The sequence below is a fragment of the Dermacentor silvarum genome, chromosome 10, assembly GCF_013339745.2.
Source record: "Dermacentor silvarum isolate Dsil-2018 chromosome 10, BIME_Dsil_1.4, whole genome shotgun sequence".
NCBI lineage: Eukaryota > Metazoa > Arthropoda > Arachnida > Ixodida > Ixodidae > Dermacentor > Dermacentor silvarum.
Window position 1 is genome coordinate 9,890,997 of NC_051163.1, and position 60,948 is coordinate 9,951,944.

General features: G+C 45.9%; 1 protein-coding gene across 1 annotated transcript; it reads left to right on the top strand.

Annotated features, from left to right (window-relative positions):
• The first annotated feature begins 32,533 nt into the window (after window positions 1–32,533).
• Window positions 32,534–60,542, top strand: LOC119431331 (ABC transporter G family member 20). The gene is made up of 9 exons (XM_037698818.2): window positions 32,534–32,765; window positions 42,482–42,717; window positions 45,005–45,973; window positions 51,621–51,786; window positions 52,599–52,776; window positions 55,046–55,161; window positions 57,044–57,203; window positions 57,857–58,120; window positions 60,239–60,542. Exons 1-9 carry the CDS (start codon window positions 32,727–32,729, stop codon window positions 60,448–60,450), a joined length of 2,340 nt encoding a protein of 779 aa, XP_037554746.1. The 5' UTR covers window positions 32,534–32,726; the 3' UTR covers window positions 60,451–60,542.
• Window positions 60,543–60,948: the final 406 nt, after the last annotated feature.

The following is a 60,948-nucleotide window of genomic DNA, read 5'->3' on the forward strand; positions in this document are numbered from 1 at the left end:
GGCACTGAAGAACGCTGAGTTGAATGAATTGAATAGATTCTGGGGTTTAACGTGCCAAAACCAAAATTTGATTATGAGGCACGCCGTAGTGGGGGACTCCGGGTTAATTTTACCACCAGGAGATCTTTAACGTGCCCCCAATGCGGGGGACGCGGGCGTTCTTGCACTTCGCCCCCATCGAAATGCGGCCGTCGCGACCTCGTGCTTAGCAGCGTAACACCATAGCCGCTAAGCCACCGCGGCGGGTGACTCATAGTTGCTCACCGTTGTTGTAGTCATAAAATCATTCACCATGATACTGCTCATACAGATGAGACTGGTTCTTTTAAGAAGCTTTTTGACATATTCGGAAACTTGCTACGGCACATAAGGTGGCCAGTGTCTGCTTGTGTCAAATATGTACTGTTGGCTGTAGCCATGGTTCTAGTTCGCTATGGCGTCAACGGCGAACCTAGCCTTTGCGTTGCCTGCACTCGCATATCGCTAGAACTTTCTACGCTTTGCTAGTCAGATTTCTTTTGATGAGACTCGTGCATCTGCGCAACATCGTTACGCGAGTCTACGCTTCAAACATGGCCCCTGATTTTTACGTATGAAGATGTCCTAGCGTCATCTGAAGAGAAAGAAAGTGATCCTTGCAGAACTATCGGTCGCGATCAGTGAAATGAACACACACATGGTTCTGTCTTCTCTAAGGCAAGCAGGGACAGAGCACTCTTCGTTGTTTTCTGACTACACAGTGGCTATCATCAAACAATCCGCCCGTAATGCCTTCCGCATGTTTGTCCATTCTGTTGTGCGTAGGAGCAAGTTTTTCAGACACACTGGCTGTGAACAGTGAGGTTGAGCCGCCCATTTCGACCGTTTACCGCAGTCGTTCTTGTCTTCTTCTTTTTCTTTTTTTTTTTTTTTTTTTACTTTGGCCCGCCACAAACGAAACCAGCTCAGCGGGCCATCGTCGCCTTATATATGCATGAGGCCCCGCAGCTTAACCTACCAAGTCACGCACGTTTCCGATTGCTGCATTGTAAGTGGTCAGGAAGAAGGCCGATCTATTTTGTTACGATACGATCAGTAGAATTTCTCCTCGTCGTTGCCCCCGAAGCGCGAAAGTTTTGGGCTTAACACGAGAAAGTCAATTTCACTGTTCGCCTCGTTACACATTCCTTTCGTGCGTCCAATCTGCCCGTGTACGTATGTCACTGTATACGGTACACTATGCAACACTGCGTGTTTATGCATGAGTGAGTGAGTGAGTGAGTGAGTGAGTGAGTGAGTGAGTGAGTGAGTGAGTGAGTGAGTGAGTGAGTGAGTGAGTGAGTGAGTGAGTGAGTGAGTGAGTGAGTGAGTGAGTGAGTGAGTGAGTGAGTGAGTGAGTGAGTGAGTGAGTGAGTGAGTGAGTGAGTGAGTGAGTGAGTGAGTGAGTGAGTGAGTGAGTGAGTGAGTGAGTGAGTGAGTGAGTGAGTGAGTGAGTGAGTGAGTGAGTGAGTGAGTGAGTGAGTGAGTGAGTGAGTGAGTGAGTGAGTGAGTGAGTGAGTGAGTGAGTGAGTGAGTGAGTGAGTGAGTGAGTGAGTGAGTGAGTGAGTGAGTGAGTGAGTGAGTGAGTGAGTGAGTGAGTGAGTGAGTGAGTGAGTGAGTGAGTGAGTGAGTGAGTGAGTGAGTGAGTGAGTGAGTGAGTGAGTGAGTGAGTGAGTGAGTGAGTGAGTGAGTGAGTGAGTGAGTGAGTGAGTGAGTGAGTGAGTGAGTGAGTGAGTGAGTGAGTGAGTGAGTGAGTGAGTGCTACTGGAGCATATGTGTGCAATGTGCGATAATAGGAGAAACACGATGCCTTCAGGTGGCAAACGCAATCACTGGGCACGCCAGTTACATATGCGATTGAGTTTATATTGGACAATAGGCCATCCAGGCAGATGAGGGGCAAATAAAAAAATCATTGAATTAGATGACGCTCGTAGATACATCAGGTAGGGTGAATCGGAAACAATGTGACATCAACTTCGAAGCTTCGATATTTCAAGGCGTTTTCTTCTCGTATGAAGCACGCTGCGCTTCCTCTGCTTCCGATGTCTTCATATTCGCGTGGCTAATACACCACAAATGTCTAGGTAACCTCACCCACCTTGTACGTAAATTCTCAAATGAGCAAATGGAGAAGCAGCTTTGGTGCGCTCTGCGCTCAATATCAAAGCCAGGTGTATCGGTACCGTGGGCCTTATGCGAGGATTTCTTTGATACGAATCAAACATTGGGTCAGCAGAAATACATTTATTTATTAGGAGGTACAAAACCATATATCTTTCAAGGTAGTTTCCTTGGTAATGCACACACTTCTCCCAGCGCTCCCGCCATTCTTGGAAACACTTCTGGAACACGGCTTTTGGAATGGTGATCAGCCGGGCTGTCGCTTTCCGCATCATGTCTCCTCTTGAGTCAAATCGGGTTCCTTTCAGTGGCATTTTCAGCTTGGGAAATAGCCAAAAGTCACACGGAGCCATTTCGGGGGAGTAGGGAGCCTGAAGAACCACAGGAATGTTGTGTTTGGCGAAGGAAGTTTGAATCAGATGGGCAGAATCCGGTCATTTGCGCCGCACAGCATCACGAAGGGGGTGGTGCGTACTCATGATGCACCACCCCACGGGATTCGAAGAAAACGGTCAACGTGACCTTCACATTACTGCGGACCTGCCGTGCCTTTTTCGGCCTCGGGGATGTCGAATATTTTCACTGTGACGACTGCATCTTGGTTTTTGGGTCGTAGCCATAAACCCACGACTCATCACCTGTGATCACAGTCTTCAAAAAGTTGGGGTTACCATTTACGTTGTACAGCCGGTCCTGTGCGATTTCCAAATGGAGTTGCTTCTGCTTCATTGTTAGCAGTTTCAGTACGAATTTCGCGGACGCTCTCCTCATGCCCAAATCCTCGGTGAAAATTGAATGTACTGATCTTATTACCCCCTATATCGTTCGCAAGTTCTCGGACTGTGATGCGACGCTCCTCCATGACGAAAGCCCGAACTTGCTCAATGACATTCTCATTCCTGCTTGTTGTGGGTCTGCCTGAACACGGTTCACTGTCAACTGATGTGCGGCCATCTTTGAAGCCGTTGTATCACTCCTTTATCCGTGAAGTGCGCATGACATCGTCCCCGAAAGCCTGTTGAATCTTGCGAATGGTTTCCATTTGGCTATCGCCAAGCTTTTGGCAAAATTTGATCCAACATCGCTGCTCATGTTGTTCCATCATTTTACAACTTACTGGAATCCGACAATCACTCACTACACGTCCTCACTCAAAGGCCGACTGCAAGCAACTGACGCTTTCTGCAGGCGGAAAAAAAATCCACACATGCGCATGAATGTCCCCTCCATATCTCCACCGAAGGAAGCCTCCCGCACTTCATTACTCTACGTGGGTAAGAAGAAGGTTCGATACTTTTTTAACACACCTCGTAGGTCGATGCGCGTTTATCCTAGAACATATTTCACGGCACCACTTCCAGATGCAGTTCATTGCCGAAGGACGAAAGGCGTTTCAAATATCCTTGACGCTCTAACCTTGTACGGTTTATGGAGAACATTACGGTACGCAAAGTTCTTCTCTGTACAAAGCGAAAGAAAAAGAAAGAAGCTAAAAGAATTCTGCAGAAAGAAAGCGGAGTAAAAATAAAAGCAAAGAAGCGCGCTGCTCGCATATTGTGCGTGCGGCAGCAGCCCCGGCGTCGCGCTAAAAGGCGCGCGAGCGCGGGGCGGTAAAGCGGGACGCGCCCCGAATGGGGTCACCGCTCGCCTCACTCGCCCGCCATGCATCGCCAGCAGCCGCCGCCGCGGCCGAAGCGTCGAGGCGCGGAGACCACCGTGCCACCGTCACCACCACCACCGCATCGGCGGTGACGCTCCTCACCCCCTCGACCCGCGCCGCTGTCTGCCAGACGACGGGAACGGCCAGAAGCAGCCGCCAGGTCTGGGCTCCCAGTGTCTTCAAGGTCCCCAAGTCAATGACAAGAGTGCCGCGGGAGCAGTCAATTGCACTACTAAAGCATCAGGAACGCAACGCACCGTGAGCCAAAAGCCTCTGGAAAACCTCTACAAGAATCCCAACAGACCCCTGCCAGACCGAACCGTCTAAATCATCTGGTCTCACAATTTCAGCAAGGTCTACCATCGAGGACAGAACGCTGAGGCAGATGTTCATTGACCCAGAGGAACGTTGGCGACGTAACGCAACATAACTAAGGAGACCCTGTCTACGAGAGAACACCTGCCAAGACTGTCCAAGTAAGCCATTTGGACCCGTACTCCCGGCGAGATCAAAGACTGAATAGCTTCTCTTCTGAACGTCTGGATCATCTTGCAGCTGCATTTCAAGGCTGCATTTCAAGGTTTCAAAGCTGCATGGTCCACTGCGGCGCCGCATCAAGTGAAAGCAGAAGATCGCCGAAGTAGGTAACGAATTGAGCTGAAGGCTCGCTGCCCAAAGCGACGTGCTGAATCTCTGCTTTCCGGGTTGAGTATACGTAAACGAGGGATCCTCCATCTGGAACGCAGCAGCAAGCGACGGCTACGTAAGACATCAGCGGTCTCAAAGGTGTGATACGCCGAGTTACCGTGTGCTTGCGGATACAGGGCACTCATTTACGCAGCAAAGAGATGGCGGCAAGAAAATGTCCAAGGTCTGCTTGAGGGCGGTCTTGCCAGAAGCGTGAGTGATTTTCCGTCGAAACAGTTTAAAGACCGACGTCTTAAAAGCGCCACCTGTATGTCGTAGCGTGGCCACGATCTCACCCGCCTTCAGTACTGCCGTATGTACAGCTACCCTGCAGGGACTGAAAGAAATTCAAGAACGAAAAAGTATCATGTAGCTGAGAACAACGTTTAGAAGTTTTCTTCAAAAGCCAAGACAATTCGGCCATGACTGTCCTCCTAACAAGAGCTGAATAAGAGTACACAGTACTTAAGCTATCAGCTACCTGCGCAGAACATGAGTGGCATCGGTAAGCGGTTCCAAACTTGACCCTTTCAGTTTGCTTAATTTCGGTGCAGCATACTAAAGTGCATTGCTTTTAGTGCGTAGAGTGAGCAAGCTCGAAACAGCGAGTGCGAAAATAACACTTCGCGGGAAGTTCGCTGCCATCACGGTTGGAAAGGGGGCCATACCTTCATGCTTCGCTTACGAGACGCCGTATTGCTTCCAGCGGTGACCTCCAAGCTTGATGAGCGCCGTTCACACTCCTGCACCCGCCATACTCAGGACAATAGGTATTCAATAGCAAATGCCGGCAACAGGTGACACATGAAGCAACATACGGACAAAAAATACAATCCCCATATAAGCAGACTTTTCCTCATCTAGCACGTATGAAAAAACAACAAGTGCGAAGCGGGGCAAGGACGTGAAAGCCTGGATCAAGCATCAAGTCATCTTAAGAGTGATTACCAGCCGAACAGTGAAAGAAACTGAACTGACTGACAGCTCATTGAGAAGTCCGTGAGGACAGCATCCGGCCGCAAGAAATCGCTCGTCGCTTCTCAAGGCGACAAACTTCAATGTGCAATGCTTTGGTGACCAGCTCTAGTAACCTGCTCGAGTCAGGTTCACGTGAAGGGTTATAAATCGCTACAGCGACGATGATGCATGCTGCTGGTTGAGCGCGCGCACTCAACTTGACTGTTACACACGACTCATGGCGAGTGGAGTTCAGCTGCTGGTGTACCGGAAGACGGCCGGCTCATTAAGCGATGGACACGTAAGTTCAGCAATGGCCGTCTTCGCCACTCTTTTCTATTAATAGTCGCATGCGAGATATTCTACTAAATGCAGCATGAGCGAGTCTTACTCGTGATGTGTTATGTTGTTCACAAAGAAGTTCTGAATTTCTTTTGGCATGAAAGTGACATTGAATCTTCGTAGAGATATCGCACTGAATATCACAGAGATATCACAGAGAATAGCAAAGAGATATCACACTTCATTATAATAATGATACACAATGCAACTATTCATGATCTTCAAGACGTTCATCTAGGTAGCGGGATCCAGGCGCGAAGCGCCGATGCGTTTATGTCTTTCTGCAGTTTAAGAACATCAGGACTTCACGGTACCCACGCGGCATTTGTATATCGCAAGCTGCGGCGCAGCATGGCAGGATAGAAATTTTCACGAGGCTTGTTCTCACGTATCTGAGATAAAGATTATCCGCAAGACGCCGACAAGTCACGATCAAACCTGCACTCGGAGACAGATCGTTGTTTTTATGCAGTGAGGTTTTATTGTAAACCGTAACGCATAAAACCAACGACGTTGTTGCTGGCTTAAGAGAAAACCTCCTTGGTTTTATGCCAGTGCGGCGTTTCACTTCATATTAGGTCAGACTGAGCGGCTGGTGGGGTCCGTTTTTTTTTTTTAGCTTTGTAACCCCCTACAACAATGCTCCCGGCGATTGTAGGTATCTATAATAAATAAATAAATTGCGTAGCGCTCGAACTTCAATGTTTATTGAAGACAAGTCCACTTGTCGAAATGTTCGCTCCTGCTCTCACCTTGTTCTCGTGTTGCTCATCGTCTTGAATTTCCATCTCCCGCTTTCCCCGTGTTTTCCCTGAACGTTTATTGAGAGCACTTACGCATTTTACAATCGCAATTATTTTGGTTTCTATGCGTAATTCATATCACACAAAAAGATTACGGCACTTTCTGAAAATTGCTGCCGCTAAATCTACATGATGTTTGCTAAGTAACGCTCACCATGATTAGTATAGTAATTTTGGTATACACTGAACATTCGTTCGTAATTGTAAAGTTTTGAACCCAACCAAATTGTTCAAACTAGAGATAAAATGAGGTTAAATGTCGCAGTACAAATTTCTTGCGGTGAAGAAATTAGCTTCAAGAACGATAAGGACAGCAATCCACGAGATCGTTCGAAGCGAAAAGGACAATGCTTAAGTAAATTCTTGCAATATTCATGATTTACATGGCGGCAGAATTAGAAGCCACAATCTTGGCACCACACGGATACTATAACACCAGATTCTATATACAAGCTTCATGGTTGTAAACAGAAAACCTATGATGTCGCTAGCACGCAGGCGTATGGGGAGAATAAACAAGAAGCACTTTCTTGCGATTTCTCGTCGATCCGTGGCTCAGTAACGTGCAGCTTAGCTTTAATTTCTTTTTTACGATAATAGGCTCAAGACCGCGGGTGCCTGCTCAGAACCAGCACATTCGCGGTAGGCAACGGTAGACAGCTATCTGCATTACGTCATGGCCTGGAGCATTTAGTATGAAACTATGCCGTAAAGGTCAATATGTGCTTAGGACCTATGCCACGTCTTAGCCAGGTCTGTGATACCCCTATGCCACGAATCATGACGAGTGACGTCTCCACCTCGCGCTACGTGAACTGCCTGCACGAATAGTGTGGCACGTGCAGTGTTCCGGAATGAGCCCACGCGGGCGTGGTGTTGCGTGGCGCATATTCGCCATGAGCCTCCGATCGGGGTAGGTGTCTTCTTCTTCTTGCTCCAAATACGCCGGTCGAAAAAATTTTCGCCTGGGGTGTGACAGGCCGCGTACACATCTCGCGCCGCATAAACGATATAGGGTACCCGGTTTCCGCTAAAAACCAGAGCGAGCTCGCGGGCGGGCGCTTTCGACCGTGACCGTACAGATGCCTCCTTCTTCCACCCGCTGGGCGCCACGTACACAACCGCAGCAATCTACTCACAGCTCCGTAAATCGCACGCGCGCTGCGCCGCTGCTGTCACTTCAATTGCGCAGCAAAGTGTGTCTGAATGTGAATTATACGCTGCAATATATAGTGCGCAATGCCTGTGGAGTTATAACACAGTGCAGCAGTCCTTCGCGTTCGCGACACAGTATGAAGGTCCACGAGGCGTCCAATATGAGGCATTCTGAAGGGTCAGGTGAAGCGACACTATAAAGGCCGCCATGATCATAGCCTGTCGGCTATCAAGCGTTCAGTTTCTGCCTTGTTGGTGTGACACACAGGCCTGTCAATCTCAAGAAGCGCAGTAGCAATTGCACGACCTTCTGATGCGACGTCAAGTCGCGTCGATGTTGCAGAGTTCTTTCCGCCGACAGAGAAGCTTTCCGTCGTGCTGGTTCAGTACGACGGAGAGCGATTGCCTCTGCACACTGTACTTTGGGCACTGGCAAAGAACATGCCAAATTGTATCCGCGTTGCCGCGATCGCCACATGCTACGCTGTCGACCGTCCCTATGAGGAACGCGTAGGCATTGGTAAACGCGACGGTCAACCATAGCCTAGGGTCGCGTCTCGTAGGGTAAGTGTTGGTGGAAGTCGCAGGCTTAGTGTTGGATTCCGGGTGTATAGATGGGCGCGCATAAAGTGTGATTCATTCCAATCTCTTGTAGTGCATCGGCGCGCAAGTAGGTGGAGCATCCCTGCAGCATATGTCCTACGCAGCGGGATCGATAAGTGGTTGCCTTCTAGATGAGCTGAACGAGCAGATTGATCGGCACGTTCATTGCCAATGATTTCACAGTGACTTGGTAGCCACTGAAAAATTATTGCGTTAATGTTTTCTTTATTTTGTAAGCAATCGCTGCAATTCAGGGCGTCCGTACAAGTCTCGCTCCGATTTCTTCGATTTTAACAGACTGCTCCTTAGACTGTGCAAAGCGCAGTACAGTTGGAAATTTGTAGTCTCTCGATTGGCCCGGAGTACGATTACAATCGTACTCCGGGCCAATCGAGACTAATCTAGGCCAATAACCTATCCACTAGCTATCTAGTGATCCACATATTCCTAGAGCACCACGCTTAGTCCATTACCAAATATTGCTTAATTTCATCACTTCAAAGCGTCTGAAGGCGACCTGATTGGTATGCATTCATGGTGTAAAAAACAGCGCTAAAAACACGGACCGAAGGAACAACACAGGACGAACGCTGAATGTGGGAGCAAAAGACCAAAGTATCAGCGTTCGCCCTGTGTTCTTCTTTCTGTCCGTGTTTTTAGCACTGTTTTTTACACCATGAATTCATCACTTCATCTTATTCTCCCACCCGACTGCCTCCTTTTCATTCCACTGGTATTCGATATTCTTGTCAATTTTTCTAATATTATATACCACTCTCCCACTATTTACATGTGTCCTATCCGAGCACATTTCTTCTGCTCAGTTTTAGATAAACAATCAACTCGTTGACATATTCTCTAATCTATACGGCTCTCGTCCCATCTCATATGATGACACCTACATACACCGCTGTCGTTTTCCACTTCTCCTCTGCGAGAAGAACATTGAACACATATTGTGCCACTGCCCTCAGTTTGAAGCACAAAGGCAATCTATGTCCAACGCATTCAGGAAACTAGATGATCGTCTTTTGAGTGAACAGACAATACTAGAACACAGTCCCCACCGATTATCGGCTCGGAAGGCAGTGAAGGCACTTTTGTGCTTTCTGAGAACGTCTGGCTTGTGCTAGCGCCTTTGACTCTGTAGTGCTGTCTCTGCACGTTTCTCTAGAGGGCTCCTCTCTCTATCTCCCTTCTTTCTATTCCCCTTCTCCCTTCCCCCGGAGTAGGGTAGCGAAAAGTACTCTGGACTGGTAAACATCCCTGCCTTCCTTTTATCTCTCTCTCTCTCTCTCTCTCTCTCTCTCTCAGACCTCTTTGTTCGCCTGCAACTTTCGCCTTGGTGCAACGAAACAGTTGTACGGTAAACCAGCGATGATTGTTCACTTATTCATTGTGCTTAGCGCGCACCGAAGTCTAGGCACACAAGCACTGAGCGTTACGCCCCCATTGGAATGCGGCCGCCGTGGCCAGTAGTCGAACCTAAAGCCCCTTCATCACGTCTACGCTTTTTAGGCAGCGGACGGGAGCAACCTGTGACCTCGAGCACACCAACAAAAAGCCATGCAGAGTCACTCAGCCACCGCCCGTGGTGCGTCCGGCGAAGGTGCACTCGCAGCCAATCCCTCGTGGCTCTCGCTGTATTGCATCCTTTACAAATGGTTATTCGCGTAGATTAGAAGGCGGGTGTTCAGCCTCTGCTCCACGCCACCAACCTGTGATGAAGTTAGGAAATTTGCAGGCACAAGTTGGAATCAGCTAGCGCAAGACAGAGGTAATTGAAGATCGCATGGAGAGGCCTTCGTCCTGCAGTGGACATAAATATAGGCTGATGATGATGATGATGATGATGATGATGATGATGATGATTCGCATGGAAAGGCGCGTCAGATGGAGTGAGCAGTTCATTGAAGTACCGCCGCAGCGAATTGCACGCGCTAAGTTTGCGTTCAAGGAAGCAAAAAAAAAATTAAAAACAAGATTGAAAGGTCGCCACGGTTAGGCGCGGCCGAGGAAGCAGCTCTGTCGTTTCCACGTCACGCACCTGGGCGGCGCTCAACCGAAGAGAACTGCAATGCGATATGAAACGCGCCCCCGCCAGCGTGCGATGTCCATTGTGTCCATATCTCTTTGCTCTGTCAAGCGTGGTGTCACGTAACTCAGGGCAACACAAGTCGGCGCCGTCTGTATATTATTACTTGTAACCCGAAACATCTAAATGCATGAACTTGATCAGTAATTTTAACCCAGCGCGACGTCACCTTTCCTGAGCTCCTTTATCACAAACATTTTAGCAGATACGTTCTCACAAGGTATTGATTAATTAATTAATTGATTGATTGATTGATTTTGTTTACCATTCCAATGCAACAACAGTGCTATGAGGAACTCATGGTAACTTATTCACAGTGCGAGCAAAAGAAGGGGACAAAAAAAAACGATAAAACAGGATGTCCGTGTCTTTTTCTCCCGCTGCCAGTCTGTTATCCTGAGTTACTATTCAGCTTGTGGTGGCACTGCTGCGCCGACCACGAAGAGGACGTTGAATTGAATTGAATTGAATTGAATTTATTTGCCAGAAGGATACAAAAATGACGAAAATACATGAGAAGCATCTGGATCCTTAGCATCAAGCTAGTTTGGATCCATACATGAATAATAACAGAGGTTTATATTTATACAATGTCGATTTCAACAGTTGTGTGTTCATGCAGGTAGCAGACATCTTGTATTGTAATTATAATTCAACGTTAAAACAGGTCTTTGTAATGGCGTTTCAGCATAAGAAAAAAGTATTTACTTTGTTTTACGTGCACAGGAAGACTGTTCCACAAAGTACAACCAATGCTAGGAAGCCGCCTTTTGCCATATACATTTTTTACAAGAGGCTGTAGGAAGTTCCCGGCTTCGTAGCCTCTTGTTGGGAACCGGGAAGACATGAATGATGAGTGGTGAACTGGACAATTGTTAGTTATACAGTTATACACCATAATTGTGGTTTTATAGTTTATTAGCAGTTTAAGGGGCATGATTTGATAGTTGTTAAAAAGCGGCTTTGTTGGGGCTGCATAACTTGAACTTGACAGAAACCGAATTGCTCGCTTCTGCAGCACTACAAGTGGCCTTAGGTAGGATTCATACGTATGGCCCCACGACTCTATACAGTATGATATCTGACTATGAAAAAGAGCAAAATAGATGGTTCTCAAAGTCGGTACATCGAAAAACTGGCGACATTTAAATATCACAAAGCAAACAGTGCTGAGCTTTTTACATAGCGAATCAATATGCATTTTCCAGTTTAAATGATGGTCTATTACAACACCTAAATATGTTATGCTGTTCACACGTTCAATGGGCTCTCCCTCTACCTGAAGCACGCATGAGTCGAAAGTTATAGCTTTGTGTGAAGAATGAATTAACATATATTTTGTCTTCTTTACGTTTAGTAGCAGCTTATTAGCGTGAAACCAATTACTGATAAGCTTCATTTCTTCGTTAGCTATATTACAAGCTTCAGGCGTAGACTCATGTGCGCAAATGAGTGCAGTGTCATCTGCGTACATAACAGGAGTGAAATTACGCAATATCAACGGCAGATCGTTCACGTATAATGAAAATAATATGGGTCCCAACACAGATCCTTGAGGGACTCCCGTTGAGACCTCAGAAAAATCTGATTCGACATCGAGAAATCGTACCTTTTGTTGTCTATTGGTGAGATAGCTTCTGAAAAATTCTAGACAGACACCACGGAAGCCGTAACGTTCTAGTTTCTGAAGTAATATCCCATGATGTACAGTATCGAAAGCTTTTTTAATGTCAATGAACAAACCTAATACGATCATATTATTGTTTAAGTAGGTGTTTACAATATCAGAGAAAGATAATATAGCGGTGGCGGTTGACCTCTTGCTCCTGAAACCATGCTGACTCGGTGTTAGCAATGATTCTTTTTCGACAAAATTCATGACCCGTTTCGCGATGAGTTTTTCAAAAGCTGTATTAATGGCACTCAGGACGGTAATTTTCAGGCAGGTTTCGGTCTCCATTTTTGTGTATAGGAACAACTTTAGCAAGCTTTAAGAGGTCTGGGTACGTAGCTGTGTAAAATGCACGATTAAAAATAATTTCCAATGGAACGCAAAGTATCTCTATACATTGTTTTAATATAAACGAAGAAACCTCATCACATCCAGTGCTATGTTTACATGGCATCGTATTGACTACTGTGACGATCTCAGCTGCTGTGATTTCGACGTAACCAAAGGAGTTGATCCCTCTATCAGGCAGACTATCAAGCGCAACGTCACGGCATGTATTCGTAATTTCCTTGCCGATGCTACAAAAGTAATTATTGAAAGATGCCACGACTAATTCTGCCGATATTCCTGACACCTGAGCGTAGGACATACTGTGTTGGTTAGGAGTTGGTTTTATTACGGAGTTTATAATCTGCCACGTAATTTTCGAGTCTCTTGAATTTCTAGCAATGAGTTGAGAATAGTATTCCTTTTTACGAGCGCGCGTGATTTGTGTCACCTCATTTCGGGCTATCCTGAACTTTTCTTCGTAGTAAGGGTTACCTCTGTTTTGCTTGATTTTTGTATGCCAATAGTCTTTCCTTTTTATGAGTTCCAAAATAGCACAGGTCATCCATGGACAAATAGGCTTTTTGTGGTACCCCTTCTCGCGGATGACAGTAGATTGCACAATGGCCTCTCTCAAGTTGTTACTTAATAAGCTATATTGCTGGTTTGTGTCAGTCAGGTGCAGACTTATATAGCTAATTTCTAAAACGCGTTGTTTTAAAACTTCAATATCAATTTTTTTATGGTAACTCGCAGTTTGTTGGCAGGTGTTGTGCTCACGCGGAAATAAGATTATAATCGGACAGTGATCAGAAATTACTGTGTCACAAACAAGAGAAGTGCTGGTTGATGTATCGAAATTGCAAAGTATGTGGTCAATTGACGTTGATGATGAGGAAGTGACCCTGGTAGGTGTCGTAATAACATTATGAAAGCCATAGGAACTGATAAGGGTAAAATATTCATGGTTTGAATTGTTTATGGAGCAAATGTTGAAATCCCCACATATTGCTATTTTTCTATTGGAGCTGGTCAAGTGAAGGAGTAAAGCTTCCAAGTGATGCAAAAAATTATCAGTATTTTGGTTAGGGGCACGATAGACAACAACAATAGTTACAGTGGTAGTTTTTACAACAAGAAAGTCAAATTCATACGAAAAAGAGTATGAAAACTGTGGGTCAACAGAACACTCAATATCCCGTTTTGTGAACAGACCAACACCACCACCTCGCGTGCGAGATAGCCTTGGCCTTGAAAAGAATGAGTAGCCTGGTATATTTTCTACTTCACCAGGATTTAGCCATGTCTCGGATACAGCCACAAAATCGAATTGAGATGAATTAGTGGCTAGGAAGGAGCGGAGGTTATCAATATTTTTGTGCAAACTCCGTACATTGCACTGTACGAGTGAGTAAGTCTGTTTACTGAGTGGCAACTGATGCAAAGCCATGTTAAGAATTCTTAGCAGATCTTCGAAAGATCTTCCTCAGTTTCAATATGTACGACACTTGAATTCTCTGCTTTCCTAGCAAGAATTTTACCATTTGCCACCCAGGTACACTTCCATTTTTTTTTCCCTTTTACGCGCCGTAGCCTTACCAAGCAGAATTTTGTTTTCTATGCATAGATGCTCGTTGATGTAAACTGCCCCAGTGCCTTCAAAGCCAAAGTCTGTTAGACCAAGTTTTTTTCTTTTTGGCCGCTTGCAGCACCGTATCACGAGCTGTGCGAGATGCGAACTTGATGATTACATTAGGCTTTTCTTTGTTTTTGCTTGGGACACGATGAATCACATCGATGTCTGCGCATGTCAGAGGAATTCCCAGTTTTTTTCCGGCTTCTACCATTGCATCGGCTAGGTTTTCGTTTGGCTTCTTAGGCAGGCCCTTGATCTCGAGATTTTGTTGACGACTGTATTGTTTCAGTTCTGTAAGCTCTTTCTGGGTCTTTTTTAGTTGATCGTGCAGCTGTTTATTTTCCTTCTTTAAAAGTACTTGTTCCTGCTTTACTTTCTCGAGCGCTACTTTGAATTCCTCAAAGTGGGCGTTCATGAATGACAGCGAATTACGCACTTCTTGCATTTCTGCGCACACTTTCGAGCTAAAGGCATCGAATTTACTACCGAAGTCAGCCAGCATTTTAGCGACTTCCTTGATTGTTGTCGGTGTTTTTTCCATTTGCACAGAACACGAACTCTGCAGGGCAGCCCAGACACTATGTTATCAAAGCAGAAGATACGTGATACGCACCTGCAACAGTGAAGACAAAAGCATAAGCGACTGCTCGGAAGGAAGCACACGTGTCTGGGCTGCCCGCAGTTATGTTTTCTCCACAAGCCCAAACCCACACTTTGCTATATGAGGGGCGCCGCAGTGGCGTGCTCCGGATTAATTTTGACCACCCGGAGTTTTTTTTTTTTAACGTACACCGAATTCTAAGTACACGAGCATTTTCGCATTCCAACACCACCGAAAAGGGCGCCAAAATGGGGAATCAAACCCCCGACCTCATGCTCAGCAACAGCAGTTGTCTTCCTTATCCCATCAAAACATCTTCGTCTTTTTCTACATTTAAGAAATCACCATAAAAAAAACATCTTTGGAATAAATAACGTCATTCCATATTCATTCGTCTATGGTACTCTTTTTCTTGCTTTCTTTTTTTCTCTTTCCAGTGATGTTTGTTATCAATCTAAGTGATAACGATGCACAATTGTTGGTTATCTAACTGCACTAGTGCATTTTCACTCTTAGTCGGAGTTTCTATTTCTTAATTAAATTTCTGGCTTTGTAGACAAGACAATTTTGTATACTTGCACTGTTATACTTTGACTGTCTGTGTTTTTATTGAATTATTTATTAGTTTCATTTAGTTTTTAACGTATTTCCACAGGTTTGGTTTTCTATTGTCTTGCTTAAATTTCAATTTTTCTCATCGTTTGTAATTTGCTTCTGTCATTTATGTATAGAGGGTACGGTCACATGGCCTTGGGACCCTCTCCTGCATATTCTAATCCTCTAATCAAGTTCACATAAACTCAAAAATACACTTGAAAATTGATACAGAGCGCCACAGTCAATGAACCATTGCGGCGGGTTGTTACCGTAGTCAGGCAGAAACACAGGCAAAAATGTGATGAATGGAAAAGGGAAAAAAAAAACAATGGTTTTTGAGTCTTACTCTTTCTTCGCTGAGTCATTGTCATTTTTTGCTGAGTCATGGTTATTTTTGAGCCATTATTGTATTCTAATTTCATTATCGCTACTATCATAACCATACTTGCACCCATTACTATCATTAATTCTCGATTCTTTGCTCTTTGGGGGCGTCCTGACCCATTTCTCCGCTTTGTCGTGCTAATTATCATAATTAATTTAATTACTATCACGATCATTTATCAATATTTATATTCCTCATGTAATTACTTATCGATTCATATATAATGGTATGGGGTTCCTAATGATTTTATTGAGCTATCGATTTTCGTACATATCTTTATACCGATTTTCTGTCCGATTTTTGGCTACACTTTTTCATGGTCACCTCAAAACGAGACATATACGGCTTTCGCCTTAAAAGAAAAAAAAGCATGAATGCGAAGCATCTCGGTGCTTATAGGGACACGGCCGCTGATGAGGCAAACCTGCACGCACTCTGAAAGAAAAGGCACACTGAGGTCACAACTAGCGGCTAAGACAACTGGCAATCGTCGAATCAAGTTAGTTGCACTGTGCAAAGCCATCCGATAGAATGCGAGCGTCACCGCATATTCCATAGTAGTCATCAGCGCTCACTACCGCATTCATGACGTGCATACAATCTGCAGGGGTCATGTAGCTATCGTATAGTGACAACGGCGACAGCGCTTCCGAAGGTTCAAGCGGGTTCAAGTACAGAAACCTCGTGTATCGCAATAACGATAACATGACAACAGGGATAACTCAGCGAGAGTGATTGCCCGCCATAAAGGCGTCAATATTAGGAACCGCTGATGATCATAATATTAGGAACCACATCTATATTTTGTAATCGCGCATTAATCATGAAGGCTTCCGGTGTAGCGCAACTAGTACATGTACGCGGAGGAAGAGCAAGAGTAACATGCTACGCTAACTTCCAAGAACGATTTTATTTCCAGAGAAGAACGACACTTATGCCTCCCACACTAGACATCACAGAGACGTGTCTACTCCCAGTGTTAGGAAAATGAACGCAAATAGCTAAACGATGGCTAATAAGCCAAACAGTCACTATTATCGCTAATACGGGCGTAGCAAATCTATTTATTTATTTGTTAGTGACAAGGACGACTTGCTCACGCATGCTTCTCCATAATGCTCAATGCTTGCGATGTATGTTTCGCCGCATGCCTCAATATGAGCGCTTTCAATGATTAGGCAGGGTAATTTTCTCTTTTTTTGTTTTTGTTTTTCAATGATCATCACCATCATCAGCCTATATTTATGTCCACTGCAGGACGAAGGCCTCCACCTGCGATCCCCAATTACCCCTGTCTTGCGCTAGCTGATTCCAACTTGCGCCCACCTAGTTTTCTGTCGTCCTCGACTGCGCTTCCCTTCTCTTGGTATCCATTCTGTAACTCTAATGGTCCACCGGTTATCCATCCTACGCATTACATGGCCTGCTCAGCTCCATTTTTTCCCCTTAATGTCAACTAGAATATCGTCTATCCCCGTTTTTTCTGATCCACACCGCTGTCTACCTGTCTCTTAACGTTAGTCCTAACATTTATCGTTCCATCGCTCTTTGTGCGGCCCTTAACGCGTTCTCGAGCTTCTTTGTTAACCTCCAAGTTTCTGCCCCATATGTTAGCACCGGTAGAATGCAATGATTGTACACTTTCATTTTCAACGACAGTGGTAAGCTCCCAGTCAGGATTTGGCAATGCCTGCCGTATGCACTCCGACTCAATTTTATTCTTCTGTAAATTTCCTTCTCATGATCAGAGTCCCCTGTGAGTAATTGACCTAGATAAACGTACTCCTTTAAAGACTCTAGAGGCTGACTGGCTATCCTGAATTCTTGTTTCCTTGCCAGGCTGTTGAGCACTACCTTAGTCTTCTGCATATAGGCCGAACATGACAGTATCTTGTTCTACTTCTGCGTCGATGTACTAGCTAGACCAAAATGTATTTATGATGACGTCCCAACAATCCCAGATCTTAACTCTGATCCACACATTAAGGTTCTGTTTGCGCCTCTGTTAACTATGAGCACACGTACCTCATCCCGACAATTTTCCTGCGACAGCATTTTATCGCTCGAAACAGGGCATGTTTCGTCCGTCCGTCAGGCCAGTCGTTGGTCCGTCCATTCCGTTACGCTGAAGACGATCGTTTTTGTTGACGACAGGTCGCCTCGTCACCCCTCGCTTCACCACTGACATAGGGCGAATAAGGCTTTGTCCTTAACCAGTACCACTGTGATTCGAACCCGTGTCACTGCCGCAATGTGGATTGTTGGGCGCGCGAACCAATGAGCTACGCAAGCAACAACAGCACTCGGTAACTACTGCAAGGTTTTGTGTTCCAAATATAATCGGAGAGCGGTAGTGTCTGCGTATGTATATCCGGGGCCACGGCAAGCAATGCTACCGCTGACGAGGATGACATTATGTGCATCACTTAAACGCTCTTCCTGACAATATGGCCGTGTGTTCGCGTGCATTTCATCGTCGTCATCCTCGTGAAAGCAGAGTAGATAGCACAAAAAAGGCGTACGTGACTATAATATGCATCAGCCTCAAGTATGACACACGCTCACAATAAAAGATAAGCTCAGAATGAGGCGGTCGGTGGAAAACAATATCGAAAGCATCGATGGCGTCACTGCCAACAATGACGTCGGAGCGATAACGGCACATAGTTTTCTTACATAGTACTCACTGGACTCACAGCTGCCAAGAGCTCGATACAGCAGTATTGCAAATGTACAAGCGGAAAAAAAAATCGTTCAAATATCGTAGGTGGTACAGAGTCACTTGGCTCCTGACACCAGCTGTAGAAGTTTTGGCTTCAACGTTAATCAATCCTTAGCCGGGACCTTCAAAATGATTCATCGAGCCTGAAAAGCAACTGCATAATGACTTGAATATTAATTTATACCAACAGTGAATTTCACAAAAAACTTAATATTTAAAGGAGATCTCAAGTGGCATGCTGCCGACACGTCGGGCAGGTAGGTGTTTGGCCATTGTCCTACTGAATTAATGGCTATTTTACACTTTTCGAAACTTGTCACACTGCATGACCACAAGACAATCTCACCATGATAACACTCAAAGCAACGAAAGCGCTTGAGGCAGCTCGCTCTGGCCTGCTACTCTGCAGTGGGAGAGGGCGCACCGGAAGAAAATGGTTGAGGACGGAAGTGACCATGAATGCGTAAGTTGTGAATAGATAGAACATGGTTGCCCAACACGTCGGAATTAAACCCTGGTTTCTTTCTCTCCTTTGTTCATGTGTGCATAGACATGCAACCAATTCTTTGTGTCCGATACGCATATGGATAAACTGAAGCTTTAGTTTTAATTTGTGGTGGTGGTGAATTCTAGGTTTAATTTGTCAGTATACACACTGCGGTTTAAGGGATTTACCGGAACACCGGAGACGTGAACGGCAGCAGTGGTGCTGGTGAGAATATCCCCCCCCCCCCCTTGTGGTGCTTCATATTTTCAACCACAACGTTCTAGATAGGTTCTTGTGTTACATAACTGTTTTCGTCAAACAGGAAAGTAAAGGGTCGCTATATGCATTAATTTTTATAGTCGCTACCAATGCTTTTAGGCCGCCGGCTAATTAGAGCGTAGTCCTTCACTGCAATGACAGTTTTGCCGCCACTGGTTAAAAATAGCGTCAAAAGATGGCGCCACCAGTGCTCCGGTTCGCATATACGTCGCCGGTATAACGGTATTCCACAAATGCTAATACGCGCACGGAAAGGCCGACAATTTCTATTAATTAATAAAACCACTTCCTTCTGTCTGAGAAAACATCGGCTGACGCTGCGGTGTTAGCGCATGAGTCACTCGACAAGCGGATGCCGGCGTGCATCCCCTGTTTAACCAAACGCCACTCAGTTTGTGTAAGAAGCGGCTTGCGAACGTCTTTGAGCTATACGTAGAGGAAGAGAGTCAGAACGTTTACAGATACTGTGTAATCTCCGGCCTTCTCCGGAGCCATGCGAGGTCTGTAGGGACGAACAGAAGCATCAGGAAGCAGGAAACAGACATCAGCTAATGTCCTCGTTGTTGCGTACGAGCGCTGCAAGAGAACAAGCTGAAAAAAAATGCAGGAGTGTATACATTCCTTAGGCGGGCTGCAGGTCATACAGCGAATATCTGTAGGAGACCGACAGCTGTGAATTAGGAAGCCTACATGCAAGCCCTGTTTGCTTGCACGTAAGCTCCCTACTGTGACTCATTCGTCAATTTTGTTAAGACTTACAGAGTGACGCCAACCAAATAAGTAAATTTATTAGCCCGACGTTTCGGAGCCAATTCGGCTCCTTCTTCAGGGGTTTGTTTCTTCTTTTTTGGTGTCGGAGGTGGTGGTGTGCACCTTTTAAAAGGTCCATCGTAAGAAAGGAGGAAGGAGGAGAGAATGGAAGGTGGGGAGACTCTTGACAGGGCAACTGTTTTTGGCAGACGAAAAAGGCAGAAGAGTGTGTGTGTGTGTGTGCGTGGGGGGGGGGAGATGTTTTGGTGTTGGTGACCTAGAGCGGGGGCTCCTTTTCTTCCCTCATGGCCGTCTCCACGGCCCAGGACATACACAGGAAGGTTAGGATGTCCTTCACGCGGTTTTAATATACCACGCCGTTATTCTGAATGTGCCACGACTCCAGTAGCCAGCCTTTTTCGCCAGTATGTCTCGTTTAAAAGATTTGGGTTTCTGGAAAGGAATCTTGTGGTCGGCGTCTTCGGAATGTTCGGCGCCGGCACTGCCGTATTCGGTTTTTGAATGTGTTCCGACATCATTTTTCCTGCTGTCTGCTTCTTCTTTTTTTTTATTTTTCGTTTCCCCGGCTGTACGACGTACGCCGGACAGGTCGGCACAAATGATTTTATAGACGACGACTTGAGCTTTTGGTGGTCGGTTTTTTGGTTTAGGAATGAGGATATTCAAGGTGTTCATCGGTTTGTGGGCGACTTTGAGGCCTTCTTTTTTTTTAATATTCGGCTGAGAGCTTCACTGGTACCTTCGACGTATGGGATGGACACTCGTTTCTGTGGTATGGGGGAAGTCAGTAGTTGGAGGTCTATATAGTAGCTTGTTTCTTCTTTTTGGTTGTCGGGTAGTTTTTCGAATGAATTCCGTTGTATAGCCATTCCTTTTAAGTTCGTTGAGAACCGTTCTTTTTTCTTTCTTTTGATCTGATTCCAATGAGCAATGAAGTATTGGCTCTTTTCAATAAAGAATTTACAACAGATGTCTTGTGGTTTGCCGGATGGTTGGATGCGAAGTGAAGGTAGCGGCCCGTGTGGGTTGGTTTTCGGTAGACTGAAAAGTTTAGATTGCTGCCGGCTCGTGTGTAACTTGTACATCTAGGAATGGTAGCGATCCGTTTTTTTTTTTTTTTTTTTTTTTTTCGCGCTCATACGTGAACTGTATATCATGTTCTATGGAATTTTATTTTCGTTAATTTTATTTCGCGTTTTTTGTGAGGGAAGCTGCGAGCGTTATCAAAAATCCAAAGATAGCGCTCGCTTGACCGTATCCACGCCCCCATTTACTGCCATTGTCAGCATCAGTTAATCAGAATTTAATGGCAGTCGAGTGGAAGCCAGAGAGTAACAGAAAAAGGAAGCCAAATGACTACACTAGAAGATGTACATCTTGCATATAACACGAGACAATACAAATGCCATAAAATAGAAGGCAACAATGAGAGTGGAAAAAAAGAAGCAAGTGACACAAAAAACGAGCAACGTATGTCATCAAATCTGCGTTTTACATTAAGAGTATATCCTGAGTCAATAAAATAATGGTGTCAGAAATAAACAGAATGGTAGGTCATAAAAGTTCTAGCATGCGTCTTTTTTTTTTCCATAGCCTAGCAGTGTTTGACATAATGGACTCACCATGTCCATTATTGCGTAGCATATGCAACGCGGTGACAGGGATGGCTACGAAAATGGTCTCACGCATTTTTTACAGCTAAGCTTTCCTAGCGAATTCTCCCCTACCTTGCTGACGGCACGTAACTGCTGCTGCGGTATTGCCGAATAGCTTGCGTACAGAAAATAAAAGAAATACGCGCCGGATTGTTGGATTGAACCTTGGTCTCTTAGCACAAGCGCTCGATGCTCTAACCATTAGGCACAATTTTTGCTTTTTTATTGTCGAACATTAGGTCACAATCACGTACATACTTTTCTCGTGTCAATGCCAAGTATAGCTATATATTTCAGGCTATTGACAGTTTGAGCACTTCAAATCGTGTAGCACGTGACCGCACACGTATTTCTATTTGGCCACAAACGCTGTAATGAAACGGACGAATAACAGTCAACCTTACTACATACAGCCTTTCGAATCCCACTTCTCTCCGCGTATACCGTTCCGCACCAATCCTTCTGTCGACAAACACCAAAGATTGCCTTCGTTCTCATGACGTCACTCCGTCAGTCTCACGGTGTGCATTCGAGTTAACTGCCACAGAATGACAACATTTCGGCATATGAACAATGTAGTCTATAACCATAAACATCGCATGGCATAAATGTTGTGACCTGTGCGGTGCATAAACATTAACATTTTACGAGATAGCACGTTGTATATGATGACATTAAAGACAATCGTACGCATGGCGTTTGGTTTTATACAATTAACTAAACTATTCATGAAAGCTTCGTTTCACATAAGTTCTCCCATGTGCGTTGGGCCCGCGTAATATTTATTTATTTTGGTTTAATTTACATTTTTTTTTTAGTGTTTCGTTCCCACGACACACAAACTGCTCGTTGCCGCCACTGCTGAGTGCATCCCGTTCTGATAAACGCGCCTAATTAAATATTTCCCATTTCACAAAGCGACATTGATTACCCGCATCAAATCCTATAGAAGATGCCTACGACCTATTCACCTCAAGGTTGAGCTGTAGGTCGCAGCACCGTCACCGCGTCAGTTTCAATAGGATGTCGGTGGTACGCATTAAAATGTAAACTGCGGCTCTTCGCTGGTGTCGATTTCAGACGATTGTACGCTAATAAAACGTGCTGACTCGGGTGAATTGAGAGTATATTGCCCTCCAGTTTCACATTTCTGCAATAAATGCACTGAACATTCTTATTTTGCGTGGAAGAAGTGCAAGCTGTCATTCAACGGGGGACGGGAACTCAGCCACTCAGTACTGTATTTCGGAGCTTAATTCCACAGAGGTGCTTTTTGTACATGCGTGTTCCGCTTGCGTTCACCTCACAGTGGCATGACCTCTTTGCCAAGAAAGTGGGATTGCTTCAACTATCTTTGATCAGTGATTCTGCGAAGGACACATACACCTAATGACAGGCTTTCTCTCTCTCTCTCTCTCTCTCTCTCTCTCTCTCTCGAAGCAGCCTATTTATGAAAATAGTCAACACGACATGTTCGCGCATGCACTGGAAGGCCAGTACGCACTTCTACTGACACTGTGATGGCAAACGCACATTATAAAAGAGAGTTTAAAAAATGTAACAATTCATTATAAAGCAGCGCATGACCCCCGAGAACAAAGCAGTATCAAACGTGTCACATTCGCTGCTGTAATGTTGCTCTTCTTTTCGGAAATTGAAGTTCTATAGTTAGTGAAAACTTTTCTGTGTCCTATTGGCAATGTGCGTCACTGGTGCGCTGCTGAAATATTTAGTGGTTGAAATAAATTCACCTTGCAACTCCATGGAAACTGCAACGACGTGACCATATGATGAACGGTATACCGACGTGCCCACACTGCATCCCTGCTTTCTCGGGCAAAAGGGAAAAAAAAAGAAAGAAAGCTCCTCAAACATCCATAGCAATAAAGATATACAACCATTAGAGGCTCAATATTTCCGCGTGTTAATTTTTTCTTCTTCTCTCTTTGTACCTTGCGGCAAATCTTTCAGTTAAAAAATTATAATCATAATGCCAGAAAAAAATTTCAAACATTCTGAGTTCGTAAGGGCGGAGCAATGGTGGCAGATACCGGTGATTGGAGGACCTTCATAAGCGAGGAAGGGTCAGAACATGCCGGCGGTTGATGCTCAGGCTTCTAAATTTGTTAACCAACTCTGCTGCGAATAAGGTTCCACCAATCCGGTAACAAGTTCGCGGCTCTGATGCGCGATTAAACATGAGTACACGGGCAATGTCTCCTAGATAGCACAAAGCCGGTGCACTTCGATCCGTGACGTCATGATAACCTGCCTGAATGCCACAGAATGTAACGGGGATGCTCCTGAGTAAGGAGCGGTAATTTTTACGTCACTGCTTTCGTCACGCCGGGCTTGGCAATGCAAATTTCGGTTCAATTAGCGCGACGTCATAAAGAAGAGTGCACAGACCTACGATCTAGGAAGCATTGACACGAATTCTGTATATTGGAACTCTATATGAATTAATCATCATTCGCCTCAAGGTGACGTGAAGCTATAGGAAAGCCACACCAGTTGGCAAAAAAGTTTGACAGTCACACGTCTAGTTGAGCGTTATACGGAATGTGAAGCATTGTTGTTTGGTAGCAGAAGAGCACTCCGAACCGTGGTAATATTCTGAAGAGAAAAGTACACCGCAGGTCGGGAAGATGAAATATTTATATAACATTACATTGTCAGAGATGATGATTATGTACCATTTTACATTGTTAGATATACAGGGTGTTTCAGCGAACACTTTCAAAAATTCTTAAAGCGTGCCTGTGGCAGATAGCCCAATTCTAGTTAATGAGCTGGTCTACTCGAAGAGGCGGACATTACTTGCACAAAAAATTGACATGCATACTCGACTAATTAACAAAAATTCACTAGTTAAGTTTTAACTAATTATCTGATGGCCCATATCGCAATTTACAAATTGTAACCGTGGAGTTCGCAAGGCGGGTACACTTGGAATTAATTCTCAGGATGACACCAGTATCGAGATATTAATTCCCGAACTTTGCGGAGAAATGCATTGGCGTTCCAGTTAAATTCTTTAAAAAATGTCGCTTTATGCATTGAAGCACAAAATTAACTGAAACGCCAATGCATTTCTCCGCGAAGTTCTGGAATTAATATCTCGAAACTGGTGTCATCCTGAGAATTAATTCTAAGTGTATCCGCCTTGCGAACTCCCCAGCTACAATTTGTAAATTGCAATATGGGCCATCAGATAATTAGTTAAAAATTTAATTAGTGAATTTTTGTTAATTAGTCGATTATGCATGTCATTTTTTTGTGCAAGTAATGTCCGCCTCTTCGAGTAGACCAGCTCATTAACTAGAATTGGGCTATCTGCCACAGGCAACCTTAAATAAATTCTGAAAGTGTTCGCTGAAACACCCTGTATGTACAATTATCACATATGTACGTACATTACTTGACATACCGTATAGACTCATGAAAGTGCCGCACCTGTGTAAGCGCCGCACCCCCAGCTTGGCAGTTCAATATTTGGGGAAAAATATTTCCAACGGAGAAGCAATCGCGTTCGGTGCCCCGATGCCTTGCGCGAGCATCGGCGAATTTTCGCGCACTGCGTACTTCAGCATGCCGCTACTAGATGGCGAGAGCCGGGGTCTGCACAAGTCACCGGCTCAGCCGTTACCATTTTTACCAAAAATTTCGGTCCCATGTAAGGGCCGCACCTCGTCAAAATGGTGAAAAAAGTGCGGCCCTTACACGATCCTATACGATAATTACTGAATGTGCATCGGTACACTGATTGTGATTTCGAGCACATCCTAACCGGTGACATCACTGGGGGTTTCACTGGTGGTTCACCGGTTAGTGCAGATCAAGTCCCATGTGCTTAATTGTAGATGTCAATGACCATTTGGGGAAAGACCAGGTGCGCCGCGCCTACAATTCGAGAATGGTTGCGTCAAGCGATGAACGGGACATTTCTTTAATGGGCGCTCTATTTCATCTGAAGGTCACATTTAGAGCTATCTGGGCGTTTGAGAATAGCTGTGCACTCCAAATGCAGCCTTAGGTCGCTGTTTGAGACGCTGGTCAGACTGCACTGAGTTCGAGATTGGCGCACGAAAACAGTCATACACACAGCAGGAAAAACCGGTCTATGATTCGACAAGAATTCGTCGCATTAAAAGAAACCCTTCGCAGTTCAATAAAAATTCGTTCGTGATCGGGGATCTAGCACGACAACATCGCATTCCAAACTTCGTTCTTCCTCGTCACATCAAGAATGCCCAACCAGCATAATTACACCCATACAGAATGTAGAAAATATCACTCACGAGGTGTGTTGCGCTACTAAGCACGAGGTCGCGGTATCAAATCCTGGCCGCGGCGGCCGCATTTCGATGGGGGTGATATGAAAAAACGCTTTTGTCCCGTGCATTGGGGCACGTCGAAGATCCCCTGGTGGTCAAAATTAATCCGGAGTCCCCCACTACGGCGTGCCTCATAATCAAATTGTGGTTCTGGTACGTAAAACCCCGAATTCATTCATTCATTCATTCATTACTCACGAGTGTACCTTGCTCAGCAGTGCAGTGGAGTTATCCGTCTTCAGCGACCATGTACCATTTATGCTGTAGCAAGAGTCCAACAACTTACGCTGACGGCTCGCCGATCTGTGGTTGCACACAGTGACTCATCAACGGGGCTTGAAGGTGTGAGTGTTATCACACAGCTCTCACGGTGCCGTGCCCTGGCGTTCATCACAAGCAACGACCCGCAGGCATCGCTGCTTTGTATGCGCAGCGGCCGCTCACGCTCCGAAGCGCGAAGCCATTCTCAGAGCGCAAACAACTTGCAGCGAGGCACGCGCTTATCGGCGCTACAACGCTGCTTCCTTTTATGCGAAAAGAACATTGAACGCCCTGCGTCCAATGCCTCTGGTTGCGTATTGCTTTGCTTCGAAACCGCGTTTTGGCGCAGGTGATGCCTGTACCGATAAAGAGAACGCCGAAAGCGAAGCGCGTTTTGTGTGCCTATGCGGGACGACACTGTTTTCTCGCGTTCGGACGTGCCCACGATCAGAATGCCTGTTACCACTTTCCGCGTGGCAAGGAGCGGCCGCTTTCTCGCATTTTGGTATATAGGGTCATCGAAACTTCGAAATAGCGCATCGCAGTGTCTGTGCGCTTAGAGCCGTGACGTCAAACAAGTAGGCCGACGGCCGTATGAGCGTATATACGGTTATGTGGGGGCGGTGGCAATCGGGCAGTGGCGCTTATAGAAATCGCAGTGTCATCGCGCCGCCCTTGGCAATATAAACTTTAGTCTGACTGCGTTATGTGGGGGCTTCGAGGATGGGGTCCTGTGCAGTCTATAACAGTCACTGGAAAGAAAAATGCAGGGCAGGCTATTCCTGCCAATGCGTGCCACACGCACGTGCCACCCAATCTTCCCCACTCCCGCAAAGTAGCTCGTTCACCTTCAGGAAATTGTAATTAACACGAGGAAACATACACAAACAAGGAATGGAGACAACAGCACCCTTCACCTCTGTCTGTCTGCCTGTCTGTTCTGTTAGTGCCCGCATGCGCATTGGCAACAGTAGAAGCGCACTGATCTGACTAATGTAAGTTTTCAAGGCGGCAGTGGCATTTATCGCTTGGACGCACGAAAGACATACCGATACTGAATTACTGCCAGTGACGACAGTTGATTCCCAGCAACCCTACTCGTGGAAACAAAAACAACCTTCAATTGATGTCATTGTAGAGCGTTTCTTGACAATTTTCTTTATCATGTAACGGAGTAGGTCATAACCTTTTTGTCTACAAAAATCCGACTTTGCAGAAATCTCGTGGTGGCCATTTCTTCTTTGTGCAATCTTTTTGCGTGAGATAGTGTAGCTTTCTATGTTCGCAGAAGCATCTCGCTAGAAACAGACTATCAGCTTCTCATTTTACTTTACCAGGCAAACATTTGTTTCTTTCGACGTCTAGCTAGCTGATTTGTAAAAAAAAAAGAAAAGAAAAAGAAAACACTGATTATACGGAGTGGCTTGCCATATCAGCATAGTACAGTGCGAGCTATGCTGTAGTTGCCAACGAAGGTCATTCACAGGGTCAAATGGATAGTGACCCTGGGAGAATTGAATCAATTTGAAAATGACGGGGGGAAACGCCGGGAATCTGGACGAACTCTAAAAGCGAGTTTGAGATTTTTCTGTCACTGTTGGCTGATACCAACATGTCGTCGGCTCAAGTGCTGCTCATGTTTTGCCAACCGCAGAACTTATATGGGAGCGAAATTCGCTTAATTTCGTTGCAAGGAATGTGGAAATTCCAGACAGATTTGAATCCACGCGTCAGAAGTGTATACAGACAAGGCCAACAGTTATCATGGCTTATGGGTTGCACTTGATAGAGCACACTCATAAAAACCTCATCCACCTAGATTAAAACTAGTTCGCAGTGGGCCCTTAAATTGTCCGTGTGACGATGGTGATGGTGAATACTTTGGTGATGGTGAATGAGAACAAAACTTTGTCCTCTGGCCATATCGGGAAAAAGTCTTAGCAGTTCGCGTGCTTGTTTTATGCAATTTAACAACAATGTCAGAAGTTATGATCCCAATTAGAACACTGTGTTACGTACAGTCTCGTGCGCTTCCATGAGAGCATGGAATGACGTGTGTTACCACTGTTGCTGCAGCACATGGGGGCTCAGAACCCAGTAAGTTAACCCTTTCGTTTTGTCCTGCCTCGCGGACAATAATGTATTGCTGTATTGCCTCAGAAATAAAGTTTTAGAAAATAATTTGAGAAGAGCTGTTTCATAGCCTGATGACATATATTTTTGTTGTCATACTACCCATAGGGGAAATCACAAGCATTGTGTAACTCAATTCTGCACCCGTGTGCAAGCAAATGTTTCTTTTTCTTTCTTTCTTTCTTTCTTTCTTTCTTTCTTTCTTTCTTTCTTTCTTTCTTTCTTTCTTTCTTTCTTTCTTTCTTTCTTTCTTTCTTTTATATATCATCACCATCATCATTTACTTACCCTTAAATGTCCCTGTTGCGGTATTACACAAGGGCGGAGCATACAATAGAAAAAGGAACGCAGAAACTGTCTTTTAGAATTAAGTAATAAAAAAAACGTTTTTCAGTCTTTCAGTGCAGCTCACGTTCTCCGTGTTATGCTTGTATTTGTTACTGAATAAATAAAAAAAGACAGGAGCGTAAAATTCCAAGGCAGTGAATGCGCGTTCTCATAAGCGCTCAAGAAACTTCCTTGCCCTTATCACGCATGAAAGGCGTGATTTTTTTTTATTGCCCCCAGAACACGGTACATCTGTAGTTATTGAAAGTGGGAATTTCGTTTTGCTTTATATTTACTTGAAAACAGAAAGGAGTGTATAAGGGTGCACGTCTACTCAGTTCAAATAAACACATACTCATTTTGCTTCATTCTTGAGCCACCGTTGTTCAGATTGAATTGCATCCATTATGCACAAGTGTCTCAAACTCCGAATTTTACGAACACATGCGTGGGCATCGATTCATCCCGTTCGTGATTCTATTTACGAGCAAACTTTTTCGACAGTTCGGTTTACCCAATATCACAACTTTTTCTAAACGAACGCACTGTGCACACGTTTTCCTTTTACCTGAATAGGGGGCCCTTGCGCGCATTCAAAGCTACCATCGGCAGAAGTGTCACAATGCGCATATGCATCTTTCCGTTAGGATATTCCATTCGCTAGTCATGAGTGGGCTCCGTTCTCGACACTACTCTTATGCTACAGAGCGTGAAAGCGCCGTGTTCGCGTCGGCGCTTCGCCGGCGGCCGCTTCCAGTGCAAATTTTTAAGGTAGTAGTTGGATCTCGACGTAATCTTCGTATATGTTACACAGTATGTATATGACGCGAAGTTTGAAATGTCTTAGGCAGAATGCATGCATGATACATTTCGCGTTGAGTTTCTGCCTGAAGCGAACGTCTTATATGTCATAGTTATGCATTCGATAAGGAGCGGTCATCGGCGAAGCAGGAATATGACTCGAAGAATCACTGTGGCGATGGATTGTGATGGATACGCTTCCAGTGCGACGGTCCATAAGCTTCCGCAGCGTTCACGCTCGCGATGTTCTGTGGCCTGTCGAGAGTTCCGCCAACGTGAGTGATGACATGTATATCGGTTTAGGCATAAACAGTAAGGTAGAAAGATGGGCGAGTTGGAAAGGATGCATACTTGTTGACCAGCGCGAAAAGAACTGAAGACACAGAGGTAGAAGGACCCCCAATGACAACCAACAGCGCTCGCCCTGTATCCTTCTACCTTAAGTGTCTTCAGTTGTTTCGCTATGACCAATAAGTTGGCGTAACAGTACACCGGTGTTCCATTATTTTTTTTAACTGATGACTATTCAGGAGTTCTTTAGTTGGATATGACCGGCTTAAGTGGAGAGGAAGAGAAAAGAATAAAAATCTGAGGCCTAGTGCACGAAAAGAAAGCCTTATAAATAGCTGCTAAAACAACCCAAGATGGCAAGACAAGTATGACGACAACCTCCCTACAAAAATGAAAAATGACGAAAGAATCAGTCATGACTACGATGACAACACTGACAACACCATGACAGCTCACACGTTGCGGGTCCTGTATTGAGTCCTGGGCAGCGAACAATCTTTGTGAATGCTACTTCTGGCAATGAAACATCATCATGATGATGATAATGATGCATGCGATAGACGGCACAATATTTGGCTGAAGTACGTTTGACACCTATCACTCTAAGAAGTGTACTTAACACCACAAAGCTGCTCAGGCTATGATGCGCCAAACTCAACTAATTGATTAAGTATTACGCTAATTAGTTATTTGCTCATCTGGATGTTCATTATGTCAAGTTTGTACGAATGTCCCTTCCGTGGCCATAAATATGAACAAGTTGATCTAAATTTCCATGACGTGAAAAGGTGTTTGGGCTTTGATAGGCTTATCTTGTAGTTTGTTCAGATTTGGGATTGTTTCAGACCGTACGAACTTCCGATGATACGAAGAGATTGCTTCAGGAAAGAGAGTTTTCAACGCGGCGGCTCGCATTCCGAGCATGCTGTGCTCGAGGTTGCGCGTGCGATCCGGACCGCGGCCGAAGCATTCCGATGGAGGAGTAATGCGAAAGCGTTCTTGTAACATGATAAGTGTGCACTTTAAAGAACGAAAGGTGGTCAAAATTAATTCAGAGTTCCCCACTAAGGCATGCCTCACAATCATAGTGGCTATGGCACGTAAAACCACAGAATTAAGTTTTATTTCTGAGCACGAATATTAGTGTTACAGTTAGAGCCTGCTCTTGATCAAGGGCTCCGCGCACTATAAGTCATCCATATAACTTCATACACCGAACTCTGCAATTCAGTTTGCTTTACTGGATCTTGAAGACGACAACCGCGGTAAGCGTTGCTCTTAGGTTTTGCATGGCATGATGATCTGCTGTTATGAAAACTCAATTGCATTCAATATTTCGCCGATAATCAGATGTGTAAATAGACAACTATCATAAAGGAGACACAGACGCGAATGTTAGCGATGGTGGATGACACTGCGATGCTTTGTTCAAATATGACGCGTTAGAAGCACTCTGGCTTAACTCTTCTCGTGAAGCCGTTCGCACAAACAGATAGCACACCGTAGTTGTTACATTGCAGCAAGTAGCAGCAAAAGATGCCAAAGCTAACATTGATACATTCATTGCAGTAATTTGACAACGCTAATACGTCACATGAACACCACTTTATACCAACAAAATGCGGCTGGTAATTTGATTTATTTGACGACACATTGTCCCTGTATCATTTCTTCGCAATTTGTGGTATAGAAAAGGGGAGACAAGTTGGCAATTTAGGGAACTTCACGCGACCGTTTTTTTTTTTTTTTTTCCGTGTCGAGAAGAATAAATGCAGCTATAAAGTGAAGCCACTCTTTAGGCCAAATGAAATCACAGTTCATCACAGTTTCAAACATATGCATTCGAACGCTATATATGGGACGGTCGCCACTTTACGCTTAGCCGCAGCTAGAGTGACGTACCGTCACACAGATTACTTTTGCGAGCAATTGTAAAACACGGGTGACTTTCATTTTTTTTTTTCAATTACATGCTTCACACTGCGTTCTCACTACGGGTAGCGTCAGGCACATGTGGTGCACTTCTTTCCTTTTTCTTCAATAATTTTTTACCGCGATTATTAATATCTTATCAGTCCCACTTCGCAAAGCGCTAAACAGCCTGAGTCACCAGGCGCTCAAAACCAAGCAGAAGGGTACGACAGATTAGACACTTGTCATCGACTGATACCTATGGAGGAAGGAAAAGACCGAGCTTTCTGATATCAACTGTGACGCATCGCTAAGACTGACCCCATGGCGGAGACGTCATTTCCACCAGATTTATTTGTCCGCCTCTCCCGACATTTTTTTTTTTTTTTTTTGCTCTTTTGGCTGACTCGCAAGCGATGTTCAACGAGCGTGAAAATGAGGCCTGCATCAGTCAGCAGAGTGTAAAAACTACAGCGCTTGATGTGACACACACTGAACAAAGGAGGACCGTGTCTCGCTGTTTTCTTCTGTTTGTCCGGTTCGCCTCAAGTACTGTCGTTTCGTTCTCTCACCTTGCGCAGACAAGTTGTGCAGTGCTTACCATCAGCCATGCTCCAGACACCATCCATTCGAAATACGGGTCTACCCCGAACAGCCGCCTTACGGCACTGCCTCAGCTCGGCACCATTGTTCGGCTGAGTAGGCCCAATGGGTTTTCATTATCGGGCTTCCCTTCCGGATTCCACGCCTCCTTAGCTTTCAATAGAAACCCCCTCGCCCGCTCGTCTCGGAGTCAGCAGCGTCGACGGACGCGCACCCTTGACCTTCGTCAAGGCTGGAGCGGGAGAGGGAGACCCGAAAGCCCCTTCCTCCTCTCGTCAGCGCCAGGGCAAAAACCACGTGCTTTCCTTTTTGCATCACCACATGAACTTAAGTCTTTCCGCGGCCGGACACCACCCCGGCCGCCCACGTTTCCTCGCTGTTCCGACTTGGACGGTCGGGCGAGAACTACCTCCCACCCCTAGTGTACGCCCGATGTGCCCGAAACTGACGACCGTCGGACGCCACTGCTTTTAATCGGGAACAAATATGGGCAGCTGGACCAACGTCGTGCGCGATCCACCACAGGTAAAGGAACTTGAGTTCTTGGAGAGACTACGCGTTTTGTACCCGAAAATGAATCTGGTGCAGCCTTGTCATCGGTAGATTTACTGCAATCTTACTGATCGCGTTTTATTTTTATTTTTTTATGCGTGCCCTCGCCCACCATGGCTTCGGTAAAGAGGCAAGTGTGACCGGTGCTTGTTTTTCTTAACGTGCATAAACTTGCCAGGTCCGCGCATGTTCTATCAATAAGAATGCTGGATTTCTGAAGTAGGGATACAGGAACTAATGGTGCCTCACAGTTATGCGTGCTTTTTTCACCCACCGTAATCGGGAGTGGCGGAAATTGACCTTTTCGTAGCAGTAAATGGTCACCAACGATACGCCTGCATTTGTCATAGACGACAAAATACCTGCAAAAGGTACGAAAGCAACCAACCTGCTGCGTTTAGGCTTGTTGACAAAAGGAAAAAGAAAATCTAGTTGTGCATTGCAGGTGAGCAATCTTATGCCGCAATAATTTACCAAAGTTAAGACGTTTCACGAGGGTGGCGATGTGGGCTTGGTGGTTATTCATCATGGAATAGTATGTGGCATAGCGCAGCAAAACACAGACACAAGAAGAAACAACCGACGGACGCATAGAACTTGTGTCCGTCTGTCGTTTCTTCTTGCGTCCGTGTTCTGCGGCGCGGTGCCCGATGCCATTCCCAAAGACGCTTTATACTTGCCTGTCGCGGTTGAACTGGCGTGGTCCGGTGCCATTTTTTTTTTTTTTTTTTTTTTTGCAGCTAAGAAAGTTCGCCAGTCTTTAGCAGCCCCTGCGCAGTTTATGCATGGAGGCAGCCTACATGTCTTGTGTGGCGAACGCATGGCTGCCGGGACGTAGATGACATTGGTGTCAAACTTAGGGAAGGCATTGAGCGCGTTCATGCTTGTGCAGTTACTTCTTGTTCTAAAGCAAATGATGTCGTTAAGCTTTAGTACTCGCGTCATGTGACTGGGTTACGACTGGACTGAGGCTTCGTTCTTTTTCTGCAAATACTGTACAATTGCCTCTTCTGTATGTGCGCATTCATACATTTTCTTTAACTGTTTAATTTATCTGGCACTAAAACAAGGCATCTCAAGGATTTCACGTTTAGCGCGCATGCAGGGATAATCTGATGCACATGGAAAGGCAATACGCCACTTAGTTATTTCTGTCGTCTGATTACCGCCCACCGCATGCTTAGCTAGAAAAGGTCAGCGGCGCTATCTTGATGATTGTCATGTCTATGCCGGTGCGGTTTCGCAAATTGATATACTCTAATAAGACTTCCCGTGGTAATGAAAATTGTCCCTAATCGTGATAGCATGTCGTGATGACACTGGCACACAGATTACAGCGTTCGATGTTTCTGTACGCTTAATCACTGTGGACGACTGCATAGCTCGACTTGTCAGTTCTCTTGGTCCAGCGAGGCTTGCAGTCAAGCTAGAATTATGCATTGGGATCGCAAATGCGTGATCCACATGCGGCCGGACAACGTGGCCCATTTAAGCGTTTCACTATGCGCATTAAGGTGCCTAAAATCAAGTCCTCCACCTCTACATATGCCATGGTGCAAGTGCAACAATCAGCGTCCTTTGTACGTTGCATGCAATCCACTATCTCAAGAAAGAAAAAAAAAAAAAAAAGGGCAGCGCATTACGTTCACGAGCTCCTCCGTAGCGCATGCATGCACAATGCACAGGATTTTTTTTTTTTCAGCTTGTCCGGATTGTGTAACAGCACTCGATTAATACTTGCTAGCACTACTAGAAAGCCTTATTGGCATTAAAGCAAGATTTAAATGCCCATTTCCGGAACGATGACCTTTTCACGCAATGTCTTTCAAGTGGGCTTCGGTCGATGCTGATTGAGTGGATAGGTTCAGGCATTCTAGACTTCAATCCAGTCGCATGGAAAAAGTTCAATGTAGATTGAGTTGAATGTTTGAAACTTTTCGTGCGACTGTAGGGCATAAGCTCGAAAAAGGTCAGAGACATTCCGGTATGTGTTTCGTTAATGACTTTCACTCGTCGGGAGAATGACAAGCAATTTGTCGAAACGATAGCACCAAGATAGGCATTTAGGTTTGCTTAGTGATAGCAAGCCCTGTTTGTGGGGGTTGTTTTGATAAGGAAAAAGGGGGTTGACTTAAGATTGTAGTGAATGTTCCATGAAGGCGATTTCGATTACGTTAGCCTATCACCACCAGTGATCAAGCACGAGCCACCACGCACGCGCACTTGGCCCACGGCATCTTGACATGATTCAACTGTGACGTCAGCAAAGTGCCAGGATTTTTTTTTCTGGGTGAATGAATCAATTTAAAAGGCAGGGGAGACAGTGGCGGTTTTAACCTTCACCGTACTCATTGTGATTTTAACGATTAGGTTAAGCTATGTTAGTAATTATAATGCGTATGTTGTATTTTTGTAAGCGTGTTTGAGACAACTTTATTGAATATCCTGCAAATTGATGGCCTGGGTCTCGGCCGCGCCGAGGGAAGCAGAGACCCCGCTCTCGGTAGCTTCCCGGGCTTGCTGGGTGGCCCAAAGTTGGTCCTGGAGATCTGAGCTAGTCAGTGCGGCTCTCCAGCGCGCCCTTAGTTCATCCTTCTCAAGAACTTAATGTTCTAGTTGGAGCTTGCCTAAAGGACTATTTATTTGGTATCGGGAAATGGCGAACACAAAGGCTGTGAATGTGAATAAAGTTAATCGCATACAACAAAGCACAAAGAACCAACCTTCCCAAATCACAATGTATGCCTAACCAGGTGTCGAAGTTCATCTCCATACGAAGTCGTATAGCATATTCGAAGTTCCACTGAATGTAGTCCTGATCTCTTTGTACCGCATGCTTTCGTTGAGATTTGGGCGTCTCAGTGGATTACTTGTAAATACCACGTGGTCGGAAGCCCTGCACGACCTATCTTACAACGAAAAACTCTTGCCGGTAGGCTACGTTATGCATTAATTCTGTTTTTAAATATCTGTAGATCCAAATATTGGTATTTGAAGAGAAGCTTTAGTCATGTAGTGTTAATAAATCATATACGACTATCCGTAATGTATACAATAGCAGTTTTATGTTCATGCACTACACCGTTCACGAGTTTCGCCGAAGTGAAAACAACAGATCAAACAGGTGCACAGCGCGAGACGTATACGAATCTATGCCACAAGGACGAAGGTGACGTATGGCGCTTTTTGAGAGGCGAATGGCGATGGCAGGTGTATGCACAGATAATTACATGCGGCACATACAGGGTGTTTCAGCGAACGCTTTCAAAATTTATTTAAGGTTGCCTGTGGCAAAATTCTACTTAATGAGCTGGTCTACTCGAAGAGGCGGGCATTACTTGCACAAGAAATTGAAATGCATAATCGAATGATTAACAAAAAATCACTAATTAAGTTTCTAACAAATTACCGGATGGCCCATATTGCAATTTAGAAATTGTAGCCGTGGAGTTCGCAAGGCGGATCCACTTGGAATTCTCAGGATGACACCAGTTTCGAGATATTACTTCCCGAACTTTGCGTAGAAATGCATTGGCGTTCCAGTTAATTTTGTGCTTCAATGAATAAAGCGACGTTTTGTTAAGAAACTAACGAACAGTTAGTTTCCTAACAAAACGTCGTAATTTTTGTTACCGTTGAAACTGAGTTCACGTGACCCACCGAACCATTGACTAGTTCACAACGTTTCATCCCTCGATAGAATCGAGTGACGCCACGCATAATACCGTCGCCGACTAGCAGCTCGCTCCACGCTCATCCACTGCGGGAATCGGTGATTGACTATTTTCGCTTGACCGCTCTTAAGGGGACAGCCTTAGATGGCTCATGGGTCGAAAATTTGACCGTTCAGAAAATTCAATTGCATCAAAATTGATAGTGCCGCCATTGATGGTCGAATACAAGACCTTTGGTGTTAAGGTACCACCATGCCACATGGTTCCATCATGTGTTGGTGCATTAACTCTACCTCAAGATAGAGTTAATTAAGTTACTCGAACCTACGACCATTGGTGGGAGTTAACCCACGCTGCCACTTGGTGCCACCATTTGTTGGTGCCACCATGGTACCACCGACAGAGGTCGTTGGTTCGAGTGTCTTAATTAACTCTACCTCAATTAAGATAGTTAATTAAGGCACTTGAAACACGACCTTTGGTGGCAGTCGAACCCTGGACCTTAGGTGTTAAGGCGAAGTTAAGATAGTCACTTAAGGCACTCGAACCTACGACCATTAGTGGCAGAAATCAATAGGAAGCAACAACGCATTCGAATGAGAATGTCAGTTAACTTAATAATGTCTCGTGAGCGCGCAGGCTTTCGCCTTCATTCTCTTTGGCGTATGCTAAAGCGACTTTCAGTTTTCTTTTTTTTTTTTAATGACGTTAGCCAGAGACAATAGGCTTCTGAAGAGCCAGCTATCCTGCAAGTATCAAAACACAAGCGAGCAAGAAAGGCGCTGAAAGAGACACCAATCTAAAGAGACACCGAGTAATTCAAGCACATGTACCATTTTAGGTTAAAAGGCGGATAGCGCTAAGCAGAGGCCTGTCGCACATGAAAGTAGCATTATGCTCAGTGAAGATTGCAAGTCCATCCGCGCTGTCGGTACATGCCAAAATAAACTAGTACGAATGACTGACACAGTGCAAAATAAATGCGCACATCACTACAGTTCACACACACACACGTCAATGACAGCACACTCATCAGGAATAAGTATTAGGATGCAGATGTCCTTCAATCGACGCTGTTCACTCGATGTGCCACGAAAGCAAGAAGACAGCGAAAGCGCAACACTGCCGGGCAGTCGCGTATAACACTTGACAAAAAAAAAAAAAAAAAAAAAAAAAGACGGAGTGGCGACCAAACAAGAGAGGAGTTGCCCCCGGGCGAAAATCGGGGCGGAAGTGCGGTTTGCGTCGTCAGGTCGCGAAAGCGGCTTATTATTATTATTATTGCCTCTGTGACGTCACAGCTCGGCGAAACCAGAGCGCTTGCCTGAGGTCACCACATTGAAGCGCGGAGGGGGGTGGACTATGGGGAGAGGAGGGTTACAGAAAGCAGCGAGAGGGCAGTGCGAAGAAGCCGTGAACGAGAGAGTACTTCTTGTTTTAATGCTTTTTTTTTTCTCTCTCAGCGGCGAGGACTGGCCACCTGACCGGTTTTTCCCTCGCAAAACTGTCCTCTCTCTCTCGCACCATCTTGCCGCGGCAGTGGGTCCGTCACTTCCTCGATAGAGCAGTGCACTGCACCAGCGGAGAGCGTGCAAGAACGCCTTCGCTAACATCTAGTTTTGCAGAAATGGCAACCGAACGCTGAACCGAAAAGGCACTGAGCCTGCCATGCGTGGCGGGAGATAAAGAAATAAGAGGAAAGAGGCAGAGAACTTCGTTGGCGGTGAGGGTCTGACGCGCAAAGTTACGCGTTCGCAATGTTTCGAGGCCGTTCCTGCAGAGTCGGTTGTAATTCGTTCCTTCAGAAAAACGAAGAAATCTATCACGCGTGCGTTAATGCATAAAAGTCTGTACTCGTGTACTGCGACGTTATTCCTGTTAGGCGGGTCTGTTTGGTCGGTTCTCGTGATGCGCGATTCTTCAGTTCCATTCTCATTTGGCATTGCTGTTCACATAAATATTTATTTGCAGTGGTGTTATTCAGCATAAATGTCAAACTGATTACAACGTTTTAATGGGCATTCTGTTCTTCCTGAGTATAATATAGTGAACTGTCGATCGACCGTGCGATCTCGCGTGTTTTCTGTGACACATACTTTCGGTTTCGCATATTTCGGTTTGGTATATACATAAGCACATAAGTGACGACATGCTAGTATGATCCAAACGTGCAACCATGTCGTGTTGTATCAGAAAAAAAAATAGATGTGGCGGTAACAAATATCCAGGCCAGTATATCGCTGGGTCTAGGCGGTGCGAATTGGAAGCACGTAGATTTATTCGCTAACTTCGTTCTCAGAAACAAATAAGATTCTCCAGGAACTGAATTTATTGCGTGCATAGGAATGTGTTGATCTTGCGACTTGTACAACTCTCACGAGAAAAAAAAAAACGCGCACAGCAGCATAGGACCATTGCTGTATTGTGGACCTTCTTTTTCTGTTATCCCAATTATTTCGTGAGCGCTGCACAAATCACACGAATACGTACCAGCTCACTTAGTTTTTCAATCATAACGAATGTATTGTAGCGTTCGTATTTACATGAGCCCGAGGGCCCTTCCCAACAAGCCGACAGTATCGGTTTCATGCAGACGCTTACGCTATGAGCACTGTACACATACTTCGTGTTCGCGTACGCGTAACATATCACCATCCCGTGTGTTGTTCTTCGCCTAGAGTTTGCAAAACATATATATTTTTTTAGAACTGAATTAAATTTTCACATGTCGAACAGTATCCACATCAAACGAACGTACTGGCTTTGGTACTTATGATTACTGAAAAACATTTAGAAAAAGCATACCTGCTGCACAAGAAATGTGCTTCAAAAAGACGTCGTGGCCTAACAGGTGACACGTAGTCGTCAATATATTTTTTAATCTGTTTAGGAGTGTGTACATTTAGCGATAGATATGTGCTTCAGTAAGTACGCACAACGACAGGCTTCTGGTTCTTTCCTTTTTTTTTCAAAAATGCATTTATTTGACAATAATCACTAGGGCATATCACTGCCTGCCTCGAATAGTATCAATACCGCTTGCTTTTGCATTGAAGATTATTTGCACAATACATCTGTTCAAAGAAAATTGTATATGTCTGGCAGTTGCCAGTCTGCTCCTTGCGTTCTTTTTCTCTTTCAATTGTATACATGTTTTCAAACCAAATAATAGTTTGAACATTGTCCGGCTATCTATTCTACGTACTATCTCGCTCAGTACGAGCTACAACGTGCTAGCGCGCGACAAAGCGCTCCCCCGAGTTCGATAGTTGCGCCGTGTTCGCAATTTAAAGGGAGATGGTTCTGCTGTTCTTGCTTCGAACGTTGCCCCTTCATGCTTGGTTTCTCCCTCTTCCCCAGTTCCATGCCCAATATTTGGGTCTCACGAAAACAATAAGGACTGACAGTGGCTGCCGTCAGTGCGAGCTATGCGTCAATCAATGTTCAATGCACTTCAGCCGTTGAAATATAGCAGATAACAAACAGCGAGTTCCCAGCGATGTTTATATTGCATATGTTGCGATTGCACGTACAAAGGTCAAATGTAGGCGTTGAACGGTTATGAAGAAAGCTCTGACACATTGGGGCGATAAACTGAGCATGAAATTCGGAGGTGACGGTAGATTGCATTTCCAGAAGTATGAATGATACCCAGATCGCGCAAAAGGCGATCTATTCGAGAAACAATGATTAGGTCCTTAAGCTTGGGAGAGAAGGCGAAAGCAGGCATAAATAGATGTCTGAAATGGTAACAGTGGAACCCTCTCCCTTTAAGTCGGAAACACGACGTCAAACACGGCGTTCGAGCGTTATAGCTCATACTGAGCGCTCTAGTACCGTTATTTAACACTGCAGAAAAGGCGGTTTATGAACTGTTTATCGGTTTCCGGCCACAAAGGAACGTTACGTCACGGTGTGCAGGAGAGAAAGCTCTAGAAACGTGTAGTGTGCTCATAATACGCTCGACCACCAAGGTGACGTTAAAGTCGGCGCTGCATAGACCTTCGAGCGCACTTTCATGAAAAAAACTGAACCACATGTCTGATCACGCAACCTTAATTCCTGGACAGATGAAAACTGAACGGGAAAAAACTCTCATCGTAACACCTATAAAAGAAGATAATGCTTGAGGTAGGTGGCATTAGTTTACGTTTTCATAGTCACTTGCCATGGTTGCTCAATGGTTATAGAGTTCAGCTGCTAGCTGTACCGAAGGTCTCGGGTACGATTCGCAGCAGCGGCGGCCTTATTGCGATGAAAATGGAAAGCGCTCCCGCAGCGAACACAGTTGCCATTTTAAAGAAAACCGAGTGGTCAAAAGTAATCCGGCATTCCCTATGGCCTATCTCGTATTGCCTGTATTGCTTTGTGGCGTTAAACACCATTAAATCAGTCAGATTACTTTGCAGATCTGTTCATTCGACAATGGGAGTCATCTACGATATACGTGCGTGGACCCTATAACGCGCGAGCACGTTTAATTAAACGAACTGAAGTTATATGTAGCAAAAATGGTTTACAGTTGCCATTGCAACTCGAATGCGAAATCCTGTGGTTCCTTCTGTAGGTTTACAGGTCTGCTTTGAGCACCGGTACCACTGGCAGTATATAATTAGTCTGTATGGTTGTTTCACATATTAGGCAGTCGCAATTTTTCCGGAGGCTGCTATGCTGCGCGTTGGAAGACATTTGATGCAGACTTCTGTTAGCCACCTGCGTGAAATACAAGAAATTAGTAGTATGCGTTTACTGTACTGACATAGAGAACGTACCGTCGCGAAAAGACAAGCTCTTTACTGAAAAGCAGAGATTCCTCTATGTAGGCAGGGAATCCCAGCAGGTTGTGCTGCGTTTTTCTTTGATCATTTTTTCTCTACTTTCTAACTTTAGCCAATTATCGCAACGTGAGCTAGCGGTTTGCTCAAGGCGACAGAGACTCGTGAATGCATTCGTCTGACACCGTCAAAAGTGCCACAGCTTTTTTAATCAGCTTGGAGCTCTGTCATCTGTTTCGTCTCGGGAAAAGTCCCAAAAATATCTTCGCAGTTCCGCTGCATCAGTTACCATCGTGCGTTCCGTACAATGGCATCTGTGCATGCTCCGCTGTGGCTCCTCCTAAGCACGTGGTGCACCGCCAGTCTGAACGCTCGGCGGCGGTGTACTCGCGCAATTTCGCCCTTGGAGCACGTGCACTGCTTCTATGCCTCAAACGTCCACTTGACGTCCTACCGTCTGCCCTCAAAACGAAACGACACTCACACGCCTTCCAAGACTGCTACCGCGCGGAGTCTCACCTCTTTTTTTCAAAACCCGTCGCCACTGCCGCTACTGCTGTCAGCTGAATTTTCGAAATCCGGCTCGCACTCACGCGAAACGTCGCTTTCGCATAAAAAAAGAGCGAAGGCTGACAAAAAACGAGCTGAAAAAAAAAAACGATTGCGTCAGCTCGTGAAACACCGCAACGTCGCACGAGCGCGACGACGACGCGCCGCTGAACATCGCCGCCGAACGGCAACGACAACGCGTGCCACTCGCGGTCTCGGCCAAGTGCACGCTCTTCTTTCGGCGGCAACAGCCAGCTGTTATAACGGCGCGCTGCGAGGCCCGCAACGGAATGTAGCCTAGTGGCGCGGCGAGGGAGGGAGGGGGGGTGAGGATGATGCCGCAAGAAGACACACGCGTCTTCGAGGCGGGGAGAGAGGAGGGTCGCCTCTCGCGGGTCCCGTATAGCGGCGGCGGACCCCTCGGCGGGGCTTCTGGGTCATTAGTTCAGTGGCGAGCCGGGCCTGGCCTAGCATGCACTCGGGCGGTCGGCTGCAACGCGGCTACCACCACCACCGCTCGGACCGGCCTGCCGTCAAGGGACGCGCCGCCGCGTACACGTCGTCGTCTTCGGCCGCGTCCAGTCGCCACGCTCTAGATGCGCCTTCCAGGATCCTGCCCGAGGCCCGGATACGCAGTGCCCACTGTGGAACCAACAACGGCTGCGATGCCTCTTCTGTGCTCCCTTCGCAGTTCCCGGCGACGGCACCCGGAGCAGCGGGACCGCTCGTCAACGGCAAGGCGCTCGCGGCTGCCATGCCGGTGCTGGCCCCGGCCACCAACGGCAAGCCGGCGTTCGGCAACGCCACGTCTCCCCCGCCTTCGAGGCTGGTCGTCGACGTCCGCGGACTGCGCGTCTCCTACGGACGCGGCAAGAGCGCCGTCGAGACACTCAGGGGCATCGACCTCAGCCTGCCCGAGGGCAAAATGTGAGCATGCCTTTATTTTTTTTATTATTTTTTTTTCGCTAATGGGGGAGCGTGTGTTTATAGGAAGTGTGAAGCCGGCGTCAAAGCGTACCATGATTCACATCGTGTGACGTAATACAAGTTTAAAGGTAAGTTATTGAAATCATTTGTGCAACCGCGGCATGCACGCACTTCCTGTGAGCAGCCAGTTGGCCGTGCATGGCCATCGCTGCCAGCGACCACACAACATATATTGTGATGCACCGAATGCGAAGATTTTAGGATGACCTACTTGGAGCCGAGTGATAGCTCTCCCCAGACGAACTAGTGATTAATCAGTCGGTATATGTTGTCGCTGCAAGGATCTGCTCCTGTTTCTCACCCTACTATCGCGCCCTAACTCGTTTTCAATTCCATAACACTTTTCTTGACTCGTGACACAGCACGCCTGAGCTGCTATTCTGCCAATAATCAAGCACGAGCACACACACTTTCAATCCACCGGTTATATAAGCACTTCTGCGTATTCGTAGCCGCAAGCCACAACGTTATAACACTGTGGCTCACTATAGTATATCACATAGTATATCAACATATTGGCAGCGAGATGTTTGGAGACACTTAGGGTGAATAGCATCTCAAATGAGAATTTCGCGGCATTTTGTGCGCAAATATGGGAGTGTATATAGCTGTGGGGAAGTCCGTTCTTTATGTGCATACTATATATTTGTCGCTTCTGTATTTGTGTTCTTAGTGTGTAACCTTACTTTACTGGACATCGAGAGTAACATACCAGGCCGCTAACTTCAGTTTTTCATTAATGTCAGCAGCGTCTCCCTGTATACCATGCCAGAAGACATACGTTACTGGTATTTATTATTCCAGGCAATTATTGGCACATCGTGTCTTTGTGACACCACTGGCAAATTTGTACATGGAGATAACAGGTTTTCTTTACCATATTCTGGTTAAAAAAAGTCAGAACTAGCAGGAAGGCAGCTCGACACTGTCCAGAGGTTACGGGAGTGGGCGTTTCATTTCAGCTCAGTTGACTATATTAAGACACGAAAATATTACACATTGGCGCTACATGCTTAATCTTTGACCCAGCTAAATAAGACTATCGGTAGTTTCACTGTACATATCGAGAAAACATCATTACTGGGATTATTTAAACATCACATTTCACCTGAAGTTTGTACCGAAACAATCTCCTTGATAAGAGAACTTGATAGTGACACAAAACTCTATATGTATACTTCCAAATTTTTTGTGCCGAGTTGCCGTATTAACTGAAAACGTTTAAAAATTCAAGGTATACCAGTCAAGTTTTCACGTACTGAACATGAAAATTGCCTAACTTGCCGTGCCACACGTTCTAAGCCGTGTTCGTCTTGCCTGCTCAGTCACTTCAGATAGTAAAACGTCTTTCCTCAAGGAGCTCGTAGATCAGGTGGCGTAAGTGTGATCTACGAGCTCCTTGAGGAAAGACGTTTCACTATCTGAAGGGGGCGACGCAGGCAAGACGAACACGCTGAGGCGAAGAGCCAGTCGGCTTATATACTCAGACTCGCAAGACGCCTGCCGGCTCTTCCTTCGGGGAGTTCTACCGGCCGGGGTCATTCGCATACTAGGACCAAGCCTCCAAATGGACCACGGCATAACCTTGTGTCCCGCGCACACCGGAGTGGAAGGCAACGATCGGGCGGATCGTCTGGCTCGAGGTATAATAGGCCGAGCCGTGATAGATACCACTCGAACGGACGCCTCTCCGACACCCGGCAGCACACCGAGAGACATACTTGAGGCACGACGACTAGGAAGACGAACCAAAGCTCCACCTCACCCCAAGCTCAACATGCGAGGGACTGGGTCCGAATACAAACACCTACCCACACTTACATAGACTCCACAAAATGTTTCCTGACAAACACAGCGACAGATGTCCATGGTGCGACTCCACCCCGACACTAGAACACATCACTTACCACTGCACGCAGCGTCCGGCAGACGCCGTCTCGCCGCTACTTAACGACACACTTAGCAATTGGTCGTGGGAGGCACGACTCTCCTAACTGGACTTGGGAAGCCAATTGGCGACCCTCGACCAGGCCCGGCGCGCCGCAATAGCCAGTGGGGCCCTGGAAGAGGGGGCTCCACCCGCAGTAACCAAGCACGATCTTTATTTCAAAAAAGTTATTTCTCTCTATCTCTGTCCTCAAGGAGCTGCTGGTTGACCCCGTTTTTGGGGGGAATCAATTTAGGTATGAGTTAAGGGTAATGCCACGTTGCTTTTCTTTAATTGCAGATACGGACTCCTGGGACCGAGTGGCTGCGGCAAGACCACCCTCCTGCGATGCATTGTGGGTCGGCTAAAGCCCTGGCATGGCAGCGTCCACGTGTTCGGCCACAAGCCGGGCCAGCCGGGCAGCTACATCCCGGGCCCCGGCGTGGGCTACATGCCGCAGGAGCTGACACTCTACCCGGAGTTCTCGATAATCGAGACGCTCACGTACTTCGGCCGGCTCTTCAGGATAGAGAGCGACGTGCTCCAGGAGCGCACCTCGTTCCTTGTGCGCTTCCTGGGCTTACCCGAGAAGACCCGCCTGGTGAAGAACCTGAGCGGTGGACAGAAACGACGCGTCAGCCTTGCGGCCGCCTTGATTCACCGGCCGCCGCTGCTCATTCTGGACGAGCCGACGGTCGGCGTGGATCCTCTGCTGCGCCAGAGCATCTGGCACTACCTGGTCACTTTGACGCACCGCGAGTCCATCAGCGTCATCATCACGACCCACTACATCGAGGAGGCCCGGCTAGCCAACCTCGTAGGCCTGATGCGCCAGGGTCGAATCCTGGCACAGGCGGTGCCCGACGACCTGATGAAGCAACACGGCATGCTAACGCTCGAGGACGTCTTCCTCAAGCTGTGCATGGCCGACAACCACCACAACCACAACGGCGGTCACAACGTCGGTGGCACTGTCCAGCCACAGCAGGCTGAGAACGGCGACATCGTTGTCCCGGCGCCGCCTGCCGTCGAGGCTGCCAACGGCAAGGCACTGGGGAGCCTCGCTGCAAGCAAGGAGACCCTGGCCGCCAATTCCATGACCCACCTGGTGCGACGCAACAGCGCCAGCGTAGAACAGCTACCCGCGATGACGGCGCAGGAATTGAGCGACAAGCATGCCGTGCGCAAGAAGGAGCCCTTCCTGGACGCCTGGTACAGGACGTGGGCGCTCGTAGCCAAGTCCCTCACCAGGCTGCACCGAAATTTGCCGTGAGTCCTTGCGTTATGGTTTGGCTAAGTGTACGGTCCAGTAAGTTGAACGACGTCCTACCCGGGTAACATTCTCACCATATCTCACTTTGCCAAATCGAGGTAGAAGTCGGCGATCGTTTACGTAAGCCTAATGGTTTCGCTCTTAGACAGTAGCGGAATGCCGTGCACCAGTGGACAATTATGCACAACGCTTGCTAAACCCGCTGGCGCCTTGCGTATTAGAGCACAAAATGCGCCTCTTGCCACTCACTGATCATACTTTTGTGGTTTTTGTTGGCTTGCTCTTGGCAGGTGGTAACAGTTCCTTGGCGATTGTCCGCAATATAGATTTGTCGCGCTGTATATGAGACGCTTAAGGAGACATTCTACTGCAACTGCGCATGTTCTGTAGTTGCCACATATTAACCTAACATTTATGCGCAGTCACTTTCATTGCAGAAACAAGGAAGTTAGCACCCGCCGCGGTGGCTCAGTTAGCTAAGGCGTTGCGCTGTTGAGCACCAGATCGCGGGATTGAATACCGGCCGCGGCGGCCGCATTTCGATGGAGGCTAAATGCAAAAACGCCCGTGTGCTTGCGTTTTAGCGCACGTTTAAGTACCCCAGGTGGTCAAAATTAATCCGGAGTCTTCCATTACAGCGTGCCTCATAATCAGAACTGGTTTTGGCACGTAAAACCGCAGAAAGAAGGGAATTAGTGCAAGATACAGTGTTACCAAAGCCTACAGAACTACGGCTTCCCATACTGCTAGGCATGCTAGAATTACTTTCATAGCAAACCCCCCAGCTACTATGTACGGTACGCGAGTTATTTTGATGATCTAGTGGAAATGGAATCACAGCGCCGCAGTGCTCCTCCCCTTGCTTGGGCTTCTTTTCTTGCGCACATTTTAATTCTTCAAATAATGTATAATGGACAACTCGGTTTAGATCGCTTGAGTTTAGTACTAGCTGACGAGAAGGCAAGTTTGTCTTGAAGATGTGTCCGTTCCCTGTGTGTCGGACCTGCGATTTCCACAAGATGCTAGGAATTCAGTCTCTCGACATTTACTGCTCTAAACACTTTCGCCACTAGTTACGTAATCATTGTTGCGGGAAAGTATACCAGAACACTTTCCAACACATTTGTAGTCGCATGAAAAACAAAGAAAAAAAGCCTTACACAGTAAATTTTGGCAGTTGTCGATATTCTTTACGATGTACTTCCTTTCTTCCAGCGTCTTTTCCTTAAGATGCTATCGTCGCCATCGCTTTAACTTGAAATGTATTTTTTAAAGTATTTTGGCGTGTTCAAGCTGTTTGGTGCTCGTCGTGGGAGGCCCTTTTTTCGTCGTCTTTACAGGGTGACTGAGCACTGGTTCGTTTCTTTCAGTCCGGTCAGTCGTACTTATTCGTTAGGTTAGCAGGTGTTGCAATTCACCGCAATAGCTTTCTTTTTATGAAATACAAGCCTACCCATAGACGTGTATTGACATCCCATTTATCTATTCTTACTGTCAGTACCTGTCAGGCATTGTGAACGAACTTGAAAGCATTACTCGATTCTCAAAGGCGTATACGTTCTCACCAGAATACATGCATACCACAGGAAGCTTACGAATCCATGTCAGCTTTCTTTTACCTTCCTTCGTGTCTCGCAAAAAAAATGGTTTGTGCAGTTTTGTGAAGTGTGCGCGACGGCGCCAACAACGTCCTTCTCCAAGGTGCACATTTACTTCAACCGTCCCAGTCAAGACGTTTCTTTCCGGAAAAGAAATTTGAGCCAAGGAACTTAAAATTACCTGTCCGTAACCAGTCAGACTGCTCAGCACGCTGTTCATTGCTTGTGGTGGCGTATTTTATTTTCGAAACCTCTCGCAGCCTTTCCATCGGACAAAGCAAAGCCTGCCACTAAGTTTTTCACAGAACTCGGCTACTCGAGTTAAGGAGAGGCACAAATATCACTGACACTTGTTTGTCTTTATGCCTGTAATCTACAAGGCAATGTCGCATTGTTCACAGGAATCGGAACCTCTCCGTTAGACGTCTTTCCGCCACGGTGCAGTTGTATACGATTGTAGCAGCTCCAGGATTTTTCATTAGTTTATTCATCGGAGTTCCTTCGCTTCAGTAGAAAACGCAATTAGAACAAAATGCCTCAAAAGGCGGGCCACGGCACTGTGACGGCTACGCTGTACTTCCGTACTAGTTGTCTGACTATATGATGTTAAAGTGACGTAATTGTGCGTTTATGTTTTGGTTGCTGAGGCGGTGAAAAATTCAACTGAAATTACCACAGATGGCCATTTACTGAGTATTTTCAAAGTTAACACGGAGTCAAATACGTTGCGCGCTTTCTAAACTACCCTGACCCAGACGGCACACCATTCACTTCCCAACCCTGTATCACGGATGAACTTTAAAAGGTGCCGAAGTACCTCTGTCTTGAATATCCAATGTCCTCACAGAAAAGAATATCAGGTTTTTTTTTTTTTTTTTTTTTTTTTTTTTTTTTTTTTTTTTTACTGTTTGTACGGTCGTTGGTAGCTGCCAGCCTGAGTGCCAAGCTTAACCTTAACCTAAAGCAGGAGTGGGTTAAGATTGTGTAATCAAGTGATGACCAACGAGAGAGAGAAAACGCTCATAACTCGTATCAGGAACACGTGAAAAAGGAACCCTAAATTTTTTTGATGTCTGGTGTTAGCTGGACTGCGAAGTGTTTCGGACCGTATCATGCATTCAGGCGGAGCAATTTCCGGGCAAATTTTGCAAGACTAGGCCCGCCTGCAGCAAGCAACCCCCCTCATCCTCTAATTATTTTTCAAAGTTATGTTAAACACTGCGATAGCTTTATTTTTTTTCTGCACATTTAAGTTAGGCTGCCACTCTTACAGCCGTAAATGGATTGAGAACCGACGTTTAGTTCGTGACTCCTGGTTCTTGACTTCCTAGTAAATACAGATGAGCTATCTGGGAGAGCTTCAACTTCTCAACGCCGATTAGCTCTACCTTATCGGTCGAAAAATGTTACTTTCATGACACAACATATTCCTTTTCTATGTAGGGTGCTTTAGCACTCGGTTCACAATTTACACTGTTTTGTTCGAGAGAACTTTCGTGATAAGCTCGTTTCCGTACTCGCGAGGCTATGTTGCTTGCGGTGACAGGTCGTGTAGACTTGTACTTTAGCGGAGAGAAAGTTCAATGACGACTGCAGAGGTTGCACGCCAGCTAAGTCATACACTGAGAAGCATAGCCGTAAGCACAGCAAGTCAAGCAGCTAGGTCTGCCTTGCACGTTTAGTCGAATAATTAGAGAAATAGTTTTTCTTTAGGCTTTTGTTTCGACATGAAGACAATGTTCGAGCTTCCGTCAAGTTTCAAGACAATTCACAAATCCGCTGTCATGAATCGCGCCGAGTCTTGTCATTTAGTTTGTTGAATATGCGAGCACAGCTGCGCGACGGTTGGCATCGAGGGAAACGAAATGTTTCGTGGCGGTTAGCGCTGCAAGGGCAACGCCGTTCTTTTGCGTGCGTGAATTTTTAAGTGAAGCAATCTGTTTACCACGTCTAATGAAACTAAATTACGACTGCATTAACAGCTAATTAAAGTGCTAACAGCGACGCTATCGTCAGACTATCCGCATGATTCTGGTTTTCTTAGTTCGCTTCATTTTCCATTTTTTCTCAATATTCCTCATGCATAGGTATGCGCAGGTTCGAAAGTAGGACCAAACTTTAATACACACAGTTGTCTTGTGACATTTCATTCCATAATCTCCCATAGCAAACGAGGTAATCTGGGTTATTAACTAGCTTGTCTGTGGCTACAATTGAAAGACATTGCGCGAAACAAAACTAATATCCTTCAGCCCTCGTGAAATTTGCAAGATCAAATAAATGCAAGGTTTCGATGCAACCGGTGAGCGCACTGTGGAAAGCATACCACTTGACCACTATCCTCAGCTGATCAGCTACTTGCATGGCTGCCGGCTGTACCTAGCAAAATTTTCAACGCCAAGGTGTACCTTCAATATATAATTACTGTAGGCATATGTGGCAACGCTCATTCAGAATGCGCGCCAGACTAACATTGAAGGGCATGGTCGTATTAATGCTTTCACAGTCGGCGCCGATGGGTTTACTCATGACAACACGTAAATAATAGAAAACACTGTTGCTGCCAACTACTGCGAAATCAAACATACCACAAGGGGTGACTGCCTTCCCGTGTAATTTATTCTTGTTCATCGCTGGGGTAAGACGCGAGCGGCTTCGTTCCATCCCTACAGAACTCCTGGCTATATAGCAGCTATGCCGCAGTTTGAATACTGCGACTCGCTGCCAACGTTTTTGTTAGCACTCGCCACAGCATCCCGCTGCTCAACCATTCCACTGCTAAGCGCGAGGTTGCGGGTTCGTTCCCCAGAGACGGGCCGCCGCAACTGCATTCAGATGGGGTCGTGCAGATGTGCTATTCCACGCATGCTAAAAAACAAAAACCCTTGTTGGCATACTCAACGTAGGAGTGGTCTAGGAAAATAAGAACATGCAAAGAGTGTAACAGCGCGGACTTCCAATAATATATTGACATGAAACACTGTATACGTTTTTTTTTTCCTTCTTTCGTTCTTTCTTTCTTTGTTTCTTTCTTTGTTACTCTGAATGCCAAGTTTCCCCTAACCTAAAGCAGGAGTGGGTTAATATTGTGTAATCAAATGAAGACCAATGAAAAAGAACGCTTAACTCGTACGAAGAAAAGCAAGCAATAGGGGGCCCTAAATGTTTTGAGACTGACTTTTGTTATCAAATATGGACGCATGCTTGAGTTCAAACCTCAAACCATTTGGAGTTTCGTTCTTTTTTTTTTTTCGTTTACTTCTTCACACCAGCACATATATTCACTGAGCCATGCCAGCAAAATCAATTCGAAGTCAGCGCTCTTACTCTCCACCTATCCGTAATTTTTCTCATGCTGTGGACATCATCGCAATTAACCATCAAACCCGGCCAAGCTTCCCTACCGCAGGTTGTGAAAATGAACCCGAAGCCTTCTCCTACAATGCCCCCACACCTGAGGTGTAGCTTTGAGACATCAAAACCTAACAGCCAATGAACCGACCAGCTAGATAATTCCTCCATCTTAACCGATTCTAAATAGAGACGAACAAAAACGTTGTTATATAAAGGAGTATTGTACGATAATCATTGAGCTTTATCAGCCGAATGGACATTTTTCAATGTTCTCTCAGTTGTAATGCACTGTAAAGGGTTTTAAGAACTGCCACAGCACCCAGTTTACACATTAGTATAGGGAGAACGAAAATTAAAACGAAGAAAACACAAGGACAGCGACCAGGCGCCTTTTCCAGGGTGCTATACGCTCAGAGTAGGAATGTAGCCACAGAGCTCTACCGTGCCGCCAAGTTACAGAACTTGGAAAAAGTGCCCCGCTGGGTGCAGTACTCCACCAAGTTTGGTCCCAATGCAGTTCAGATTCCTCTTTATCGCGCGAACCTTACGTGACTGTAATGGTATAAGGCGGCCATGCAATGTTATGTTTTAGTGTTTGTATAAAAAACTAGTGGCATTTTACGCTTTCAGCTATGCGCCTTCTGACAGCGAAAAAGAAAACTGAGCAAGCTGTTTTCATGCATTGTTTCAGGGTGCTACTGTTCACATTCCTTGTGCCGTCGATACAAGTGGTGCTTTTCTGCCTGTGCATCGGGTCTGACCCGTTCGAGCTGCAAGTGGCCGTCGTCAACCAGGAGACACATCCGCTCCTGTCGGTGGCCTTCCTGCAGCGGATAGACAACACCACGCTAAGTCAGGTAACGAACGCCTCCATTGCCAAACTGCAAGACGTGACGTCACGAAGGTGTTACGTCGTTGCGGTCAGTTTTTGTGCAGGCAAAACGCATTGATTGCACTCGAATTCGAACGAACTAAAATGCGTCGCCGGGGAGAATGCGGATGGCGAAGAGGTGCAGATAATAGTGAATTCGGGCACGGCGAATGCTCGATAGTCGATAGACCATCCAGTCTGTTTAAAATCATTTATGTAAGTGTTAGCAGCACTTTTCTATCCCGACAATGACTCGCACACACTACGGGGCATCGGAAAAGAAGCAGGCGCTTTTACAAGTGTTTTCTTTTCATATAAGATTATAACCTAGAATCAAATTTTAACTATTAGTGTGGTTAAGAGACAAAAGGCGCCACAATGAGAAGAAAGTTGACTTTTGAAGCAAATTAAAAATAAAGATAATTTTGGAAATTTAACAAGGTAATCGTTCTGTGTCCCCAATGAAGTTTTAAACTTCAATGAAGGCGTTCCTGCGGCTTAATTCCAGCGGAGACTCCCCATGGAAGAGAATGGCTGGCGAAGTTAGTATAGTAACCCAAGTTCGGCGAAATGAAACTTCTAAAAACAGCATTTTCCGACATTGCTGGATTAAATAAAAATAACAACATATGAGTATTCGTAACCACTAGGAAAGGATGTCTACGCCTTTTTTTACTAAGCAATGAGATAGATACGAAAAGAATTTCATATCGCCGCACAGTTAAAAGGCCACTACAAACGACTTTCCGTGTTGCCGGTATATCGCCGCACGGAGACAACGGTTTTTCTTCCGCGCAGATTCCGTACTCGGACCTGGACTCGGCGTTGGACTCGGTGCGGAAGGGAAGTTCATGGGGCGTCATCGCCATCGGGGCCAACTTTTCGGCGGCGCTGCACTACCGCTTCTTCCTGGGAGTGAACGCCGACAACCGCACCATCGAGGACAGCAGCATCAATGTCTACCTGGACATGACAAGTGAGTGCGCGCGCTCTCTCTCATCTCGGAAGCCAGACACTGTGTAACACTTAGTACACCAGGGGATCATTTGTCGCTAGTGTCGCAAGGACCACCCCACCAGTATACACGTCTTTCTGTTCAGCTATAATGGGAATGGTGGATTATTCTACACTTCTGATTATTTACAGAATGCTGCAGGCCATCATGTAGCCCAGGCAGGAGTGGTATATTACTTACAGTTGTGCCTAATGCAATGACATTCTACACGGAAGAAAAAAAAAAGGTCTCCAATGCAAGAGACTACGTACATTGCAGTGAAAGCAAAAACGTTTTCGCTGAAAGGCGCCGGCCGCTCACGTTTACACCCCCGGTCACGCTGCAAGCCGCCTGATCTGCCGGCATGTAACCGATTACCGGACACTCTAAAACTCTCTAATATGAGTCAATAAGCATTTGTGGTGTAATGACCTTATGAAAATCAAGCCGTACAAACGCAGCTAGAGCAAAGGCACAATTCATCGTTTTACACACAGGCACACGCACGCACAAAAAAAAAAAATGTTCGCTGCAGGCACAATTCTTCTATAGGAAGTGGTACATTTTGGTACAGGAATGCATATGTTGCTGTTTGGCTTTGTGATCGAGCGGAAAAACGTGCGTGTGTGCGTGTTTCTACAACTCGCTACATTTTATGCTATAATACATTAGCCTTGGTCCTTCTGACTTAATATATCTTGTCGATTCTCGTATTAAATTTCATGATGCTCATATCGCATCGCACATTCATCGTATGGCAGTGATTACTCTCGTTTGGTCTATAATCTGTACTACATTCGATGTTCCTTTGAACAGCACAAATGCAGATCATTGTTTAAGATATTTAGAACGCCTGTGGTGAATGTTACCGAACATCTTCTGTTCAATGACCGGCATACTCAAAATTCGCGTGACCTAATTATACGCCTAAAATTTCTAGCCATCGCATTCGTATAAACGGCGGTAATGCGCTAGGAAGGCGAATCGCATTCATGCGACAGGAGAGGGTAGTCCGAGATGGTGTACGTCGTCTCACACGGTACATGTAGACGCCGGAGCATCGCACTGAGGGAGAGAGCCGGCTGCTGCCGCGTGCTCTTCTCCACTCGGTCGTGGAACAGAAGTCGACGTAGAAGAATGCACCACATGCAGACGTTGTCGCAAAGCAATTACCGTGATGCTCTCGCATTCGTGTAAGCGCGGCTAGTGCAGTGAAAATTGCGGTCCTGTCGGCCAGTCGGACCAGCCGGCTGCGAATAAAGGCTCGCCCATTGCGCGCTACTAATTAATCCCCTCCGTAAAACTACCATTTAGTCGGCGTTGTGCAGAGAACGATCAGCGGCGGACAATGGAAGAGCACTTTTTCTGGTTCTCTTCTCTGATTGGCTGACGCGCGACCCGTGTAGCTTTCGTTGTACTGTACGGAGTTGCTGAGCTCAAGTACTTCTGTATTTTGTACTTGTGTATGTGACTTGCTATCGTGGAGGCTCATAAGGGTTAATATCACCGAAATTAATAATAGAACGACAGTTCAACTGCTAACGATTAGTGAATCTATGGTCCACACCACACAGGTCCCTGCGGGACTTCACTGAGAACATACTTTGTGTACATATTGTCACGTTGTTGTGGCGGTGCTCCCGCGTCATATTATATTACGATAGAGAACCGGCGACAATAGATGTACGCGTGATCTGATGTGCTTGACCCGTTTTACATCCCAGCGCAAGTTTTCTAATAAAATATGTGTTGATGTCACTACTTGTTAATACGCTCAGCCACAATTTTCCTTGTAATCGACATCGATATTACACACTAGAAACCTTTCGTTATATAACAGTGACTCATTCTGCTGCTAGACGCCAGGTCGAGGGTTCGTTTTCTGACTGCGGCGATTGCATTTCAGTGGGAGCGGAATGCAAGGACGCTTGTGCACCGGGACTTTGGGTATAAAAGTCAAAAAACCCTATATGTGATCGAATTTAATCGGGAGCGTCCCATTCGTAGCCCAATAGTTGCTTTGGAAAGTTAAACCAAGCTGGTTAACCTCCCTGCTTTTCCTTCTTTTTCCTCCTCCTCCTCCTAAACCACATCGTTTATTCATTTATATATATATATTTATATATACTAAATGCCACCGTGTGCTTTGAACTCATGAGATGTGGGGGCAGCATGAACCGCGCGTCGATTAGTGATCCTTTGCCCCGTGAAGCCACGTACATAAGCGTACTGTGCCTTTTTCTTTCAACAGACCAACAGATCGGGTACACACTGCAGAAGACAATCTTCGAGGCGTTCAGCTCGTTCTCGGCAGACATCCTAAAGAGGATGAACAAGAACCCTGCTCTCGCCCAACTGCCAGTCGTGGTAAGGCTTCTACTATTCGTGCACACACTTCCTTTTCTTTTGCAGACGCCGCGCTCGAGCTCGGCATGTATCTACGGAACCGCACAGTCTTCAGTGTAAAGATAAACTTTACGCCTATGTACACTACGTGAAATTCCGGTGGTGGCCATTTCCGTACACTTCGAGTACCTCGTCCAGCACTGGAAAAGATGACCGACCGGACAACCTCGCCTTTCTACCAATGACACTGGGTGTGACCGCGCCAGTCTGGTGCTCCCCTCTTCTGTCCGCTACAGTGCCGCCTTGGGCACCGACCTCGGCCAGCTTTATTAGTTCCCCCGATGTAGGCAGTGAGAGTTCTGTGAACAGAGAAGCGAGGAAGCCCTTCGGGAGAGTTTCGCGTAACACCTGTACTGTACGAAACACGGTTTTGCGCACTTTGGATGCATGGTAGAGGGGAGGTCGTTTTAATGAAGCTAAAGGAGGAGAGGTTGGCCGGAAGATGGAGACAAGGGAAGGGATAGGTATATGACAGGTGACGATGCTATAGTGCAATATTATACCAGGTGTTTCAGCAAACAATTTTTTAAAATTTTTTAAGGGTTGCCTGTGGCAGATAGCACAATTCTAGTTTATGAGCTGGTCTAGTCGAAGAGGCGGACATTACTTGCAGAAAAAAATTGAAACTCATAATCGACGAATTCGCAAAAATTCAGTACGTTTTTGACTAATTACCTTATGGCCCACATTGCAATTTACAAATTGTAGCCGAGAAGTTCGCAAGGCGGATTCACTCGGAACGAATTCTCAGGATGACACCAGTTTCGAGATATTAATTTCCGAACTTTGCGGAGAAATCCTCAACGGCGTCACTCGTAACCCTAAACTCTAAGCATTCTTACACCTTTATGGGTTTATAAAGGGTGTTCGGTTGTCGCATGGCTAACACCCTCACGTTTAAGAGGTAAGATCAAATTGTTAGTGGGAACCAATCATGGCATCTTGTTTGCCGACTTTTTTTTTTTTTCAACTAAAAGTGATGACAGCTGTGACAGGCGACCTAAAAAGTGCATTAAATAAAGTTCCATATCTATCTCTCTGAAATTCTCTTGTCGGATATTTCTGCGCGCCCAAGGCTGTCAGAATGATTGCATAGTTTTCAACTATGTCTTGTGTCATCGCAAGTCTAGTTAGAGCTCTGTTGTCGTCCTCTATAAATTTTTGTAAGGTCCTAACTGTAGGGGTGTTACCCGTGTGACGAGCAAACAACCTTAAGGGTTTAAACATGTTTAGTGATATGTGCAGTTTCGGGAAGTTGCATCCCACATGTAATTTAAATAAAGGTCAATAAGCACCAAAGGATTGCGACCTCTGACTCTATAGTTTGTTAGTCTGAAAAATAAAACGCAAATCACGTGGATTAAGAGAACAGCGCTCAGGTTACGAAAAACATCACAGAAATAGTTCTGAGCTGTCTCTATTTAATTGCTTCATCCATGTCTTCCGGGCAGTTTAGCAAAAAGCATTGAGTGTATCTAGTCTCTCACACAGATCCAGTGACCCAAGTTGTCTATTTGCTTGGGCCACTAGGTGTGTGCTGGTGGTCGTGATGCCGTCGTAGTCGTTTAACTGGATATAATTCATGATCCTGCATGACTTCACATGCATGTATAACATTAATGACACCTGGTAATGCTTTAGGGAACACCAAACGATGCCGGATTGCCAGCTGCGTTCAAAATTCTTCGCATAACATCAATTCCCACAGTGCGTGGGATAGGCATATTTTTTTTTCTCTGGATTTCTGCAAGAGGGAACGAGTATCATTAGGCTTAGGTAGAGCTGATTGTCTATTTCTTAAAGCTAAGCACTACACACTACAATTATTCGCTGCTGCTTGCAGATCAAAGCCCCCATCTACGGCGTGGACAAGCCTAGCTTCACAGAATTCATGGCTCCTGGAATCATCATCAGCATCACTTACATCATGGCCGTAGGCCTCACAGCCATTTCCATCGTGTCCGAGCAAAAGGAGGGTCTTCTTGAGAGAAGCTGGGTGGCCGGTGAGTGCACTTCTCTCCTCAAGGGTTTTCCTTTTTTTTTTTTTTGTCCTCTATCTCGTGATGTGTGTGCAAATAGGGCCCTGATAAAAACTTCATTGCGTTGTAACTTTGTCAAAAGCTGTAGTAAGATACTTTGGACGTCAGTATCCTGAAATTCCCAAGCAGACAGCTGAAATTAAACGCTAACTGAAAAAAAATTGTTGGTGCTTAACGGCAACTTTCTATACACAGCATATCATGCCTTAACGTTGCAATTCTGTGGCATAACGCGTGGGGAATTTGTTATGGCAGAACGTTTAAATTGATCAGTCTCAGGCTTCCCGAAATATGTATATTGCGTGTCTCGTTCGCTGCTATGTTTGCAGGGTCATCTTGACTTGTCTTAAGTCTTAGAGACGTCCTGGTAAGCCTTCACTAGTGGCGGCCGCATTTCGATGTGGGCGAGATGCAAAAACACCCGTGTACCATATGCATTGGGTGCGCTGTAAAGAAGCCCAGATGGCCAAAATGAATCCGGAATCCTCCCCTACGACGTGCCTTATAATCATGTCGTGGTTCTTGGCACGTCAAACCCCAGAATCTAATCTTCACTAGCAGCTAGCGTAAAGCGAGTCACCATCATCGTTGCACTGACTTTGGCTCTGCGAACGCAGGCGTACGGCCGTTCGAGGTGATCCTGTCGCACGTGATCTGCCAGTTCCTGGTGATGTTCGTGCAAGTGGCCGGCCTGCTGGTCTTCACCTTCATCGTGTTCGAGATACCGTCGCGGGGCCCCTTCGTGTGGGTCGTGCTCCTGACACTGCTGCAGGGCTGCTGCGGCATGATCTACGGCCTCGTCATCTCCTCCATGTGCGTCGAGGAGAACTCGGCCATCATGCTCGCCCTCGGCTCCTTCTACCCGAACCTGCTGCTCAGCGGTCAGTCTTACTGCCCGCCCTCTTTCGATGCCGAAGATCACCTCGCGGTCTCGTCTGCGCATGTGCAGTGCATGAAACGTATGCAGGGAAGTCAGTGAGCACTTCAGAACCTATCAACGCTGTCTGCGCTGTGCGTTATATGGACAAGCTACATGTTCGCAAACAAATAGGCTGCCGAAATGTATAGTTATTCCGCGAGTATATAAAATACTAGGATATAGCTTAGCCCAGCATTCTATTTCGTGTCCTCGTAAAGGCCATTGGAAGAATAGGGACAACTCCACTTACGCTAGCTTAACATTCCGTACCGCTCCGTGGACCAGTCAACACAACGAACCAATCGCACTCGTGTCCTGTCGGGTGGTCGCAGTGCCATCGATATTCCACCACAGAGCAGCAGACTGACGGTACTATTTCACGTGCGAACCGACGTACTACTAGGTGCATCAACCGCATCCAAAGTGTTTCCAATCGGTTCCAAAAGACATAGCGGCGATATACCGGGTGTTTCAGCGAATCCTTTAGAAAAATTGTAAGGGGTGCCTGTTACAGATAGCACAATTCTAGTTCACGAGCTCATCGACCCAAAGAGGCGGACATTGCGTGAACAAAAAAAAATCTAATGCATATTCTACTAATTGACAAAAGTTCACTAATTAAGTATTTAACTAATTACCTTATGCCATATTGCAATTTACAAATTGTATCCGTGGAACTTGCATGGCGTATCTACTTGGAACGAATTCTCAGGATGACACCAGTTTCGAGATATTAATTTCCGAACTTTGCGGAGAAATGCATTGGCGTTCCAGTTACTTAACAAAACGTCGTTTCATTCATTGAAGCAAAAATAACTCGAACGCCGATGCATTCCCTCCACAAAGTTCGGGAATTAATATCTCGAAACTGGTGTCATTCTAAGAAGTCGTTCTAAGTGGATCCGCCTTGCGAACTCCACGGCTACAATTTGTAAATTGCAATATGGACCATAAGTAAAGCAGATAAAAGCTTAATAAGCGATTTTTTGTCAATTAGTAGACTATGCATTTCAATTTATTGTGCGAGTAATGTCCGCCTCTTCGAGTAGATCAGCTCGTCAACTAGTTTTAAAAGATGAAGCGCCAACAGTGACGGCACGATAAGAAGGAACACAGACAGGACAAGGCGCTACTTGCAACTGTCTATTGAATTCAAGGGTGGCTGATTATATAGTCATGGAGAGAGGGGGACGAACATGAATCTGCATTTGTGCGTGATCGTGCTATCTGTAACAGGCACCCTTTAAAATTTTTTTGAAAGCATTCGCTGAAACACCCGGTATTCAGTATGGGAGGTCGCGTGGTAACACGTTCCCTGCAGTGTGCGTCTAAAACCGTCCGATTCGCCGGACGGCGGTAAGAAAAATTTGCAGTTTCGGCGAAGCACTGGCTGTGATGGCAAGGTCTAGCGTTGCGCTTTAACTTCTCGGACGAGGTTTTAACCATACGCGGGTCTGACTAACGCGGACGTGACATACGCCGGTGCGCCAAAATTTCTCGCACCATTACAAGCTTTGACACGCCATGTAGGGCTCGAAATGACAAAGCACAGGCACCACTACACTGGCCGTAAAGAGCCGCGCCAGTAAAATTACATCTTTCAGGTTTGAGATCTTGTATTGTTTTGACGTAATTGTTATAATTAGTTGTTAATTATATTGTTTCGCACTTTTAATATTTAATGGTCTAAGAAAATTTACAATAAAAGTGTATGCGCTGCGAATGATATATTTCATGACATCTGTTTGCGAGCTGCCGTTGTCAAAATTATGAGGAATAATTTAGTCAAGAACGTAAGACCTGGTATGAGCCACTTTAGTATTTGAACAGTGTAGCAATATAACCCGCATATACGGCCTGGATAAGCATATAGCATACAGTATAGGCGTTGCCTCACGGCAACGACGAGGGCGACAATTCGCCTGGAGTGTCGATGTAGTTGCTTTCGGCATAATATGGCTGTTCCGAGTGTTGCAAAGCTGTCGGATCGGATGTTCTTATGTATCGCGGTGCCGACTAAGTTGAGTGTTCACCCATTCTGTTAAGCAATGTAGCTGGCCCCCCTTCCTCCGCATCGCAGGTGTGGTGTGGCCGACGCAGGCGATGCCATACTACATGCGCTACCTGAGCTACGGCCTGCCGCAGACCATCCCGACCGAGTCGCTGCGCTGCATCCTGTCTCGCGGCTGGGGCATCACTCACACCGAGGTCTGGCTCGGCTTCGTCGTCTCGGGCGCCTGGTGCGCCGTCTTCCTCGTCTTTGCCGCGGTCGCTTTCCGCCTGCGAAGCTAGCCTCCACCCCGTGCAACTGACGCACCACTCTTGTACATAGACGCGCGCTCTCTCTTAAACCACGCTATTAAAAATGACGCTGCGCGATCACGCTCACCCCATCGTATCTGGCGTCTTCTTTGGCGGTGCGGACTTCTCGTTCGTGTGAACAGAGACGCCCGCTGTTTACGCCTCGTCATCCCGCGACGTTCGCCGCGCAGCCTACTGCACGTCTTTCCAGTGCAGTATGCTGCGGCGAAGCAGTAAAATCAATATTTCTTCGATATTTGAATATTAGCAATGTTGACATTGCCTCTGCAATCAATATTGCTCGATTTCAGAGGCAGTGCTCATAAGCACTGGAAGCCACGTGGGCGCGAAGCCACTACCGGTGCCCTGAATTTGGCAGCTGTTGTGGTGTTACTCCCTCTACTCCGCAGCCTCGCGCTGGAGCGCTCTAAACAGAAGTTTGGGCTCCTGCACAAACTCGTATATTACTGCTATTTAAACTTGTGTTTT

What these genes read in the sequence shown, in the direction of transcription:
- LOC119431331 (XM_037698818.2), top strand. Translation starts at nt 32,727, where the DNA reads ATGGGCAGCTGGACCAACGTCGTGCGCGATCCACCACAG. An exon ending in TGTCTACCTGGACATGACAA is followed by an intron (nt 52,777 to 55,045) that starts GTGAGTGCGCGC and finishes TTCTTTCAACAG; the next exon opens with ACCAACAGATCGGGTACACA. An exon ending in CCCGAACCTGCTGCTCAGCG is followed by an intron (nt 58,121 to 60,238) that starts GTCAGTCTTACT and finishes TCCGCATCGCAG; the next exon opens with GTGTGGTGTGGCCGACGCAG.